The sequence below is a fragment of the Anarhichas minor genome, unplaced genomic scaffold, assembly GCF_050575085.1.
Source record: "Anarhichas minor isolate MPS153535 unplaced genomic scaffold, ASM5057508v1 ptg000063l, whole genome shotgun sequence".
Taxonomy (NCBI): domain Eukaryota; kingdom Metazoa; phylum Chordata; class Actinopteri; order Perciformes; family Anarhichadidae; genus Anarhichas; species Anarhichas minor.
Genome location: NW_027466509.1, coordinates 289,044 through 360,000, shown reverse-complemented (window position 1 = coordinate 360,000; position 70,957 = coordinate 289,044). Strand labels below are relative to the sequence as shown.

Genomic DNA, 70,957 nt, shown 5'->3' with positions numbered 1-70,957 from the left:
GTTGATCCTGAGCTCTACAGAAGTGATTTAGGAGCCACTGTAAACCGGCCGGTCCCACTTGGTCCAGATCAGATTAAAAAGTCCTCGTCCAGGTCCGGTGAGGCCCTTTTTTATATTTAGCCCACATCTTGTTCCTATTTTCCAAAGATGCATTTACTGCCCTCAAATGTGGTTTTGTTTTGCAGCTTTGAGCACGCTTAGCATGCCGGCTCCACTCTGTCTGCTGAGCAGCCATAAGCATCCTTTTATTGTCCCCGTGACCATTACGCTGAATGGCTACATACAGATGACCCACCCCCACAATAACTGCACATCCTGAGGAATCTCTGAAGCGTGCGGCCCTGGTGTTGCGTGTACGGGCCACGGGGAACTTTGTCTTAATGGAAAAAAGACTTTTCTGCAACACATGCAGGCTAAAACGATGGGTTTTAAATCCATCCGCTGAGGCTTTTCTGTCACTCGTAACGTGATAACTTGAGCGAGGAACACTTGCATCACATGCACAAGAGTAATGCCAAATATGCCACCATAAAGGAATCCGAGAGAGAAACAGTGAAACTGGATGGCGAGCTTCTCCGTCTCTGTGTCGAGGCTACTGGTTTCAGCCCCCCCCTATTTAAATTGCATTTCCATGCATCGGGTTGCTTTAATGTGCGGCGCTAATGCAGTCACTAATGTACACATCGCATTTGGGGAAGTCTGCAAATGATCCGTCATAAATAAGAGATGACATCCCGTCGCTCAGAGAGTATGGATCCGCCTGCTTGCCGGCTGGAAGCACAGACAGCATCCATCAGACGGCCTGCTGTCATTCACACAACCCGTCGTTAAGGGTTTATAACGGCTTCATTAACATAGAACTTACTAAAGCTTTCTACATATAAACCATTAATAGGAACCACTTGTGAAAACAAAATCCCCGTGACGAATGATTCTGGAAGAAGGATTAAAAGAAAAATCCATGTTTTAATAACTTATTACTACATTTATAACTGTATTATTACCAGACTGAAAGGGTGCCTTTCTCAACAACCTGGCAACCAGAAATGTGTTTGTAATAATGGTTTGGCTGAGTGACTGCTCATAGTCCGTAATAACACAGCTGCAGATGTGTGTCAAATAAAGCTGGTTAATAAATGGATCTTTACATCTGTACAACCTGTTCATCTTAAGCATTCCTAAATGACTTATTTATGATCAATAAAGCTATCAGTCACACTTTATCCTGCCTCATATTAACTTCCAGCCCATTTTCAACTTTTTACAGAACTTGGTTGAAAACATTTGTGCAGACACGCTGGTTGTGTGAGCACTGACAGGACAGACACACGGACACGCACGGACTTGTGTCCCTTCAGAAAGCAGCCCACAACACAACAACAACACCAACTAAATCATTTCCCAAAAGAAGCGCTTTTGTTTGTACGGGACGTGAGCTGGCGGTGGTTAGAAGCGGTCTTACCTGTTTGAACTGCTCCTCGTAGGTCCAGTCGTGGTGCTGGGGCTGAGGGTGCGCCGAGGGAGACTCTGCGCGGCGGGCCGGGGTGAATGCCGCCGGCAGTCTGGCCATGAGATGCATCGGGGTGCCGTTCGGAGGCAGACAAGTTCCGTGGAGCGACGGCTGCCGGTCCTGGTAGTGGTTCAACCCGACGTCGTCTTCGCCCTCCTCGTCTTCATCCATGATCTCTTGCTCCTCCATGTCGTCCCCCTCCTCGTCCCGCTCCCTATCGTCGCTGCCCGGTCTGGAGGAGTTCCCGTCCTCGTCGGCTCGGCGGACCTCCGCGCCCCGGAGCATCGCTCCGGGGGACGAGATGGCGACCCCGGCGGCCAGGGCGCCGCGCATCGCCGCCTGGTAGTGGCGGAAAGCCAGCGCCTGCTGGTGTATCTGGGACTCCACCATGGAGCGGAGGTCTTTCTCCGTCTCCGCCTGCCGGAGCTTCTCCTCCAGGGCCAGCCGCGCCGCCTGTTGCCGCTGCAGGTTCTCCATGACGGCTTCAAGCTTCATGCCGCCGCCGGCGGGCTGCTGCTGGTGGGACTGGGCGCCGGGGAACGCGCTGTGAGAGGAGGCGGAGGGAGCCTGGAGGGGAAGGCTGCCGGCGGACGAGAACGAGCCTTGCTGCAAGGGGAGCGAGAGGATGGTCGGGTCATGATTATCACCGGCACTTTATACCATTAAGCACACGCTTTGACAATTAGCCTCATTGCACACACACTTGGTCTCTGACTTTTAGCGCTGTATTAAGAGGATTCAATATTTTCAAATAGAGCCAACAAGCTAACGTGACAAACTTGCACTAAATGGCTAAAACACGGTTAAACTGTCCGAATACGAAGTTTGTAGGTGCGTGACATTGTGAGTAAAACGTTAAAAGCGTTTATGAAAGCGACAAGCTGAACTGTAAAGAAGTTAAGTCAAATAAAATATCCACTGGAGGCTTACCAACGCAGATTTAGTTGCTATACTTGCGTTATCAACCATGCTGCTCTCCGTCAAGATGCGCCCAAATTATCTGTCAACCGGATCACGCGAGTCTTCCTTCAGTGCTGGTAACGTTCCGCATTCAACATGCAGACATGTAGGGCTCGATAGCTGCGGAATAAACCACTTTAGAATGTGTTGGTGCTGAATGGTGTTGAACGGTGGAGCCCCCGCGCTGCTTGGGCAACAAGTGGCAACTGTGGTGAGAATGACCTCTGGAGGCAGAGATCAGCCCCCCCCATCTGCTAACAACACGTCAATACGGAGCAGAGAGCAGAGCCGAGAGCCGAGAGCCGGGGGGAGACGCTCAGCCTCCGGCTGCTCACACACGCTGCTCTGCTAGAAAGTTGACGAGACCTCACTGCGAGTTATGTAAAAAAAAAATAGTAATAATAAATAATAAATAATAAATAATAAATAATAAATAATAAATAATAAATAATAAATAATAATAATAATGAAAAATAATACAATCATTATTATTAACATTAGTTGTTCTTAAGAACGTCAGGGGCACTCAATGCATTATAAACAGATTTATAATAAATTAGCACTCATAGACATTCATAATGCTTCATAATCATAACCTATAATAAAGCATTTCATTTTTATTTATAAGGTCAAGTATCATTTCTGGTCACACACTGACATTTGTTTTGCAGTGTATCATAATTCCCATAGTTGTAATACATTATAATCTTTACATAATGTTGTGATTATAAGTTACTGTTCGTGGTCGTTGTTTGCTTTAAGTGAACATTCATTTTACAACACGAGCGTTCTTCTTGCATAGATTTAACCATTAATCTTTTATTACAACTATGGGATTCATAAAACTCTTTGATCCTTTATGAGCGAGTGCAATGTCAGTGAGTGACTGTCGTCTGTGTATTCCTGCGATGTTCATTTTGATCTGCATGATAATTAAAGATGATAAACTGTCTGTTTCTGACTAATCCTGCAGGAGAAATGGCAGAAATTCAAAAATGTTCAGAGGGATTTATGAAGATGTTTCTTATCTTAAATCAATGCAGGCTACTTTATCACACTGATGCCAAAATCATATAAAATTTCAATATTGGCATAAGGCAGTCCCCGACTCATTGATTTGCAGCATTGACCACAATGCTCTGCTGCACCAGGAGATATCAACAGGTAACACCACCTCTGTGTGAAACCTACAGGTCATCTTCTGATGATTGGCACTGGGACCTGTCACCCGTATTGTCACGTGTTGGTTGATGAGCGCCATCTTGACCTCGGAGGGCACAGAGACGCCTCACGTCACGTCTCATGTTTGCTTACAGATGGAGAGGAAGAGGACACCTGTCTGTCACACAGACACTGCTGCTGCATAGCCGAGACTCCACCCGCTACTGTACAGCCAGCGTTGCTGCTGTCAGGTCCATCCTGAAAGAAATATCTAATACAATGTGCTGAGCTCCAGCTGGCTATCACCATACTAAGAACAAAAATAAATGTAGAAAAGCGTTCGGCCTTCCAACCAGGGCCGTAAATAAGGACAGCAGAAGAACTCACAATAACTTAAAGTACGCAACGCGTCTACTTCCTGTTGTCCGTGCTAAAAAGCTTCCCGCCAAAGCTTCCAAGTAGCTACCTGCGGTTCCACAGTACGACATGACACGCCTCTCCAAAGGTGCAGTTCAGTTGCGTTTAGGCACCAAAACTATTATGCGCCAAAACTACTCGGTTCGGTTTAGCTAAACATCGTGGTTTGAGCCAAAATATGGATGTGACTCCCAGAAGTGATCTCAGGGGGCGTGTCGTGTAGGAAAGTGGGCGTGTCTGGAAGCCTGCAAGACCCTTCTGAACCAGCAGTTGATTGACAGCTTGGTCCTTTAAGGAATAGCGAAGGCAACAAGGAAAAAGCCAAATCACTGACGAAATAAAAGGATGAAAAATTATTTATGTATTTAAAAAAAATATGTCATAAATGTACACAAAAATTAATGTACAAATAAATGTGAAAATAATGACAATGCTTCTTCTGTAATTACTCGTTTATCATGTATTTGTCTATATATTTCAGCTTTTATTCATTATTTTCTCATTTTTATTTACTTAATTATTCTTTTATTTATTCCTCTCAATCTTTCCACATTTCTTTATGTATATTCTTTACATGCTACTCTATTCATTCCTCTTTTTATCTACACATTAGTTTTCTTATTCTTTTACAGATGTATTCTTTAATATTGCACTCCAATGTGTTTGTGAACCCTAATGGTATCCAGAAGCAAAGCACGAGCTTTAAATCACATATTCACTTTCTAAAATGTTGTTCTAAGTGAATAACTATCATACTCTCTGTGCATGTCTGCGCTGCACTGTAAACACAATCTCTAGCAAACCTACAATTGGCTGCCATTTACCACAGTGACCCTACAATTAAGGCTTACTGTGATGTAGGATATATCATTTGGCTGAAGCAAATCAATCATCATCAGCAGGGTCAGCACTGGTTCTCTCACGTCGAAGAAGCAGTTTGAGCTTCATTTTAAAAGGCTTTTCCAACATGAGTGTGCTTCTGTTCACTAAAAATAATAACGATGAGAAGAATCACACAGATCTCTGCTTTCAGCTACGGAGCCTCTCTCTTTGTTGAGTACACGCGACTGAATATTTGTATTTGGTTTGTTTCAGTCTCAGAACAATAGTCTTCCTCTTCAGTGAAGAGTCATCAGCTCTGGGTAGGACGTCAGCGATAGGAAGGTCTGGAGCAGCTTTTAATTATCCATTCAAAAATAAAGTTGATCTTTTTCTTTATGCAAATCATGTTATCTCAAAGTACCTCAGTAAAGGCCTCCTTCTGAGGCTGAAGTTCATTTCATTCATTTTTTTCTGCGAGGTGTTTTATTGTAAAGTTACTTTAAAATCAGGTGTTTTGGGGTAAAGCAATAACAGTGCTGACTGAAATGACTTGTCTGTCAGTTTGCTGTGCAGTAAACCACAGAAATATAAGAAATATTGACCAACAACGGGCTGCTGTCATTCACAGGTTTTCTTAAAATGAAAAGAACCTCGACACGAACATCAAGCAGCGCAGTCCGTCCCATTAGTTCAGGATTGTGTCCTCGCTTTGTACTGAAACAGACTTGGAGTATTGTCACCATGAGAGCCTGTCAGCAACGCTGTGATGAATAAAGAGGGCGTGTCGGAGCAGTGAGACTGTACTGTGACAGCTGATGAGGAAGTAATGAGTTGTGCATCGACTTCCTGTAAAACATATATGCAACACATATTTCTAGGCATGCCCAATAGGCGCTAAGACAATCCATCTTTTTATTTGTTAAAGGGATTATGTATGACATACCTTCACATCTGACAAGTTCAAAGTGTGTGTGTGTGTGTGGGGGGGGGGGGGCTCCGAACAGCTTCAGGGGAGGCTCAGTTAATGGAAGTGAAAAAATATGACATTAGTTATTACATTTGTTATTAAAAGAAGATCACCTGCTCTAGTGTCTGCTGACTAAAGACACGCAGCAGTTTAGGGGAAATGTTCCATTTTTCCTGCAGATTCAGAAACAAATAAATTGCCGTACGACAATCCTTTTTTACAGTATTTGGTGCTGTCTAAGGTTATGTGAAACAATAATATTAGGCTGTCTTGGAGTGTTTGTCATAATAATAATCATGATTCCATGGGCATCGAGGAATTGAGAGTAACTAAGCAAGTTCACCCTTTTCCAAGCTCTGTCTGTGGGCCGTAGGCTTGATAGCTGACAGTTCATCTAATATGTATAGTATATTATATTATATCTGTATAGTATATTATATTATATCTGTATAGTATATTATATTATATCTGTATAGTATATTAACTTTAAGGTTTGGAGCAGCTGTGGGGTGCGTGTAAGCAGGCTGACACAGTGTGCTGTATAACAGCTTCACCTAGTGGAGGCTCAGAAGACTTCACTAGAGCAGCTGATGGTCCAGACTGAGTTCCTGCCCGTCACAGTTCTCCAGTGGTGGGCCGTCAGGACCAGCAAGGCCTTCTCTGCTGGCCTAAACAGAATCACAAAGTTATATCTATTTTATAATTTAATCATTGTTCTTAAATACACTACATGTATTATAATTTAACATATTTCCCCATTATCTTATGTTCTCATTGCACAGCTCCTGTCTTCCTCAGTTGCTCTGCTTCCAGTGCAGCTTGTTTTAAGTAGAGCTTTTATCCAATCAGATCTCACCTCTGTGTCTCTAGGTAAGAACAGAGGCCTGCAGACTCACAAGTGAATCCATGTGCAGTTTAAGTGAATGGAGACGATGTTGTTGATTGTCATAGTGTTCAACCAATCAGATCTTTAGTCTGACATGTTGGGCGTATTCTTTGACGTGTCAGAGCTGCTAGCTGGACTACAAGTAGGTCAGCATTACGTGCAGCTCAGTGTCCAGGAGCAGCTCTGCAGTGAGGTGCAGCGTGTGCTGTGATTGGTCAGTGGGCGAGCACGTGACTATTGGAAAACGAAACTTGAGCAGAGGCTTAGTCGGAGTCGTGAGAGTTCAAATTGAAAGATATGGAAGAAGTTATGACATTTTTTGCATTTTGCTTGGTGTAGATTATTATTATTTTACCTGCTTTGTTTTTTTAACACTCAATGGCTGAAGGAGGAGAAACGGATTAGTGAGTTGGGATTTAACAGGATTAAACTCTTAGTCAACAAAGAAAGGAGGATGGAGTTTGTCTTTAAGTCAACTGGTTTGTTTCTTTACATCTAACATCTGAATGGCCCTCCAGTGTGCAGCAGAATGTGTGCTCCGCTGTTGTTTTCCCATTAAGCTAGTGTAGCGTAGCCTCGTGCGGTCCCTCAGCTGCTTTTTGTTTTGTATTTTGTTGTTCCGGTTCAGAGGTCACACAGCCAGTTGTCTCCTACGTGAGCGCAGAAAACATCATATTTCCCACAATTTAAGCTGTAGCGCCATCATGAGGTTATTAGGAGGTGTTTCAGCAGCAGGACAGCAGTGAAGGCCCAGCTATAACATGCACAGCCCGCCACTGCAGTTCTCACAAAACGGCCTGAAGGCGAGACCAACTGTGCATTATCGGAAGGTTGAATTGACATAGTCTCTTTTTACTCACACTGTGTTGATGTGTTGCTGTTTGCCCTACACCGTTCTCTGCGGTCCTTAGGTCGGTGAACAGTATCCATCGTGCATAACACTACCTCAATAAGACAATAGAGAAACCCCATAAACATTCAATCCAACACATGGCTCTGAGTGAATGGATTTATCGGCTTGGGGGAGAGAGTAAGATGTATACAAGGAAGAGAAAAAGCAGAGCAGATGTGAAGGTCAATAATGATCAGTGATATTGACCAGCTACTTGGAAATGGAAGCATTAAAACACTGGGCTGGTAGGTGGGATAAGCAGAGCATTCTGAATAAATACAGAAGAAAGTAGAAAGGTGCTCTCTGTAGAGTCCAGATGTTAGCCAGCTGTGTCTGCATTGACCACTGCTTTAATGTGTGGTTGAATGAACACGACCTACAGTTAGCTAATGATAATATATATGATATGATAATAACAAAAGACATTTAATCCATCAAAACTCAGATCTCTCCTCCGTCCCAGCCTCTGGGTGCACTGCCATCAGCTGCTGTTGCCAAGGCAGGAAAATAATAACACATTACTGACAAAAGGGAAGAAAAGACAAAGAAAGAAGGAAAACTAAAATTCCCTTTTAGAGCTGTTGGGAAGACTTTTAAGATCATCGAGGTGACTTGTTGGTGGAACCTCTCAGCTTCTTGCTTCTCACCATCACAGGAGTGTTGTTACACCTTTCAGTGCGTTTTCACTTTATGAAAGTTAATTGTAACATTTTGGACTCTAATTCAGTGTTCGGTTGTTCTTAGCTCCACCCTCTTGTATCACTTGTGGTTCCAAACAAACATTATTGGTGGAATAGTGAAATAGTGGAGCATTAGGTGGAGTCACAGTAAAGAGTTCTCTAGAATAGATTTGATTTTGAAGGCACCTTGGATACATCCGGATTATGGGACTGAGCCAAGTGACAAACCTGGAAATATTCAAATAGGTTTGAGCGAGATTTCCATCATTAACATTTACAAATATAGTGTCAGTGTTTACATCTTTACAATTAATGATGCTCTTCTTTTACCAAAGAGACAACGCAGAATGCAATCCAGCACGAGCAAGTAATAGCATTTCAGTAGCATTTCAGTAGCATTTCAGTAGCATTTCAATAGCATTTCAGTAGCATTTCAGTAGCATTTCAGTAGCATTTCAATAGCATTTCAGTAGCATTTCAGTAGCATTTCAATAGCATTTCAGTAGCATTTCAATAGCATTTCAGTAGCATTCCTAACCGACTAATGCAAAGTTACTCAATAGGCCACACATGAAGATTATACAATAGTCTCTTTTTTTGAGCAGCTCTCAGTTTGTTCAAACTTTGCGTACTCTTGCATTGCTGTTAGACTTTTTGTGTTCATTTTTTTATAGCTGATGAGTGTAAATGTGAGATTGTATGGACTCGTAGTAGAGGTAAAATGCTTCCCCCTACTTCTCTGAAGCAGGTGCCTCAGGATCACACATTGCATCCTAAAGAAGACAGCAGACGTGTACCACGAGCTCATGTTTTTCATTTGTATTATATCGTGATACACATCACTTGTGTGAAGCTTCATAATGCAATATAGTATTCGCAGTATTCTGTATTCTATTGTTTTTATTTTCTCAATCATTTGTAGACAACTCGTCCTCCAAGGCCTTCCGTGGTTCTAATCTCTTCATAAAGTTGGGAGCTATTGGCGGTTTGAGGAGTGGCGGCTCTTGAGACGAATTCTCAGCGAGTTCCAGATGAAGGGTTATTGACCGAACCCACGCGCCTTGAGCCATGGAGAGGTTGACCCCTCCATCCTGTCAATGATTAACCTCCGGGGATTGTCGAACCAAATCGCCGGGTGCAATCAATGGCTCCGCAACTGTCACACACTGACCACTTGCACTAATGATGACTAGCTAATTAGTTGCTTTTCACTGCGAGGGCATCAACTCTTCAAATTATTTATTAACCCTCTTTTTGTTCTGAGAGGTATAATGACTGCGTCCTGTGTGTTCCTGTCATGCTGCTGTTGTTTCTGCTCCTCTTTATTCACACAGGACCGCAGCTTCACATCGTGCTCGTTTTCAGGTTCACAATCGAGTTACTATAGAACATGTTTACATGCTTTAATGTTGAAAACACACTCTTCTTCTCATCCTGCCTCACAGCTGTATTCTCCCTCGGTCTCTTTAAGACCCCCTCTTGAAAAAGTCTTCCCTGCTCTGATTGGCTGGGGAGAAGAATATGACTCCTTCTAAAAATGAGTTTAGTTTCCTTAATAAAACAGAATAATATCTTCCAGTAATGAACACTGACAAATTCCCATAATTCTCTTAGACAATAGTTGGACTATAGTGTCATTACTACCTCTTGCTGTGCAGCCGATCGTTGTTCAAACACACACAGATCTGAGTTGTTTTGATTAAAAATAGATATGTTTGTTACGTTACTTGCATGCTCGCTGTGCGTTACGTACGTAAGTTACAGAACAAAAGTGAGGTAAAACAAGTCAAGGTAGACATCCACTAACCGTGTCCCCCTGGGGACTCTACCTGTCTGATGACGTGGGTGAGTTTACAAAGACTGTATATAAGAAGTGGACATAGTGGACGTCACCCACTATGGCAGCTTAAAAACTGCCGTTTTTAGCCTGGATTTTGCCGTTGACATCATGGATTACGGTCGTCGTAATCCATGTTGGTTTTTTCCGCAACCAATGATGGAAAGTTGCCAGGATGGAAGTTACCAGGGGGAGTGTCGTAGAGACGTCGTATGCATGGTAGCAGCTAGCCCGCCCTAAAGCATCCCCTGCTTTATGGTCTGTGTGACTCTAAATGGACCATAATGTACTAAATGAACATCATGCTGTATTGAAGAAGACTTGAAACTAGAGATTGAGACCATAAACTCATGTTTACAATGTTTACTGAGGTAATAAATCAAGAGAGAAGTAGAGTCATTTTCTCATAGACTTCTATACAACCAGAGGAGTCGCCCCCTGGTGGACACGAGAGAGAATGCAGGTTTTGCATTGGCTTCATTCAGCAGAACCGGAGGTTGCCGCCTGGTTAGAAGCCTGGACTGAAGGATGCCTTGATGCGTTGGTATCAGACGATGAGAGGCACCGATCAAGCGTCGGTATTTGACGAGACAACGTATCCTCATACAATGGTTTGTATGATATGTTACAAAAAGTTACTCCTCTGATTGGCTGGGGAGAAGAATATGACTCCTTCTAAAAATGAGTTTAGTTTCCTTAATAATCCTTAATCTTTTTTTGTGCGTTTGCTACGAAAGTGACGTTCAATATCCGCTCGTTATATGCATATACTCTTCTATACTGGTTACATTTGTAAATAATAGAAAAAGAGATACAAAACTCAACCTAATAAAATGATAACAATAAAAACTCACAGTCTATCTTTGGGATGAATCTAATTGTTTTTACACATTCTAGAGGCTTTAATTTTTTTAAATTTATTATACTATATTGATCCCTTTAAGGGGGAAATTTGTCTGTTCATTTGACCCATCCCTGAATATAGGGAGCAGTGGGCTGCCAATGACAGGCGCCCTGGGAGCCTGGGGTTCAGTCGTTCAGTTGTCTTTGGACTGTGACACATGCAAACTCCACACGAAAGGGCCGTCCAGCCCAGGACCGAACCCGGGCCCCTCTTGCTGTGAGGTGACAGTGCTATCCACGACCACCACCGTGCAGCCCCACAGTTGTTCATGTTTATTCATATTTCTGGACTGTCTTAGACTATAGGAATACCATGTATGAATTTTTTCATCGTAAAAAATCTTCGTACCTCTTCTGTTTAGTGGCCCCTCCGTGGTCTGGGGCCCTGGTGCCCTCTTTTCTCTGGTTGGTGATCCAGCCGGGATTTGCCTCTGAAGCGATGCGCTCTTCCACATCAAACAGGTGAACTATGTATACAGACTGAAAGCTGTGAGGCAACTTCACTTTGTGCCTCTCAGATCAGCGCAATACTTAAACCATTAGAGGGGGCTCCTACCTAACTGAACCTTTGATCAGTGATCTGGTGAAATAGAGAGACAGAGGTCTATCTACTATCGTCTCTACGTTATGTTTTGGTCCCTTCGAATGTTTGTGTGGCTATGAATTAAATACAGTACGTGTGAAAAAGACATTTTGCTGGTGAAATATTCGATTCGCAACGTGTTATTTTTCTTTCCCTTCTAAAGTTAACATGATGTCTTCCAACTGTCTAACTCTCCCATATTTGAAATGTGGGCCTTCAGACAGACGCCAAACATTAACTACCTGGAATGATCACATTGTATAAAAGCTGATTCGGTCTGGCTTACAGTCCAATATGGACAGCAAGCTTATGCACTACAAGTTAGGTTGTTCCTTGCAGAACACACTTCTTGGGATGAGAGACACTCACACCTCCACACATGTACTTTGAGGGTGAACACAACCTTCTGTGCTTTATGCCTTTGTTTTCTGAAGCTCTGTGGCGGGTCCACCATATTAAGTGCCATCCAAAACACATTAGCAGGAAGCGGAAGTGGGTTAAACCCTTCAACAGTGAGTTTACATCAATGCTGACTCAACCAGCTGACCTTACTGACAACGTGCAACTTTGCTCCGAACCAACGACATGTAGTTCCGTGCGACTAATTAGACGTTTACTCGTAAACTGCTTAAACTTAGACATTTAATGCTGTCATACAGATGTTAACAACTTAAAGGTTGTGGAACAGTTTAAACGTCTCGTCGTGTTCATGTGATTGTAAAGTGTTGTGTATTTACAGGGACTGTTGTTAAAACCAAGCAGCTCATAAGCATCGGAGTTCAAAATGAGAAAATAACAAAAAAGGAAGAAATGGCACCAGCGAAGCGTGTGAGTTTTATTTTTGTCCGGAGGCTTACTGCTTCCCAAAGATGCTGATGAGAAACCATAGTTACACACATTTACAGAAGTTCCTGTTTCCGCCGGAGAGACATCAGTTGGTCCTGAAGCTTGCCGCTGTGATTAGACCCCACACCTAAAAGAAGGGCGAGTCATTATCCTGCGAGTGTGGGGTTCACTCAGTCACAGATTTGGAGGGTGTAGAGGCCCGATTGGAATTGGGTCGCAGCTTTTGACCCCAGAGGAGCAATGGGGTAGGACACATGGGCAGTGTGACTGGAGCGCTGGTGTTGGAGGGTCACAGCAGACGGCGGCGGAAATCAAGGGATGAAGTCCGCTAAGGTGCTCTCTGGATACGCTCAAATTAAAATTTTAAATGAGATAAATTGAATGACAAGACGTGAGTTCCTAATATCTTTAAAGCTCCAGTTTTACAATAAATCCCTGAACTCTTATCATTCTGCCTGTAACGTCTGCATGTGGGTTCTTACCTTGCCGTGAACTGATGTAACTTTGTAATGAACAAATGTGAAGGTGCCATTTGATTGGTAGTCGTGCTGATTAGCAGCTCAATAGCGATGCTGTAGTGTGAGTCTTACTGACATCAGCGCAGCGCCGACATCTGTCCTAGTTAACAATTATTTGCTGATATTTCTCCCTTTTTAAATTGGGATCTTTGTGTACTGTAGGTAAAACATGATTGACAGACATGTATGACACATGTATGACACAATTTTATTCAATATCAAACAGTATGATTTTGTCTATGTTGTTTTGCCTTTTTAAATACATACCGTATATGTCCTGCAAGTAACCTACAGACCTGATAGAAAAGACAAGAATGTCAAATAACAGAAAAGAAAAGGTGAGAATTTCCTCTCCGCTCAACATCGCTCCGAGCTCAACTCAGATTTCTTCATTTTTTTAAAACGGCTTTGACAATGATTATAAATAACTCAAACTATGAGACGACCAGGCGGCAACCTCCAGCTCTGAAAAGTGAAGCCAAAGCTTCATGTCTTAAAGCTGCATTCTCTCTAGTGTCCACCAGGGGGCGACTCCTCTGGTTGTATAGAAGTCTATGAGAAAATGACTCTACTTCTCTCTTGATTTATTACCTCAGTAAACATTGTAAACATGAGTTTATGGTCTCAATCTCTAGTTTCAAGTCTTCTTCAATACAGCATGATGTTCATTTAGTACATTATGGTCCATTTAGAGTCAAACAGACCATAAAGCAGGGGATGCTTTAGGGCGGGGCTACACGGTGATTGACAGGTCGCTGCCACACCGTTGAGCGGTCTGGTAGTTGTCCGTGTTTTCATCTTAATACTTGAACCCTTTCTCAGTGTGTTTTCAGTTCATCGTATTTGTTAAGGGGCAAAGTCAGATCGAGGTTTACTGGAGCCAAACAACAGGATTTCATCTCGTGAAGGATTCATGCACTATAGTGTCACAGGTTAATAGAATGGTGAGATATACAAGAAATAAAGAGTCTAGTGGTCAGTAGAGACGCTCACAGGAAATACCCTGCAGGCTCCACACCCCCTCTCAGTCTGGTTAACAGGCTAACAGCTCAACAGTGGTGCACAGAAGCACCTTGGAACACTTAGAGATTAGTAGCATGAACGGCTGAAAGGTCTGTAGGAAGTCATGAGTCGGCACAGATCAAATCTCTCGGGAAGGTTTCCAGCACCTCACTGAATCCATGCCTTGAGAAGATACTGATGCACAAAAACAAACGTCACAATAGCTGATTGTGGCTTCAGACTGAAGCTGGACTTGTGTCCTTTGTCACAGTGGAACTAACGTAATACAATTCTTGTGAGAAATATGATAAAGTTATACTTTGAGATGAGAAACGTGAGAAACAGCAGCACAGCGTGGTGTTAGCTGTCCATGGCGAAGCGGCGAAGTGTTCCTTATAAACCACACATTTCCTGACATCACCATCTCTTGGACCTCAGTTGTAAATTCAAACATTGGATACTTCAAACAACTACACACAGGACAGAAGTACACAAACAATAGTGCAACAGTGGAAGCCCAAATAACAGGATTATTTAAAGTGTATTGCGCCTGCTGGCCAAACTAAAAGGTGGGGATAGTTTCCCTCCCGGAGGAGAATGAGTCAGCGAATGTCTCGTGACGTGTTGTCTCGGCATTAATGTTGTCATTGTTTTGCTCCCACACCAACCACACGGCAGCAGGCGAGCCCCAGTGCCACTACGCACCAAAGTGTGCAAATATTTGTTCTACCCCTTCTTCTTCGTCTTAAAAGCCAGTTAGGCTGAACCACCTCTCTGGGATGGAATCAACTATTTAACATCCAATTTTCAAAAACATCCTGAATGTAAATCATGGTAACGTAGAGGAAAAGGTTCAAAAAATCTCATTCAAATATCTAAACCAACAATGAATGTATCTACATGTACACAGTTTCCTCCTGTTTGAGGAGTGCTTGATAAAAACTACAGCGACCAGCTGTTTAGGGAAATGACTGAACCTTGTTATTCACTTTGTCTACGCCGATGAAGCATCAGTGTTTAGTGTTGCTGAGTCTTTCTATGTGTGATGACTCAATGAAAAGACCAAAGAAAGTGACGTGTCAGGTCTGTTTTTGAAGCTCATTAACGTAATTCATGTGTTGGTTCACCTCTGTAGAGCCAGATCACACCTGTACCTGCCCTGTGGTGTATTGGGCAAATATTTGCTAACTTTCTTTGTGCACAGTGTCCACCGGCCTGAGCACTGGTTTGTGGTGGTGTATTTGAGTCCTGAGTGTGAGGGGCGACTGCTGTCAGATTTCATTTAATAATGTTGTCCCGGGGAGGAATCGTGACCATCATCCAGTTCCATTGTCTTGAACTGTGACCGATGAGAATAAAAGCAAAAACAACCTACGATGACTGGACTGGGGATGTGAATGAAAGACAGCAGCACAGTGGGGGGGAGGTCCTGGCTGCAACATAAGCATTGCTCTACAACTTTGTAAATCGTCTCAGCGGGTTGTTCACATTTGCCGTTCCGAAGAACAACGAGACGTTCGTACAGAAAGACGTCTCATTCCTCAATCTCATTGAAATACTCGGAGAAGCCGGAGTACGGAGTGACGTCGCCGGGATCTGAGGAGGACGAGGCATGACAGATATTATGCTTCCACTCATGAAATACAACTGATATTACTGCTCAAACATCTCCTGTGTACTGTAGTAATGTGTCTGCAGCTGTTCAGCGGGACATAAGTGTCGTACTAACCTTCACACGGTCCCCTTTTAAAACCGACGTCATCAATGGCGATATCACTCCGCAGTGTCGGGCCCCGGATGGCTTCAAATATAATCTGCAGGAAACACAAAACGACGTGAGTGTGTGAAGTCCACTGGTCAGAGAGCAGTGTTTATTTCAACCTCTTTGTATTAAAGAGGAACTAGCTTTACAGCTTCAATGCTGCTGTCACCGTGGGAGAAAGACTTTAGAGCGGCTTTGTGACGGTAAAACACGTGTAATTCAATTAGAATTGTATGACTTGAATACATTAGCAGCACTACTGAGAAGCTACAGAATGATACAAAACAAAAGCAACAAAAAGAATGGACACGCCCTTTAACTTGTATATTTTTCATTATTAGTATTCGGTACAAAGACTTAGAAACGGGTCCGGTGTGAGGACTGACAATGTGGCCATAGATCTAACGAGCTGCACACTCATATATGATTACACGGGTTCATTATTGATGTTGGACCTCATCAATAGAGTGAAGTGAAGTTGGTAAGAAACCAAAATGCCCAGCCGTGAATAAAAATGAATGGAACTCGGTTCTAAATGAGAACCGGTTCTAAATGAGTAAAAACATGGAGTATTGATGCGGTCCGGAGTGAACAGTTCTGGAACTGACACTTTAGAAGTTACGGAGGGAGATCTCCTCTCTCTGTGCTTTACTCCGGCACACACACACACACACACACACACACACACACACACACACACACACACACACACACACACACACACACACACACACACACACACACACACACACACACACACACACACACACACACACACACACACACACACACACACACACACACACACACACACACACACACACACACACACACACACACACACACACACACACACACAGTGGCAGAGAGAAGAAAGCATTTGACTTCAGTAGATGCTGAGAACAAGTGAGGGAGGTAACAGCAGCAGTTCATCACATGTGACCAACATCAGTCTGCAGAAACGCCGTCCATCCTGGTCCAGATGTTTTATAATGAGAACAGGCTAATAAATGAAAGCCAATTACTTAGCTAATTGTTTAGCTGCTAATGTATTTTAAAGAACGACTAATAAAGAATTCTTGATTCTTTTCTTAATTAATTGTCTTTTTTTTCTCACAATATAATCAAAAAGAACCGATAAGCAGTGTCGATAAGAGTACTAGAATCGATAAAATCCTAGCGATACCCGTCCCTAGCCGGCTTGTTGTACGGTGCAGCTTGCATTATTTAAATTCATTTGATGACGAGTGGAGACGAGCATTCGTTGCTGTCTCCTCACTGTCTTTGGGTACATCCCAAGTCTCTTAATGTCATCCCCGTTTCCCTCACTTGCGTCCTTTCCTTGCGTCCTAGTCCCTCCCACCAGGGATGCATGGAGGAAACCATGCAAGGAGAGAGAAACGAGGAAATATGTTTTAGGAGACATGAGACGTCCTTTCCTCAGTTGCGTCGCGTGAAGCGACGTCTGTTTCTGATGACGGAGGATCAGCTGATCACAGCTGGATCAGCTGTCAGTCGGCTTTAACAGCTGGAGAGACTTTAGATAAGTTTGTGTCTGTTCACATGATCACTGTACTTAATACCAGTAACTAATAATACTAATAACTAATAAAGACACACAGTAATCACCACTGTAGAGGTGTTTCTCTCTGTAGTCTGTTAACAAACTGTGTCCTGTGTTCTGTTTATAAGCACAGGATCCATTTCTACCGGCGGAATGCGATCGTCTTATTTATGAATTATTTGCGTCTGTACGGTTTGTAATTCAGATTGTGACGTCATTATTAAATAACCCAGAATATGATGATTGTTTCTCTTAAATGATAAAACTCATCAAACCCGACAATCAGGAATGAACAGCTGAATGAAATGATGATAAATGATGTAAAAAGATCTCTCTCACTTTAATTGTATTCATAATAAAAGTTATTGAAACATCAGATCATGAAAACACCTCCCTCCTCGATCCTCGCTCCTCAGAGCAGAAATAAAAGCTTTGAGACGGCCGTCAATATGGCGGCGCAGAACACCATAGCGAGGATCGAGGAGTGTGGAAATGACAATTAAGAGATTTGAGATGCGCCCTTTGTCAGGGAGCCGGCCTGCAACTCCCATAATGACCCCGCCCGCTGACGCACCTGGTGGCGGACGTCGCAGTGGTAGTCCACCATCGCCCTCGTCCAGCTGACACTCTGCTCGCCGCGCCGTCGCCACAGCAACGAGTCCCGCGCTCCGCGACGCAGGACCACGCTCAGTATGCCGGTGCCGGAGCCGTACATGTGGTGGTAGAAGACCAGGCACTGAGGGGACGAGGAGCCCCGCAGGTCAGAGGTCAGCAGTCGGGCCTTGTGACCCGGACGCATGAGCGACGCCTCGATGTACATGAAGTAGCCTGGAGGAGGAACGTGAATGACACGGTTATGGGACGCTATGGGACTGCACTGGTCCCAGTGGAGGCTGTCAAAGTAAAACGCTCAAAGAACAACAGGAGAACACAGCACGTAACATCATCTAACACACAACTACTCCAATATTTAGACATCTCACAAGAATTATAGGAGAGTGGGATGATGCACTCACATCACACACAGGGTTCCATCCAATCATCCTGGGGGGGGGGGGTTATGACCACTGAATGAATGAACAAAGCAATGCATGAGGAAATGACTCACCCACCCCAGTGGTGTGGTCTCCTCGGGGTCCTGTATAGGAGGTAGGGGTGTGTCCTCGGACTCGCAGCCAGTCAGCTTGGTCTTCTCTCTTATCCTGGGTGTAGCCGCAGACTCCGCCTTCAAAGTCACACTGGCCCGGGAGGGAGCCTGAGGAGCGAAAGAGACACCCCAAAAAAGATCAGTGAGCGAGGGGAGCGAGGACGCTCGAGGCTGGATTAATCTATGAAGTGGCTCGGCTCAATGTGTGCTGCACTTTTCATAAAGATGAATGTGTGACCCTGTAATGGTTCAATGGGGGGATTTTGAATAACCTAAACATGCCCCCCCCCCCTCTCTCCTGCTCTCCTCCTCTGCCCTCTACTTTCCAGTTCCCTCCCCCCCTCTCTCCTGCTCTCCCCTCTACTTTCCTGTTTCCCCCCCTCTCCTCTCCTGCTCTCCCCTCTACTATCCTGTTTTCCTCCCTCCCCCCCTCTCTCCTGCTCTCCTCCTCTCCCCTCTACTTTCCTGTTTCCCCCCCTCTCCTCCTCTACTTTCCTGTTTTCCTCCCTCCCCCCTCTATCCTGCTCTCCTCCTCTCCCCTCTACTTTCCTGTTTCCCCCCCTCTCCTCCTCTACTTTCCTGTTTTCCTCCCTCCCCCCTCTATCCTGCTCTCCTCCTCTCCCCTCTACTTTCCTGTTTTCCTCCCCCCCTCTCTCCTGCTCTCCTCCTCTCCCCTTTACTTTCCTGTTCCCCCCCTCCTCTCCTACTCTCCCCTCTACTTTCCTGTTTTCCTCCCCCCCTCTCTCCTGCTCTCCTCCTCTCCCCTTTACTTTCCTGTTCCCCCCCCTCCTCTCCTGCTCTCCCCTCTACTTTACTGTTTCCTCCCCCCCCTCTCCTCTCCTGCTCTCCCCTCTACTTTCCTGTTTTCCTCCCCCCCTCTCTCCTGCACTCCTCCTCTCCCCTCTACTTTCCTGTTTTCCTCCCCCCCTCTCTCCTGCACTCCTCCTCTCCCCTCTACTTTCCTGTTTTCCTCCCCCCCTCTCTCCTGCACTCCTCCTCTCCCCTCTACTTTCCTGTTTCCCCCCCCCTCTCCTCTCCTGCTCTCCTCCTCTCCCCTCTACTTTCCTGTTTCCCCCCCCCTCTCCTCTCCTGCTCTCCTCCTCTCCCCTCTACTTTCCTGTTCCCCCCCCCCCCCCTCTCCTCTCCTGCTCTCCTCCTCTCCCCTCTACTTTCCTGTTCTCCCCCCCCCTGTCCTCTCCTGCTCTCTTCCTTATTCCTCCCCTCCCCTCTGCTGCTCTCCTCTCCTATACACGTTCCTCTCGTTGCCTCCTCTCTTCTTTCTCCTCATCAGCTCTTTGGTACATCCCATACTACTGACAATGTTTCTGCAGTAGATGTTCCTGTTTTGCAGTGAACTGATGTAAAAAATGAATTGAACTGTTCTGGAACTTTAAAGAGGCTCCTGGCTTATGTCGGACATGAACAGTTGTCATTGTATGTCCTTGTGATTCTTTTACCTGCTGTCATTTGACAGTCCCCCAGGCTCACAGTGATGTCATCGATGGCAGCCAGGCCACATTCCCAGAAGTTCTTACATATGCTGACAAACACTACCTGGGAAACAGAGACAAAGACTGAATACTGCTATTCAACCATTTACCCAATTATTACTTTTGTCAATCCATCCATCAATCCATCCATCTGTCCATCATCCATCCATCCATCCATCCATCCATCCATCCATCCAAATTAATCTATCCATCCATCCACAGATATCCATCCATCCATCTGTCCATCCATATCCATATAAATCCATCCATCCAAATGAATTGATCCATCCATCCATATCAATCCATCCATCTGTCCATCCAAATCAATCCATCCATCTATCGATCCATCCATCCATATCCATATCCATCACCCATCTAATGCTTCACACCTTGGAGAGCATTGGCTTCATGTAGGTGATCTCCACCTCAGTCCATACAGCTCTGGAAGTGTCAGTCAAGCTCCACACCTTCTCCTGGGCAACATTGTTCTCATCATAAATGTAGAGAAACAGAGCATTGTCTAGTTTCCTAAAGCCATGCAGCAGGTAGTAGAACCTCAGGCAGTATTTGTGGTTCCCTGGTAACAATGGACCATGAAGCCGACCCACATAGCCGGGCTGCGAGGTGAAACGAGTGTTTGCCAGGAGGAAACAGCCTAAGAGAGATGAGAGAAACAAACAACAAAGGTGGTAGTGTTCGTTTGACAACGTGCAAAGTAAAACAACCTGTCCATCATGAGGCAGAAAGTGAGGAAACCAATTGTCTTGCCTAGTGGGCAACCCCAGGGTCTTAAAAGGGAAGTCAGTGGCAAAATGTCTTTAACTTGCTTTCTTTTTGATGGCCAACAGGAGGCGACTCCTCTGGTTGTATAGAAGTCTATGAGAAAATGACTCTACTTCTCTCTTGATTTATTACCTCAGTAAACATTGTAAACATGAGTTTATGGTCTCAATCTCTAGTTTCAAGTCTTCTTCAATACAGCATGATGTTCATTTAGTAAGTTATGGTCCATCTAGAGTCAACAGACCATAAAGCAGGGGATGCTTGAGGGCGGGGCTAAATTGTGATTGACAGGTCACTACCACAGCGATGTCCTGTCGGGGAGTTTTTGTTTTACATCAATGTGTTTTCTAGGGATGTCTTTGACCAAAGAAATGCTGAGTCAACGAACACTCATTTGAGCTTGTCGACGATTAAGTCGAGGACTTCACTGTCAGCTTGTTTTTCAGAGATTTGCTGATTTGTTTCTTGGGAATAAGTCATTCAGCGGGTGTGCAGTGTGACTCACCTGTTCCTGTGGTATGGTCTCCTATCCTGTAGGCATTAGGCTTCACTGAAACTCTGCTCCACACCTTACTCTCTGTCCTCTCCTGATAGTACAGACACAGCCCATTCTCAAAGTCACAGCTGGCTATGGAGGGGTCAACGGTGGGCTCTGGGACACAAAAACGCAATATCTTTAATAACAGAGGTCAGGGATATGAAAAGTGTGCATGGATGTGATAGTATAACACCGTGGAAAAAGACATGAACATGTACATGGACATTCATCGTAGTGTCTCCGGTTACTGCTGTATTTGAAAAATGATTTTGCAGTTCGATGATTGGTGATTAATGACCATCGTGAGTGTAAAGGACGCTCATCCCCCTTCTCCCCCCGTCTAATCAACCATCTTCATTTATCAAACAGAACATAGAGTGCCCACAATCAAAGCGTTTGAATCAAATTGTTTGCATTGAACCTTGTGCGGCTGAAGTCTGTGCGTTAATATGACAACATTTAGGCCACGTCCACACTACTCCGTTTCCATTTGAAAACACATATTTTGCTACGTTTACACTGAGCGTCCACACTACGCCGGCGTTTTCGAGCACCAAAAACGGAGGAGATTGAAAACGCCGGGGTTGCGTATTCGTGTGGACGGTCGAAAACGGAGAAGTTTGGAAACGATGACGCCCACACCCGCGTTCGCTACTTGATTGGTTCTTAGCAGTCATGACGTGTCCTTCCCTGATTCGACACGCCCCTATCACATGACCGATTCCCGGAAATCACAAACAACAACATTGATTACCGATCGACTACCAGGTTAATTTAACATGGACAACTGATTACAGGTGGTGCTGACCTTGTTGTCTTTACTAGCAGCTGTTGTCCAGTTAAAGTCTGCATTATTACGGAGGAAGCAGCTGTTAGTGTAGCGGTTAGTGAGCGGCGTGTCCAGCGGCGTTATCAGCCCTACGGAGCGACCGTCTGAAGTCACGGTTAGAGGCTTCAGGGAGGGTGATGGACACAAAACGGAGTACTTTCCTTTTCTTATTAATGCTTATTTTGTTCTGCACATCTATTGTGAAGTCCGCAGATAAAATGTGAAGGAACAAAACAGTAATGGCAATTTGTCAATGGCAAAAACCACCACCAAAAGTTTTTTTGTGCAAGTGGGAAGGTTTTTTTTATTCTTCCTTTTCCATACAGCTGTTCTAATGTGATACTTCAAAATGTGCATCAAATTAAGTTAAAGAAATTGCCTCAATGGAAACACTGCTCATGCCTCTTTCCTTTGCCCCCTCCTCTCCCTTCTTTTTCATCTCATATTTCGTCCCGGGGTCTCGGCCGGCATGCGGAACAGTCTGTGATTGTGGTCAACCTTTACCCCCCTAAATCACCTGTGTCAGTGTGGCAGAATTCAGGAGAAAAGGAGATGTCATCTATGGCCACGTATCCACCTCTGGCACTGTTGAAGGCCACCTCAAACACCACCTGGTAACACACACAGACATAAACAGTAACCATTAACAGATGGGCAACGTGCAATGTATGACTTAGGCTCTAATTCATGCATCTACCCGTCTAAGTCTTAGACTCATTAATCCCGAGAACATCCGTTGTAAATTGTTACAAAGGCATGTTGTGGGAGCGTGACAAATACTGATATGTAAGACAGCTGTAGAAGCCAGACAGTGACATCAGTGTAGAGTTAAATTCAGAAACATGGGTTAGTCAGTGGAGTGTTGCTTGATGGAAAAGCTCTGTACGACTCTTGGCTCGATTGGACTGGGGAACTGACCCAGTTAGTAATGGTATGCAAGCTTCTTTCCACAGCCACAGCAGCAGGCTGTGGGAGGCGTTCTGGCTGAAAGCACAGGGAAAGGAAACCGTGGAGTCAAAGAGAACACCCATTTGACAGTGCAGTGGAAAGCCACAGAGAGCTTCCATCCACTCAGCTGCACACACAAGAATGAGACAGTATGGTATTACTTTTTCTTTCGTAATATTCAGAAAAATATGATCTTTCTGCAGTGTAAGAAAGACACAATAGGCTCACAGCAATATCTGCCTATACAGCAGTGGACATGTCTGAAAAACACACTGGACTAATAAACACTTGAAATAAGTTACAAATAAAATGAGTTTGCAGCAACTATCTCTCACAAACCTACTTAGCAGAAACACACTTCTGAAAGCTGAGAGTAAATATGGTGTAAAACATATGCCAAATATGTAGATAATAAAATCAGATTTCCATACCGGATCGGTCGAGGCTGTGTTTACAAACTAGATGGAAATAGATGATCTGCAGTGGCGACCCCTAAGGGAGCAGCCACACTGAAAGAACAAGTCGAAGCGCCTTGGTTACAGCGCAGGTCACATTATTGCTAGTTCCTGGGATTGATTCCAGCCTTTACTTGCTGCATGTCATATCCCTCTCCACTCTGCCTCTACTCTGTCATAAAAAGGCATAATTTCCCCCCAAAAAATCTTCTCTGCCACCCTGTGGAATAGGCATTAGGGTTAGGTGCATTTGCCGGGCTGCAGGCAAAGGCTAGGACTTAGGCATACTGACCCCCAGCATCGCTGGCTGGTTCTAGCGACGCATAACCAGACGCATAACCAGACACATAACTAGAGCTTGTGTGGGAAGTGGAGCTGGCCTGGTCTCTCCTTTTCAGAAGTTGCCCAGGGTGAGAGGCAAAGGGAAGGTGTGGGAACACACGGAAGCCCGGCTGAGCGTCACTGTGATGGAAGTCTCTGCGATAACAAGAGGGTTGTCTACAAGTTGCTGAAACAAAGGCTCTGAAAGCTGGCTGTGCCTCTGCACCGAACAGCAGTTTGGAGGATCCAGCCGACTTGTAGTCTCTGGGCGCGGTCCTGAAAAGGATACTGCTTACAGACTCTATAGTTTGGCTGGATGACTTCAGCGCTTACGTCTCACATGAGCAACGACCGAGAAACCTGAGGGTTTGATTGGGAGGATTGGCCTGTTCAATCTAAACCCGACTGGTGCTATGTTATTGTACTTCTGTGTTAGTCATGGATGGATCATAACACACATGTTTGAGCATAGGGGGATTCACTAGTGTACTTGGTACCAGAACACCAAAGAACGAATATGGACTTTGTGGTCAAATTATCAGATGTGCGGACATTTCTCTGAGAGGAGCAGAGCTGTCAAATGATCACCACCTGGTGGAGAGTTGGATCATATGGCAGGGGAGGCTGCTTGACAGACATGGTAAACCCAAAGGTGAACTGGGAACATCTCTCCAAGGTCTTGTACTCTCTCATGCATTCTGGGGGAGGGTGGGCCATGTTCAAATATTCGGCTACTAGGAGTTGTGGTCAGAAGGTTGTTGGTGACTGTCGTGGGGGCAAACTAAAAACCAAAGAAGGCCGTCAAACTGAAGAAGTTGGCATTTTGGTCCAGGGATATCCTGAAGCAGCAGACAAGTACTGGGGGGCCAGAGGGGTTGTGGCTGCGGTGGTCATCAAAGCAAAAACCTGAATGAAGGAAGAGTTCGGTGAGGCTATGGAGAGGCTATCGGTTGGCCTCAAGGAAGGAAACACAGTTTTTCATGATGGTGAAACACCTGCAGCACACTGTTGTGATTTTCCATTTGCAGCAAAAAGCACTTTACAGGTTTCATTGAACAGTACTGTGTTATGTTTATAGTTATTGAATCAAAAAGTTGTCATGCTGAAAGCTTGCAAGAGAAAAGCAGCAGACAAGATACATAACTCCTGTTTGGGTGGTGTATTTGCAGAATGTGTGGTCTCAGTCTGTACTTGCATATACATCTGAATCAACACTGGACTGTGCGGGGCCACGGAAAAAAAGAATCAGTAGTGATTCCCAACAGTGGAGTTTTTCAGCTGCTGCAGTCTGACAAACTCCTCCACATTCAAAAGGACAACACAGAAAGCACATGAGCTTTTCTCCGCAGGCCATAAGGATCATCTATGTGGAGGCTGCCAGGGGTCAGGACAATGATCTCTGCTGACTACTGCAAAATTGGTCAAAATCTGTGCAGCAGAGGCTGAGATATCCTGGCTGTGAGACGTATGGGTCAAGCTCAAACAACACCAACATGGATCCTACATTTCCCATGATGCAACTTGATTGCATCATGGGATTGGTTCACAAGTAGCCAGTTTACAAGCTAATTTGAAACCAATATAAAGCAAATGCATTGTCAGGCGATAGCCGTTGGGTTCCCAGATTGCGTTTCGGCCAATGCCTTCTCCCTCTTTGCTCTCCACACGGACCGCTAATCTGCATTGAACTACATTCCTGTTTCCTACTACTTGGAAAGCAAACAGAAACCAGAAAGCTTCAGCTACCAAAATGTTGTCCTGTTGCCATCAGACTCTGCATATGAATGCAGCATCTCTTTATAGAGTACAGAAGTCATTATACTTTATATGCATTGGTTAGACCATTTCACAACATACATTTTGACCTGAAAAACACAGGTACCAGTGATGTCACTGTGTTTCCAGATCTCATCTATTAACCTGGGGAGTAGAACGTCATCCTAACTGACAGAAATGATCCAACAAGCTACAAAAATAAGACCCGATTTCTAATAAGCTGGTATTGACCTTTAAAGAAAACCCATTCATCCATTTTCCACAAATCATATGTCTACTGACTATAATTGTGAATGCTAGCTCCAGTACTGACCTGCAGCGGGTGTGGGGCCTTGATATCAACGCTGACTTGAGTCCAGCCACTGGTAGCATACACCCCTGGCCTCCAGATCTCCTCATAGTGGCCCAGCTGGTCTCTGGTGAAAACTGAAAAGATGTTTCCCCTCTCTTGGTCTCTGGTGTAGTAGAAGGACAGGCAGCCGGCTATGGGAACCGTGGTCATGGGTGAGGTCAGCTTGGCTACTTCCTGGAAGTGCTTGGCGTACACAGAGTCCACATACATGTAGTGGCCTGGAGCAGTGGAAGATATAGATGAGCAGAACCTTATGGGCTGATACAGTCACATTTATAGGATATGTGTGGTTTTACAAGTAGCAACACCATATTAACTAATGGATTGTTACTCTGACTCATGTTTAGTGAGTCATACACACCCCCATCAGTGTTTGGAGATTAAACAGATGTTTTGCATTGACTATGTCGTTGTTTTTAAAGACATAAAGCAGAGATGGATAACCACAAGGTCAAAACCTGAGGGTCTTCATCCAAACAATAGAGCAGTTCATTTCATTGGCCAGCACGCCTTCCTGATTACAGATTCTGTCTCCAGGACCATAAATCCATGTTAACTACAGAGCCTTTATATGCAGCTGGATCCTGGATGTTTCAAACTGGTAGACCATGAACTGTTAGAATATTTTGTTATCCACATAGATTTTGTCGTGATTTGGAGTTTTTTAACAGGATTTTGCCTCATTTAAGTTTAACATTATTTAAATGCAGCAGAAAGTGCATCTGCAACTGGCCTCATCAACCCCCACTGACACGGACCCTTACCCCCTCCCATAGACGCTACAGTAATGCCTTCACATCTGTCTATCAGCACACCTTTGAGACTATCTCACTGTAGAGTGCATAACCTTTATATACTTCGTACTGTGAGACCTTTGCCCATTCCTTGGACAATTTTACAGATTTCTGCACAAAACTACCACTTCTAAAAACTGCACAGGTCTTTCATTTTAAATCACATATATTGTACGTATTTTTCTTAGGATATTTTTCATATTATTATTGCATTTATCTTCTATTATATATTTATGCTTCTTGACTTTTGCAATACTTGCTTATTTTTATTTTATTTTAAATTGTCTTATTATGTTTATGTTATGCACCAATACACCAAAGCAAATTCCTTGTACCTGACAACCTGCTTGGGAATAAACCTGATTCTGAAGTCATTTACAGAGTAATGAAGTTAACAAAACACAACAGTAATTAAATCCATTGCTGAAAACACTTGGTTTGATAAGAAATGAAGATGAGGCATGTTACGGAGAAGTCCTCAATGTCAACACAAGTCAAATATTACAAAAAAAACATGCACAGTTCCAGAAACATATTTCTGTTCTTTTATCTTAAACATCTCTTAGCTTTGGCCATGATGCAAACCTGCTTCACTGCACCAACTTGGCGAATGGCGCCACCTTTTCATGTTTCGTGACATTTGATCGTCAGCACAGCTGATGAAACCAAAGAATACGCTTGATTAAAACGTAGTAGGTGTTACACTGCCAGGTGTTATAATGAAGATTGTTCACGAGGACTTTTTGAGTTGTTGATAAATATGTTTGCTAGGGAATCTCTTCATTAGCTCCTTCAGAAATCAAGCCATGCAGGTAAACTGTTATGATGCAGCAACACGCCCAAAGCATCGCTTCAAAACTGTTCCTTTATTTCCTCATATCATGAGCAGAATGAACACTGTGGTCGCCCGGTCTGTCAGATGCAGCAGTCAGATCTCAGTACTGTCCAGCATACTGCACAATAATAACCAGTTGGGAGTTGCAGACGTAAACAACTAACCACACCGGTGACAAAAGGAAGCTGTATATTTAGCCATATTTTGGCAGAAATATGTGTTTAGAGAGTTTGGGACACACTGATCATAGAAAACGACAGAGGAGAAGTGATGCAGAATGTGTTTGAAAAGTTTCTATAGACATTTAGAAACTTTGAATCTTTTGGAATCCATTGAAAGTTATGGATGCAGGTTATGACTGTTACTATATATACATATCCAATATATATATATATACACGCATACATACCAACTGTGCTGGTGCAATAAACCTGCTCATGAACAGTTCTTGATGTGCATGAATGTGCCATGTATGCGTTTGTGTGTGTGTACAACTCGCACAGCTATCTTTGTGAGGACCAATTGGAGTTTTAGACCTTCAGAGAGGACATTTTTGGACAGTTCGGGCATTTTGGGCGGTCAAAGGCCCGTTGGAAAATTTTGGATTAGAATCAGATTTAGGTAAGGAAAAGGGTTGGGGTCAGTTGCGTTGGTTAAAGGGTTAGGGTAAGGGGCTAGGGAATGCATTATGTCAATGAGTGTCCTCACAAAGAAGTACAAGGTTGTATGTGTGTGCAATCTTGTACTTGCTACATAGTGAGGACCGAAACATGTTTGTACGACATTTTTGGAAAGTGATGACATTCTCACAGGTCCTCACGTGTTTTTAAGTTCAGGTTAGGTTCAGGGCAATGTTTGGGGTTAGGCATTTAGCTGTGATGGTTAGGGTGAGGGGAAGGGGCTAGGGAATGCATAATATCAGTGAGGGTCCTCACAAAGAAATAAATACAGGGATGTGTGTGTGTGTGCGTACGTATACCTCTCTGGTTATTGTTGGTGTGGTTTACAAGCAGGTTAGACTCAGGCTCTCTGGCCACACTCCCCCCAACGTACCAGTTGACATTTGGGTTCCAGCTGTTACTGTAGCCGCACAGGTGATGCTCCTCAAAATTACACTCTGGTAACAACAAGAGCAAAGACGACCATTATTCCTTACTCAATCTTAAATATGTTGTATGAATAAATACAGTTTCACATCATGGCTGTACTGCCAAGGTGAGAAATCTCACTTGATATAACACACTGACCTATGCAGTAACCAGGAACAATGTGAATTTCAAAGATGGCCACACTGTTACCCGTGCCACGTTCAGGTCGACCCTCCAGCAAAATCTGTGGAAGTGAAAAAGAGAACTTAGAAGTAAAAATCACATCAAGTTTCATATCACGATCATTGACATTCCTATGGAGAATCATTCGAGGCACAGGAGCTGCAATTATATATATATATATATATATATATATATGATATAATTTGATTATTATTAGTAATGCATTAATGTGGAGACAGCACTTTATTGTTCTACTTGGTTTAGGTGGAGCTGAACTACTTTATTCTTCATATCTTTTGTATCTACAAAATGTATAAAATTTGAGTTGCTGTGAAGTAAATTGGAAAAGCTTTTGTATACAATGTGTACTTCAGTAGAGTACTTGAGTAAATTCAATTAGTCACATTCCACATTACATTACCTTTCTGTCAGATTAAATACCTCAGGTCATGTATTTGAGGGTGGGCAGTGGGTGAGGGTTAAGTAGAAGCCACAGTACACCCACCTACCAACCACCACTACACTGCTGACAGGTGATATATGCGTAGCATTTTGACATAATGCAGCTTCCCCTTGTTTTCCCCTTGACAGAATACCTGCATTTTAAGACCTAGGTGTTCTAGAAGAATGGAAAAAGCATGTCAGAGATATAAGGGTGTGTATAACATGTGGGCATGGCCCAAGTGGCAACCTCCATGTCTGAAAAGTGAAGGCAATGCATAGGTGCCTTAAACCTGCATTCTCTCTACTAGGGGCGACTCCTCTGGTTGGAAAAATAAGTCAGATTGTATAGAAGTCTATGAGAAAATGACTCTACTTCTCTCTTGATTTATTACCTCAGTAAACATTGTAGACATGAGCGTGGTCATAATTGCTAGTTTCAAGCTAGCTAGCATTAGCTGCTAATGGTACCTGGGCCTGCTGGGTCTCGCTCTTCCCCCGCTTTACCCTATTGTACAAATATGGTCACTTCTGTTCCGAAGAACCAACATGGTGACAACCAAATTGCCACACACAAAGGCTTCGAAACAGTAGTCCACAAACCAATGGGTGACGTTACAGTGACTGCGTCCACTTCTTATATACAGTCTATGGCATGACTTGAATCATCTCCTGTACATCAAATCTCATCCCACAGCATGTCAAAACGATGTAAATGCCCACTAAGTCAGAAATGCTGATCTGCCATTACAAGTCTAGGGAACGAGTTCTGACTAACTTACAAACTAAATGAGTTCATATCTGCCAAAAGACAGATGACCCTTCCAGTCAGTGCCCTGGAGCACACTGGCCAGTAATGCAAGTAGGCCTCCTAATCCTAGAGCTATAAACGCTGGCAAACATTTAAAGGCTGACAGTTATCTTGAATTACTACTGCCATTCCATTACTTAAAGTACCAACATGATGTAGTTCTGTTTTCCCCTCATAACGCAGCATGGCATGTGGAACAACCTCACTGCCTCCATTACAGAGTTTGAAGTTAACACATTTTTTTCTTTCTCAGATTTCTGTATATTCACTTGAAGAATTGTTCCCAAACAAGACTGGATGGAGGCAAGTGCTCTTATTGACAGTAAGGAAGCTAGTTCAATTTAGAAAGAGGCTTAGATGACATCATTGCTTTTTTACAGTACTTGTGGGCCTTGGCCTCAAACTCACTCTGTATTTAAGGAGGGTCAGCTTTCTTTAAATTTGGATTTGCAGGCAAAACTTTATTTATATAACACAACATTTGTTTCTGCTTTCACACCACAAACCAACCACCTTCCTGGACCTTTGCCTGTGCTCAAATGAACAAGAGTGTCATGTGCTATATACTGTACACCCTCAACGAAAGGTGAACCCATCTTTGTCATGTTTCTTTGATAAAATAGACAGTAGCAAAATCAATGTTCAATCTAACTAATAAAATAGAAACTATAACTAAACATAAATTGTACACAAACATATGACATAAATCAGACAGAGCAGTTTTGAACACCACTTTCCAAGATCTTCAGCACTTGTTTACTTCTTCCTGCTTTCTTACAGTGCAGACGCTTTGCTGCTTGCTCTTGCCTCTGCTTCCATTTTACTGCTAATATTCTTGTTTTTTCTCATTCATTTCTCATGTGGGAGGACGACTAACAGGCAGAGCCCAGCGCCCTGAAATTTGTGATGCGACTGGCTGACCTGCACTAGCACACAGGCAGAATTCCTCCTCAACCCCTGCACTCAGACGGACAAAGCCAAGGACAGCTGAGAAATGCAAAACCAGCAAGAAACCTCCACAACAACCAAGCCTACAACTTCAAAACAGATTTGCTCCATTATCGCAGGATCCTAAGTCTCCATCTGATGACCTGGACAAGCAGCTATCTTCTCAAAGCAGGGTAAGAACTGAGAGTAAATGTGAGAGTAAAAGGCCGCAGGGAAAGCTAGTGACTGGGCCTGAGACTCTGATTGTTGGTGACTATGCTGTAACAGATGTCAGAACATTGTGCAGCAAGAATACCCAAACACTCTGCTTTCTGAAAGATATGGTCTCTAACATGAGAGACAAAATCCTGGACATCGTGGCTGACCATCCCACGGTGAAAAACATCATGGTGCATACAGGAAGCTGTGATATTGTGAAACAACAGTCTGAAGTTCTGAAGCGAGACTGAACAAATAGCTGTCAAGGAGTGCCAAGAGGAGGAGTCTCCAACCTCATCATCAGGGACCGCCTCTGATCTCCCACTTTCTCCCCCTCTCCAAGAGGAGGAGTCTTTACCTCCCTCACTAGCAGTGGTGTATAAAGTACCCAAAAGCCATACTTGAGTAAAAGTAAAGATACCTTACTGGAAAATGACTCCAGTAAAAGTAAAAGTCACCTATTAGAATATTACTTGAGTAAAAGTCTTAAAGTATCTGATATTTATTGTACTTAAGTATCAAAAGTAATTTTCTGATATTAAATGTACTTAAGTATTAAAAGTAAAAGTACAAGTAAATGCTGTTAATAAAAAAACAAAGGGTCAGAATTTTGAGAATTATGAAGTTTATTCTTTTAAGTGCTGTGGCACCATGACCAAGGACATGGAGCTGTGTTGAACATAATTGTGTTGGCTGTGATCCATCCAGGAGCAACAATGTTCAACATAATATATTGTACATAAGTATACTTTTGCATCTACTATGAACTTATCATCATAATTCCCCCGAAAAGCAATATGGCACTATGAAGGAGTTGTAACAGTGCGTTTATAAGTATGCTCATTCCGACTAGAGGATGTAGAGGGCAAATGCATAATGTTGTGTTCAGCAGAGAATATCCACTTGATGCATCAGGTCAGTGTTGTGAGAAAGGACGCCTGCCTTGTAAACTCCTATGGGCCTGATTTGAACACAACTGGCAAAGGTTTTGCTCAAGCTGAATCTGCTACCATCATAACTCCATCTGATCATCCACAAAATGACTCAAATATCAAAACATGATCAATACTAAAGCAGCACCGAAAGTAACAACCCAGTCATTACTTGAAACTGAAAAATGTCCTGTTCATCTTCAAAAGACAATTCTACTACAATGTAGCTTCTTTACATTCTAATAGAATGTAAAGAAGCTACATTGTATAGAATGATTCTATTGAAGTTATTCCTTTTTTAAATGTTTTAGACGAGTCACTAATCACTTTAAAAGAGTGATTATAGCTGATTTAACTTACAGACATGAGATTGATCTTCTCATGTCACTCTCTTTATTCAATGATATAAATTCATCCCCGTTTTATTGATATCTTACGAAATATTACTCCTCACTTTTCGTGCGTTTTTCCTGCAAAAGTCCAGCAACATGAGTCTGTTTTCGCTTGTTACATGCATACTGTCTTTTCAAAATAAACGTCCATCTTCACAGGAAACAACGAAGCTTTAGGCGATGAAACTACTTAGTTAGGTTTAGGAAAAGATCGTGGTTTGCGTTAAAATATCTACGGAAGTGGCGTTGCTTAAGTACGGAAGTCACGTCACAAATAAATCAACATTGGCTTCTCGTTTCACACACGGCACAAACTTCGGCCTCCTGGAGGAAACACCAGTGTTTGTTTGACCCATCCACCTCTCCTCATCACACCCGTCCTGTGTGGAATTCTACTCATGTAGTCGCTCGCTAGCTATAGCATGTAGCATCCTGGGCATCACTGGGAATCTAAACACCGCGGCTTTGAGAGCACTTGTTTTGCGCATTAACGTGATTAACTAATGATTTAACTTGCAAGCTAGGACCACTGATTCACCAAACCTGCTTGTTGCAGTCTCTGTTCCACCACAGTCCCTGACGCTGGTCTCATGATTCATTTTGTTTCTAAAGATAGATTTGATTTTGTAGCGAGTAACGAAGGTTTCAGGGGAAATGTATCGGAGTCAAAGTATCAGTTTTCTTTGCAAAATGTAGTGAAGTAAAAGTAAAAGTCAACAGAAATATAAATAGTAAAGTAAAGTACAGATATCCAAAAAAACGACTTAAGTACAGTAACGAAGTATTTCTACTTCGTTACTATACACCACTGCTCACGAGCACCTACTTCCACCCCCCAGACTCCATCCAGGTCCCTTTCCTCTCTACTCACACTCTCCCCATCCTCCCCCCACCTGGAGTTCACTGACCAAACTCACTCCTCGATGTACAGCCCCACCCCCGCCACTGGATCGAAGTCCTCAGCCAGTTTTGACACAATTGGCGAAGTTAGAGTGCACTGCCCCTCCCCCACCTCCACTTCGGCTCCACAACCATCCTCTGACTCCCCTACCTGATAAAGGCAATAATTGATATCTTCTGGGTCCAGGCTACAAGGCTAATGACCCAATGACTCTCTCCAGGAGAAGTCGGGGCCCTGTATGCAGCTAGCCTTCTCAATTCCTGTCCTGCTAGTTTATAGAAAAAGAAAGGTGAGGCTGCGAAGAAACAATAGAAAACCTGCAAACGTATCAAACTTAACATTCATTCCTCGTCAGCATGTCCAAATAAATTGGGCAAAGAAAGCTTTAACCACATTAAACTTAGCTTTATTAAATGTCAGGTCTCTATCAGGGAAAACATTTTTAATCAATGATTTTATTGTTAGGCACAAACTGGACATTTTGTCTTTAACTGAAACATGGTTAAATCAAGATAACAGTGCAGCTGTTCTTATTGAATCAACACCTCACAACTTCAGTTTCATGAGTGAAACAAGAGCGCATAAGAAAGGAGGTGGAGTTGCTATTTTATTTAATGATTCTCTTCAATGCAAGCAGATGTCCTTTGGTCATTTTAGTTCTTTTGAATATGTGGCTCTGAATTCCACTCAAGCTTTATTCCTAAACATTTCCAGACCACCTAAATACTGTGCAACCTTCTTTGATGAGTTTACTGAACTGCTGTCTATAATCTGTATTGATTTTGACTGTGTTGTTATTGTTGGTGATTTTAATATCCATGTTGATAATCCCCAGGACAGAGGGTCTATAGAACTATGTGGTGTCCTTGATAACTATGATCTGACTCAACATGTGACAGGATCCACACACAACAGGGGGCACACTCTGGACCTAATCATCACCAAAGGTGTAAACATTTCCAAGGTCACTGACTGATGTTGCACTCTCTGATCATTTCTGTGTTTTCTTTGAGAGTGCAATCTCCTTGCACACAAATGTCCAAACCAAGGTTGTGACAAAGCGTTACATCTCTGAAAACACCAGTGAACTATTTATTCAGAAGTTCTGCTCCTCACCAGCCCTCTCTTATATCTCAGCCAATGAGCTTGTAGATGGCTTCAATTCTAAAGTTATAAATATTATTGATGTCATTGCACCCACTAAAGTGAAGGTTGTCTCGGGTAAGCAAAGACCTCCTTGGAGAAATGCTACGCTGGTCAAAATAGAGAAACGAGAGTGTCGGAAAGCTGAGCGCAGGTGGTGAAAAACAAATCTCCAGGTTCACTGTGAAGACTGATTGAAGATTGAAGACTTTTCTGTTTGCTGCTGCCTTTAATTGAACCAGATTCAAGGATATTAATCAATTTCCTGCATTTTACTACTGTATTCTATTTATTACACTGCTTGTTTTTAATGTTTCAATGAATGTTCTTAATTGTTTTTAAATCTCCTTTACTTTTGCCTTATGTTTTGATGCTTTAAATGGTTTTATGTGAAGCACTTTGAATTGCCTTGTTGTTGAAATGTGCTATACAAATAAACTTGCCTTGTGGTAGAATTATTGTCATGGCAACAGGTGCACTGATAAAAACTATATCTGATATGCAAAATTCTGATATGCAAACAGGGATCACTTTGATCATGGTCTTTATAGCCATTCCTACCTGGTAAGGGGTTGTGGTGTTTGGTAGGTCCACACTAGCAATGAGCCAGCTGTCAGAGGCTCTGTTGGCAGTCCACAATCGGTAGTCAAAGTTATCCCCATCTGGTCTGAGGTGGAGCTGCAGGGAACCCCCTCCAGTGATCTGGTACACCAGCCTCACGCAGCTCCAGTCCTGCTGGTCGAGAAGTGGACTGACAAGAACCGCCTGCTCCTGGTCGTTTAAGAAGGCTGAGTCCACTGTTATCAAATGCCCTATGACAACATCACCAAAATATGTCATATTAATGTACAGTACATATCTTTATTTATGGGCGGAGACCTGTTGTGGTTGCAGATATGATTTTTGACTTATTAATGTATCATCTGGTGGTAATATGTAAAAATAACGAAGGTGATCGTATTTATATTCATATTTTGTTCAAGTCTAGGGAACTTTGCCATTGTTTTTTTGTTGATCAGAAATGTTCTGTTATTTTAGCAGATTAAAACATATATGCCAGAAAACTGAGGATTTTGACAGGAACATGAGGGAAATGCAAAACAATTTTCAACAAAGAGGATACAAAAAAGTTGTCCTATATGATGCCACCACTAACATAAAAGACAGATCAATAGACCTACAGTGAAATCAAATGACCGTGTAATATTTACAATAGTAACAAAACATTGGCATACACTTGAATCTGATTGTCAACTTAATGATGTATTCAAAGAACAATATTTCGTGGTATGTAAAATAGGTTAAAAACCTGCGACTGCCTGTTCCACTCATATTTAAACTCAATCAGCACCAGCTCAATCTACTTTAGCACCTATCCCTGAGGGCAACCACCACTGTGGTTGCTGCAGTCAGTGTATTTATAATTACCACTGTGACAGCTTTATACATCCCCACACAGGTAAAGAGATACCTATAAAGGAATTATTTCTTTTTTTTTACTAATTTCACTAAGTCGGTCATTTATCTTATCACTGTCACAGTTCAGCTCCACACTGCTGTACCTACAAGTTTGTAATAAAAGCCAACGATCCCTGGAACCTTGTGTGTTGCATTTGGGTCCATATACAACCGGTTACATTACAATCTGGCCATTCATGGACCCAGCACACACCCCTGCACCATGGAGCCGTTTCGAGAGGATCGAGGGGGCTCTCCAGCAGCATGAGGCGCTGATGACCCACATCGCCGCTGAGACACGTCAGTCAGCAGCAGCCCAGGAGCAGGCTTTGGCTGCATTAGCCGCTCAGGTCCAACAGCTAACAGCAGGCCTGACCCAGCATGCAGTCTCACCTCCTCCTCCTGTCCCTCTGACGCCCGCTCCAGCACACGAGCCCCGTGTGGGAACCCCAGAGCGCTATGCTGGAGAACCTGAGGGCTGCAACCCATTCATCACAAACTGCTCCATCTTGTTTTCCCTGCAGCCCTACATGTTTGCCTTGGAGGAGGCTAAGGTAGCCTTCACTATCAACCACCTGACAGGCAGGGCACGAATGTGGGGCACCACTGAATGGGAGAGGCGCACGCCAGCCTGCTCTTCCTTCCTGGCTTTTTCTACGGAGCTACGCAAGGTGTTCGGGGCGGTCTCCAAGGGCCCTGATCCTACCGGGGGACTTATGGATCTGCGTCAGGGAGACTGGACAGTTGCAGACTATGCCATTGAGTTTCGCACGAGAGCAGGCCTTAGCGACTGGAACTCTGCAGCTCAGTGTGACGCATTTTTGGCTGGGCTAGCTGAGTATATTAAAGATGAACTGATTTCTTTTAATTTGCCTGCCGACCTGGATGGCTTAGGTGAACTGACTTCCCGAGTGGACAGACGCATCCAGGCAAGGCGACAGGAGCGACGCAAGGGGGAGACGGATCGCCGCTCTTCCAACCGGCCTCGAGGTCCTCCAGCAGCTACCAGCGTCACCCCAGGGCCTCAACCTGGGGGCGTTGAACCCATGCAGGTGGGGTGCACCAGTCTCATTCCAGAGGAGCGTGAGCGCCGCCGCCGGGGAAATCTCTGCCTGTACTGTGGCCAGGCTGGTCACTTTATATCCCGGTGGCCAGCGAAAGGCACGGCTTATCAGTAGTAGGGGAGGTACTGATGAGCCAAACCACAAGACTCTCGCCCAACCAAAGACCCCTGTGCCACGTTCAGCTTCTGCTCACGAATGGATCCCAGACCCTCACTACTTTCATTGACTCTGGCGCTGACGACAGCATCATTGATGAGGACCTAGCCCTTCAGCTGGGTATCGACCAGGTACCCCTGCCATGCCCTGTTCCTGCCAGCGCCCCGGATGGTCACTTACTGGGGACAGTGACTCACCAGACCACACCAGTCCATATGCTCCTGTCTGGTAACCACCATGAGACCATCCGGTTTCTTATCCTGCGGTCATCCCAGCATCCATTAATTCTGGGGTACCCCTGGCTCCGCTGCTATAACCTCCACATAGACTGGGCAACAGGAGCCATCCTGGGGTGGAGCTCATCCTGTCACCTAATTTGCCTGAAACAAGCTCCTGCACCCCAGCAGTCAGATTGTTCCAGCTCTGCTTCAGACCTGCCAGGGGTGCCTACTGAATACCATGACTATCGGGAGGTATTCAGTCAGGCCAAGGCCTCATCTCTGCCTCCACATCGCCCCTACGATTGTGCCATTTACCTGCAACCAGGTACCACTCCACCCAGGGGTCGCCTGTATTCCTTATCTGCACCTGAAAGAGAGGCCATGGAGGTGTACATAAATTCCTCTCTAGCTGCTGGGATCATCCGTCCCTCTTCTTCACCTGTTGGTCCTCTTCTTCGTGAGGAAGAAGCACAAGTAACTGAGGCCTTGCATTGACTGCAGGGGCCTCAACGACATTACCATTAAGAACCGCTACCCACTCCTACTCATCTCTTCTGCTTTTGAGTTGCTGCGGGGAGCTAACATCTTCACCAAGCTAGACCTGCGCAACGCCTATCACTTGGTCCGGATCCAAGAGGGTGACGAGTGGAAGACAGCTTTCAAAACCCCCACTGGACATTACGAGTACCTGGTTATGCCCTTAGGCCTCACCAATGCCCCAGCCGTCTTCCAGGCCCTGTTGAATGATGTGCTGAGAGACATGTTAAACAAGCAGGTGTTCGTCTACCTGGACGACATTCTGATTTTCTCCAGGTCCCGAGAGGAGCACATTCACCATGTCAAAGCAGTCCTTCAACGCCTCCTTAAGAATTCTCTGTTCGTTAAGGCAGAGAAGTGTGAATTCCACTCCTGTCCCGCCAGTTTGTAAATAAGGGGGATTCCACCCCTGGCAATGACAATATCCTTTCTGCCCCCGTCTTGGTTGCTTCAATCACCTGGGAGGTAGAGGAGAGAGTCAAGGCCGCCCTGGAGGACCAGCCCGGTTTTAGCGCCTGCCCTCCTGACCGCCTGTTTGTCCCTCAGACCCTGAGGTTCGATGTCCTCCAGTGGGCCCACAGCTCCAGACTCACTTGCCACCCAGGGAGCCAGCGGACTAGGGATGCCCTGCAACAGAGGTTCTGGTGGGCTACTCTGGAGAAAGACACCCGGGAGTTCGTCAATGCCTGTCCTGTCTGCAATCAGCACAAGCCATCCCACCATGCTCCCGCTGGTTTCCTGCAACCTCTGCCTGTGCCCCATCGGCCCTGATCCCACATCTCCTTGGACTTTGTTACCAGTCTACCACTGTCCAACAAACATACCACCATCCTGACAGTGGTAGATTGGTTCAGCAAGATGGCCCACTTTGTGCCCTTGCCCAAGCTCCCCTCGGCTAAAGAGACTGGTGTGGCTATCGACCCGGGACCTACCCTTGCGGGTAGAGTCTAAGAAGTTGGCACCCAGGTTCATTGGGCCATTCGAGATCCAGAAGGTCATCAATCCTGCAGCAGTGAGGCTCAAGCTGCCCCGGACCATGCGGGTCCACCCGTCATTGCACGTCTCAAAGGTGAAGCCGGTTCGAGAGTGCCCACTGGTTCCTGCTGCACAGCCTCAGCCGCCACCTCGATTCATCGATGGAGGTCACAAACCTCCCCAGTGTGTGCTGAAGGTTACGGTCCGATGGAGCCAACAGAGTCACATCATCTGCAAAGAGCAGAGATGCAATTCTGAGGTCCCCAAACCGGACTCCCACCAAGTCCAGCCAAGCCCTGCTTTCCCCTTCTGAGTCATCAATGGTTTGCCAAAACTTCCTTGAGGCCAAGCAAAAGTCCTTTTCCATGCTCTCCGTGAACTCCTCCAACACCCGCCGCAGCTACAGCCCTTCAGGCCAACCGGTACCCGTCTGAGCAGTACATTTCGTTGAATTCAGTCATCCTATTTCCTCTCTCACATACAGTTGTGTGAAAAAGTGTTTTCTTCCTGATTTCTTATTTTTTTGCATGTTTGTCACACTTAAATGTTTCAGATCATCAAACAAATTTAAATATTAGACAAAGATAACACATGTAAACACAAAATGCAGTTTTTAAATGAAGGTTTTTATTATTAAGGGGGGAAAAAATCCAAACCTACATGGCCCTGTGTGAAAAAGTGATTGCCCCCCCCTGTTAAAACATAAATTAACTGTGGTTTATCACATCTTTGGAAAGCTGAGTTCAATTTCTCTAGCCACACCCAGGCCTGATTACTGCCACACCTGTTCTCAATCAAGAAATCACTTAAATAGGACCTGCCTGACAAAGTGAGGTAGACCAAAAGATCCTCAAAAGCTAGACATCATGCTGCGATCCAAAGAAATTCAGGAACAAATTAGAAACAAAGTAATTGAGATCTATCAGTCTGGAAAAGGTTACAAAGCCATTCCTAAAGCTTTGGGACTCCAGTGAACCACAGTGAGAGCCATTATCCACAAATGGCGAAAACATGGAACAGTGGTGAACCTTCCCAGGAGTGGCCGGCCGACCAAAATTACCCCAAGAGCGCAGCGACGACTCATCCAAGAGGTCACAAAAGACCCCAGAACAACATCCAAAGAACTGCAGGCCTCACTTGCCTCAATTAAGGTCAGTGTTCATGACTCCACCATAAGAAAGAGACTGGGCAAAAATGGCCTGCATGGCAGAGTTCCAAGACGAAAACCACTGCTGAGCAAAAAGAACATAAAGGCTCGTCTCAGTTTTGCCAGAAAACATCTTGATGATCCCCAAGACTTTTGGGAAAATACTCTGTGGACTGACGAGACAAAAGTTGAACTTTTTGGAAGGTGTATGTCCCATTACATCTGGCGTAAAAGTAACACGGCATTTCAGAAAAGGAACATCATACCAACAGTAAAATATGGTGGTGGTAGTGTGATGGTCTGGGGCTGTTTTGCTGCTTCAGGACCTGGAAGACTTGCTGTGGTAAATGGAACCATGAATTCTGCTGTCTACCAAAAAATCCTGAAGGAGAATGTCCAGCCATCTATTCGTGACCTCAAGCTGAAGCGCACTTGGGTTCTGCAGCAGGACAATGATCCAAAACACACCAGCAAGTCCACCTCTGAATGGCTTAAGAAAAACAAAATGAAGACTTTGGAGTGGCCTAGTCAAAGTCCCGACCTGAATCCGATTGAGATGCTGTGGCATGACCTTAAAAAGGCGGTTCATGCTCGAAAACCCTCCAATGTGGCTGAATTACAACAATTCTGCAAAGATGAGTGGGCCAAAATTCCTCTACAACGCTGTAAAAGACTCATTGCCAGTTATCGCAAACGCTTGATTGCAGTTGTTGCTGCTAAGGGTGGCCCAACCAGTTATTAGGTTTAGGGGGCAATCACTTTTTCACACAGGGCCATGTAGGTTTGGATTTTTTTTCCCCCTTAATAATAAAAACCTTCATTTAAAAACTGCATTTTGTGTTTACTTGTGTTATCTTTGTCTAATATTTAAATTTGTTTGATGATCTGAAACATTTAAGTGTGACAAACATGCAAAAAAATAAGAAATCAGGAAGGGGGCAAACACTTTTTCACACAACTGTATATTGGTTTTGAGAAGTGTCACATCCCGCAAAAGGAGTGAATTTAGATGTTTTACTTTTGGATCCACCACCTTAGAACTTGGTCACATCATGGCTTGAATATAGATTATGACCTAATAGGTTTTCTGTAATGTACATAATCTACTTTTTTGAATATTTAGACATACATATTTGTGTATTTTTTTGTCATCAAAATTAAAGAAATGCAAATGTTCGACACTTTTTTCCAACTTTCAGGTGATCAGGAACATAATGGCCATCTGTACTTCATGGCATATCAAAATCAGCTTCATCAGAAAGAGTCAGCTTTGACAGACAGAGGTGTCCCACTGTTGAAATGATGTATAGAAAGTAGTTATACATGTAAAATGTTATGTTATGGAAGCAAAATAGCCCAAAATCTTGCATGAAAAACAATGTTTTTTGCCTGGGCTGTCACATCAAGGATAAAAAATGGTAAGGTTAAGTGTCAAATACTGTATATAATAGATCACACAGCTTTGAGGTTGTGTATTACTTGGTGCCATATTATAAACTAGAGAGAGACAATGATGTATGTTCTGAAACAGATTGGTAATGACTGGAACCTTGAAATCCATCTTCCCTTTGTGTCACAGCACAGTCTTTTTCACCCATTCACCCAGGTCTAAGAGAGCAGAGAGGCAGTTTAGTGGATATAAACAGTGTTTATGGAGAGCTGGTTTAAGCGCCATCACTTCTAAATCTGGTGGGGGTGTGTGTGTGTGTGTGGGGGGGGGGGGGGGCAGGGGGGATTTGCAGTTGTATCTGAGATCCCTTATTTGGTCAGATTAAGTTCAACAAGAATCTTAGAGCAGGACAGGGCAGACACAGTCCAACATGTACTGATGCATCTTAAAGAGACATACCATTGGTTTCACATGTTTAAGTCAACTAGCTGCAAATCACATGCGCAGATAACTATTCCACAAAGCATGCAGCTGTGTTTTAAAAATTCTGAAGCCATTTTGAAAGTTGCACTAGTTATGTAATCCATCCCGGTACTCATTAAAGGGATAGTTCGGGTGTTTTGAAGTTGGGTTGTATGGGTTGTATGAGATACTTATCCAGAGTCAGAGTATTACCTACAGTAGATGGAAGTCAGAAGGCCCCCCAGTTTGGAGAAGCAGACCGGAGCGAAGCAATGTACTGCTGTGGACGGGGGCCGCAGCGAAACGTATTCTAAGTGCTTTAAGAAATCAACACCAGTTTAAGTGTGCGCTATATTTAGAATATTGTTGCCGCTTGCCGTCAGACAGCCCTTTGTGACTGGGAGCTCTTGTAAAAGCCACAAAACTCCATGAACACAAGAGTCGCTGGTCTACTTCGTTCCCGATCAGATGGTGTGTTTGTGTTATTGCGTGACTTCGATTAGTTCGGATTCACCAAAGTCACACAATAACACAGACAAACTAACTAGACGGAGGCAGCGGTCGACCCGTGTTATGCAAGGTAAATGAAATCTGGTGGCTTTGGCGAGAGCATGGATGGATAGAAGCACAGTTCCCTGATAGAAACGGCTGTTTCACGACAAGGTAAGGCGATGAAAATATTGTAAATATGACGTAGACTTAAAATTAAGACTTTTTTTTTTCATGCGTCGAACATAAACTGTGCTGCAGCAGCACGTCACTTTGCCCAAACTGCCAACCGCCATCTACTGTAGGTTAAAAAACTGACTTTGGATAAGTAATTCATGAACCCCGTTCAATACACTCAAACTATCCCTTTAAGTCAGAGTTAAATTAATGTTATGAGCTGCCACCGACCTTTAAAATCAATATAAACTGCAACTGCGTTATTATGCAACGGTCAACAATGTATAACTGTGACAACAATGTGTGCAGACTTAATGTTAACTGGAGTACACAAATGAAATAAGATTCAATTGTTGGCTAATTGATTTTGCCACTGCACTTGTATGACGAACCAGTACCAAAGGAGGACGGGAGAAGAGAGAAGAGGAGGTGGAGGACAGAGGAGATGAGAGGAGAAGGGAGGGGAGAGTGAGAAGAGAATGGGAGTAGAAGAGGAGAGAAAAGAGGAGAGAATGGGCGGAGAGAGGAGGAGGAGAAAGGAGAGAAGAGAAGATGAGATGAGGAGGGAAGAGGAAGGGGTCCTGCAGAAGCTGTAAGCAGTCCAGATGAGGAGGTCTGGTGGTCTGGTGGTGGTCTGAGTCCCTGGCAGCTCTCCCTCTCACTCCATCCGTCCCCGTCTCTCTGTTTATCCCGTCTCTGATGTCTCTGTTTAGATGACATAACCACCTAGGACATCCATCCCGATTTGAACCACAGAACTCAGCCGTGGGTTCTTTTTTTCCGGTGTGACCTCCTCCGCTCCAGGCCCAAAGGGTTGCCACGGCAACCACACAGAACAACACCGCCGTGGTCCCGTCTTCTCTTTATGAGCCTGTTTATTGCCACAGCGGGTGTAGTCTGTGGGGTTTTCTTTTACTTGTAATAGCCACCGTCTCCGAGCTCCCGGGGCTGGTGGCCGGGAGCTCGTCCCACCTCAGTCTTGGCGGTTTGGTGCACACCACGCTGCTGCTGCAGCTTCTGTTCGGGGCAGAACTCTGGTGTCACAGGGAATACTTGGGGCGTACGGGCTGAGAGCTAAAGGACTCTGGCTGGAGGAGAGACGGCACACACGGTTTACAGCGCCGCCACTTATCTCAACAGTGGGAACATAAACTGTGCTGACGGATTGTCATAAACAGAGGAGGCTCTGTGGCTGGACTCACACAGCGAAAGCAGCCGGTGGAAAACAAGACAATGGGGGGGGGGGGGGGGGGGGGCAAATCGGAATGTCTCGCTTGGCACGCGAAATGTGGAGGACAGGAGATCACAATACAGCACAGCGAGGCACTGCAAAACTGTCTAGAATCAGCTCATCTTTACATCCGTGAGAAGGTTTCAGAACTCATATAATCTGAAAAATAACCTTCTTTTCACTAATTCAAAGAAACTGATGACAAAAAAACACCGTTATATAATCTGACTTTTTTTTGTACGAGACAAAGTTGTAATTCTATAAATAATCACGACAGTACTGTTCTAATCCTAATATCACGAGAATAAAGTGAAGGCTGATATAATATTGAAGAAAATTGCAATATTTCAGGAATAAATCACTAATTTTACGAAATCAAAATGCTGTAAAAGTTTTTTTTAGTTTTTTTTTTAACACTATGGGGTTAAAGTAATAAATTAATGAGAAAATGATTGAATATTTCAAGAATAACAGCATTTTTAAGCTGAACAGACAGCCGCTGCAGTAAAGAGAGGTTTTCTAAAGAGAAACACTTCCGCTTGTGTCCACAGGGACCGCCAGAATCAACACAAAATGAAAGTTCCTCATAAGAACTTTAAATATGGAAGATATAGAGCAAATAAGTGAGCGTTGACATCTGGTTTCACTCGGGGACACGACCCACAGTCTCCTGAGTGAAACTCCAATGTTTGCATGATTCACCCATTAACCCCCAACTTACCTCCCAACACAGACCTTGTCGCTCTATATACCACGTCCTCTGTCCTGGCTCACAATTACGTGGGTTACATACGAATTCTAGTGCTATTACTTCTTTCGAAGCTATAAGTTTGAAGTGAGCAGTAACGTAAAGCTGTATTGATTGGTGGCTCATACACACTTTCCTCTAATGTGTCCAATATGGAGTGAGCTGCACTGTTGTGGCGTCAGTGCTGTTCTGTGCTGTTCCAAGTGAACGTCTGAGTGAATGAGCACATTTCAAATGGCCTACACGGACTGAATTCTTTCCCAGCACCTGATTCACCAACTTTGTAACCTCTCTGGTTTCAACGTCTGTGTCCAATATGCAACAATTTGTATAGCTTCAACTTTTGTCTCTTAACCTAAAAACGTTGACTCTAGGGCAGAGCCCTGGTTCCTGCCTGGCAGCTCCGACTGTGGAACAGGGCTACCAAGCAATATTTAGTTTTGGCATTCCAGTGTGTTTGACCCATCTAAAAGAGTCTCAGTGTCACCGCACTGCAACTCACTAATGACAGGCTGCGCTTGTAGTATTAAATATAACTGTGATTTGAAAAGAAAAAGGTTTGAATACTTTGCTTTGCAAAAAGCAAAAAGCAAAGTATTCGTACTGAAATGGCAAAGTGTCACAAACACTGAGGGGGCGGGATTTACTGATTAATGCCAATCTCCTCTACTTTACTGTTCTTTGGCTCGGTGTTAAGATACTGTCAATGAAACTTAACACTTCCTGCACTTTTCAAACTAAAAGTCCTACTAAGTAAAGTACACATTATGCCCATTGATCGAAAGAACAGCAAAGTAAAAGCAAACGCAAATAATTACTGAATGAGAAGAGGAGTTGTGCTGAAAAGAGAATATGAAAGCAGCAGAGCGGTGAGGATGACGTGCTTCTGTTGTTACTGAAGAGCTAGTGCTGTGAAAACGGGCTTCATCCTGAAGACAGCAGGTAAACATGGGAGGAAGCGTTGAAACTGCAAATGGACTCATTTGCTTTCCTTTGGTGAAAATCTTCTCTGGGCTTAAATAAGGGTTTTTATATTTAATCTTTGGGCACATTTGTTTTTAAATGAAATGAAATATAAGAAGTAGTCGTACCACGTGCCAGACTAAATATAGGAGGCTAAGATGAGGGAATGGCAGTGTCTCAGAAACTAAAAAGAGCACAATCAAGTATTTGGTATCTATGAAATCATAACAAGCTGAATATCAAAGATATTTTCAACACATTCTCACTATTCAACCGGTCAAACACCGACGCTTGGTCGATGGCTTCTCTTGTAACTATGAAGCTCTAGCTTCCCCTCTAGAGTCAGTTTCGAACATTCCAAGGACGGCGTGTCAGTTTCTGCTCGTTACATGCAGTGTCTCTTTAAAATAAAATAAAATACAACTTTATAAAAGATATTCTTCCTTTGTAGATTTACTTCGTTTTTAGTTTGACTTAAACAACTAAATTACTCGGTTAGGTTTGGGTTAAAATAAGTACATTTGTTAGATAAAATGAGTAAGCTTGTTAAGTAACTGGCTTTATTTCAGTACGGATGTTACGTAACAACACCACAGTAAAATAAGTATTCCTTGAATTGGTTTTAAACGGGACACGAACCGCGATCTCTAAGCTCCCGTCCCACCCGACCTCCACAGACTTTCTGTCTTTATTCAGTTCCTCTGAGGGATTAATAATGACACAGATGGGTTTACAATGGAGTTAGTCAAAAGCCCGGTGCGTCTCATACAGACGCCAAATCAGATATTATGTATTTATAAAACAGAAAAAATGTTTCACGTTTTTTGTAGTCATTTCATTTTTTATCAGATCTCAAGTTACAAAAGGTTGAGAGCCTCTATCCTGTACTCTAGTGTACAGTACCATGAGAGTAAACATGTCTCCATGAGGCAGGAGACATCTTGGGTCCAGCAGTCTAACGTTGGAGTTTTCTCTCAGGGACGGGGGGTAGATGTGGTTTAAATGATCTTAACGTTAAACTTTATCATGTCTGAAAACACATCTGGAGGGCATCTTTAAGACCTCGTGAGGTAAATAAAGGTCTCAGCCACCATTTGACTGCAAGTTTCAGCGCACTACTTCTGTAGTGAGCGATGAAAAGAACAAAATGAGGAGAAGAGCAGGTGAGCCCAGTAGAGCGAGAGCAGTGGGAGACGTGACGTGTTGGCACCGTCTCTACAGACCGGAAATCCTCTAAGAGCTGTTTCATGACAGGGAAAACCCTCGTCATGTTTTATTACCCATCGCAGTGAGACCCAAACACACACATATACACTCACATGGTCTTCTAGCTGGTTATCTAGCCCAGGAGTTTCCAACCCGTGGTCGCCACATGAGCACGGAGTTAGAGGATTGTAATTGTTTAAAGGAAAGTCTGCTACACAAAATGTTACCATTTTTCAAATTTCATTCTAATCTTTGCTTTTTTCTGTGATATCTTGCATAATGTCTGGTATCAACACTGTCAAGTAACTATAAACCCATCCACGCCAATATTAGACGGGCAGTGCAGCTGACGTATTACAAAGAGCAAGAAAGTGCACTTAGGGAGGTTGTGGTCAATGGATGGGTCAAACAGACAGACTTTCACCCAGGAGACCGCTGTTTATGTCCTGTGTGAAACCAAGTCAAGGATGACTTATTTTACCGTAGTTTTGTAACGTAACTTCCGGACTTTACTAATGCCAGTTACGTTACAAACGCAGTTATTCTAACCCAAACCACGATCTTTTCCTAAGCCTAACCAAGTAGTTTTGCTGCCTAAACCTAACCAAAAATCTAAGTAAACCTACGTTGGAAGATTATTTTGAAAAGACACTTTGCATGAAGCGAGCAGAAACTCAATGTTTCCTGTGAACACATACGTTTATTTTGAAAAGACTCTTTGCATGTAGCAAGCGGAAACTGTAAGTGTCCTGTGAATACAAAAGTTTATTTTGAAAAGTCACTTTGCATGTAACCAGCAGAAATTGTAAGTGTCCCGTGGACACAAAGTTTATTTTGAAAAGACACTTCGCATGAAGCGAGTGGAAACTGTTCGTTCCATGTGAACACAGAAGTTTATTTTGAAAAGCAGAAACTAGCCGAGTAGTTTTGTTGCTTAAGTCAAACTAAAAACTAACTAAATCTACATAGGAAGAATATCTTTTCTAAAGTTGTATTTTTTTTATTTTGAAAAGACATGCATGTAACAAGCGGGAATGAAACCTTTCCTGTGAACACAGAAGTTTATTTTGAAAATACAATTGGCATGTAGAAAGCGAAAACTGTACGTTTCCTCTGAACATGAAAGTGTATTTTGAAAAGACACTTTGTGTGCAGCATGCGGAAACTGACGCGCCGTCAGAGAGGTACCTAGAGCATCATAATTTGAAGCGTATGGCCAATAATCAAGCATCTGTAATTGACGAGTTGGGAGAGAGAATGAGAAAATGACTCTACTTCTCTCTTGATTTATTACCTCAGTAAACATTGTAAACATGAGTTTATGGTCTCAATCTCTAGTTTCAAGTCTTCTTCAATACAGCATGATGTTCATTTAGTACATTATGGTCCATTTAGAGTCAAACAGACCATAAAGCAGGGGATGCTTTAGGGCGGGCTTACTGTGATTGACAGGTCGCTTCTGCTACCAGAGACGTATACGGCGTCTCTACGTCACTCCTCTGCATTCCAAATATGTTAACTTCCGGTTATCAGTTGCAAAAAATACAACATGGCGATGGCCGTAATCCAAGATGGCGAAATCGCAGAACTTGAGGCTTCAAAACATCAGTTCACAAACCAATGGGTGACGTCGCGATGACTACGTCCACTTCTTATATACAGTCTATGGATTCAACACCTGCAGCCATCATGTAGCTTATGCTGCGCTCACATTACGAACAACACAGCGACAGGCTACGAGTCATTTTCAATGGAAGCTGGTGACATGAAGCCACAAACTGACGGCAGACACTGAGGCGCTACTTCAATCTGACACGGTAGCGCGAGCTAACTGGGATTAGCTAGGATTTTTTCTGTGGTGGAGATTGTCAGAGCACAAAGAACAAAAAGTGCAATTGCTTCACTAGAATTGTAATATTACCTTTGAAAACTCTTAATAATTACCTGACTTGCATTACCTTTCAATTTTCTACACATTTCTACATGGTTAAAGAATACCTGAGTCCCTATACAGGCCCTATACTTTCCCACTGTTCACCATGGCAGCCTATATGTAAATAGCAGTGTGAGTGGCCGTGAAGCATTGCGAGCGTGTTTATTTCTGTCAATAAGCTCGTGATGACACGGTACCTTCTTCGTTCATGCTCCAGCTGCCATACTCTGGGTCTGATGTGTAGCCACAGGTGCCCAGCTCAAAGTTGCAGGACCCGGGCAGCAGCTGCTGCTGCTGCGCCCCAAGGAACTCGCAGAGCAGCAGCACTGTAAAGGGGGGGGGGGGGGGGGGGGGAAAGCAGGAGCACCCATGAGTTCAGCGCCGCTTTCATACACGTTCATTGGACCTACAGGTGAAAAGGTTAAAATATCTAACTTATAGAAATCACCATGAAACTTCCCCAGCTGACTAGTTACATTAAGACAATCATTTTATGAATCACAAGTTTCCAGTCTGTGATTAAATATGCAAATGAGGCCTTCTCTTATCAAATATATGCTCATTTGCAACATTTCCAGAACAGAAAACTGAACATTGGATGGAGTCAGGTTCTAAATTCTTGTTTTATTTTGTTGACATATTAGAGTCAGAGGGTTTTAAAGAGGGACTTTTGGATATCTCTTTGCATCACTCCATAAATCAGAAAGTAATATCAACAGCCATAAAATAATTTGTTTTGAGCTGCTGAAGTGGATAAAAAACACATTTAGAGAAAACGTCCTTTAAAGAGATGTTTAGTTCAATTACAGATATTTAGAAGACTCTACAGTTGAATAGAGTAAAGAAATTAACTAATAAATATCACCATGAAACTTCACCACTTCATTACCGTCAAATATGCAAATGGTACATTAATTAAGTAATGTTAACTTTTGGTGAATTTAGGAGAAATCTACAGACGCAAATAGACAAAGTAGTAAAATAACCTCCTAAAAGTATATTTCGGATGATTTCTTTCCACTAGTCTCACAGAAGACGTGTTGTGGAAGCTAAACAACTCAAACTCTATAAAGTGACCACTTCACCTCACCGGTGGTGAGATGAGGAGGATTTACCGTGGAGAGCGAGGCGGACACCGCTCATCTTAATCCGCGGCTCGGTGAGTGTGGAGCGGTTCCTCTGTAGTCCTCCTTCACTGACCGTGTCCCCGTTAGACTCCCCCACCTCCCCAAAAACAGAACGACAGCAGCGCCAAAAGCTCGTCAGGAACTCTCACGGGTCGCCTCGCATGTTGTGACTGTGTCAGCGGGAGAGATGGAGCGGTAGTCCGGATGGATCGATGGTGTCCCGGGGGGGCGGGTCCAGGTCTCGGCGCCTTTCCGCCTACTTGTGCTGCTCTCCGCGCTGTCACACGGATGAGCCAGGGCCGGACCCGCGTCACACAATGGGTTCGTTCAGGGGCCCAGGGCCCCTTCAGACAGCTCCCATGAACATATGTTTGGGCTCTTACTAAAAATCTGCATGTCCAAGCCAGTTACTTGTAGCTTTATTTGTATACGCATTTACTGACGAAAGTATTTATTTATTTTTTATTTTTTTTACATAGAGGGAGACAAAGTTATTTATTTTGAAAAAGCTCACAGGAAATGAACATCACAACATGAGTAAGAGAGGTCAAATAAATACAAATAAATGAAGGGTAGCAGAGATGATACATGTACAAAGCTGATAACGGATTCAAGGATCCATTGGGTGCAGCTGCAACCACCTGGAGGCTATGGGTTGGGGGGGGGGGGTTCACACCTTACATACATAGTCTTTTCGAAATCAAATTCGGTTTTCACAGGAAGTTAAGTTTAGGCAACAGAATCACTTGGTTAGGTTTCGGAAAAAGAGCGTGACCCAATCTACTCAGTTTGAGGCGGGCTCCCGCAAAGTCTGAGGGTTTAGGGCAGTCCCTCTGTCTAATCGAGTGCTTGAGTGCCCTTTATGAACACTTTCTGTAAATCCACATTTCTGCAGACTTTGCCCAAGGGAATTACCCATAATTCATAGCAACGTGACAAACAGTTACCAGTGGAAGCAGATGTAAAAAGGTATACAAAGAGGGATTTCGGCCTGGAATATTACATTTACTCAGAAACAATAAGGATTAAAGATAGAACATAAAAACACATGAAAGCAGAGATTATACACAACTTTATTCAAACAAATGACAAGAAACAAATAGATTTGACAATGACCTCTTATTTTGTGAGGAGAGCCTGGAAGACATTCAAATCAGTGTAAAAAGTATAAAATACCCACAATTGTACATTATGGCAAAGTGCTGTCCCATTTGTGTTTACACCATTTAATGTCAGTGAAGTCCCTGAGGGCTCAGGGTTTAAGGCCTTGGGGTGGGGGGGACATTGGGATTAAGCCCATGGTTCACATTGACTAGAGACTCAGTCAAGTCATGAGACTACACCAACCAAGCTGCAGGTATCAGAGCTCATCTCACCGCAGTGTGTTTCAGAAGCATCTCCACCTAATGTTTTTTTACTATTAGTAAAAGAGTTTGTCTAAGATTATGCAGCAATGTACTTAACTCAGTTTGCACAATTAATTTTCTCAGACAATTAAAGTTTCTACCAAAAAAAAAAAAAAGAAGTCATGAATGTTGCCTTTGTGATAGAAGAGTCTTTAATCCAATCCCAGTGTATTCTCATGAGCATTGTGGATTTGCAATTGAACGGTTCACCAGCTTTTGTGCCTCTCGCACAAAGGAGGGCCTCTCACAGAAACCCTTTGAGAGGCCCTCCTGGGGCCCAGCCTGCTATTGACAGGCATGTTACGTGGTGGGCTGTGGGACCAAACACAGAGACATGCAAATGGGGCAACAACATTTGGAGCAGATGAGTCGTCTGTAATAGTTAAAATCTAGCAGTGAAAAAAAATAAATCAAAACTCTGCATTAGCAATTCAAATACAGATTCTGGCAAAAAAAATTTTTTTTTTTTTTTTTTAAACTTGGGGAATGTCTAAAATGCAAACACTGAAGTCAGTGCATTCAGAAAGTAGCAATAGCCTCACCCTTTTCCAACATCCTTGTGCTGCAGCCTAATTTAAAGAACTGAGCGATAGTCTGTAGAAATAAATCTACAAGTAACCAGCAGATTTACTGGATAGTTACAATTTTGATGCAACTTACACCTGCAAAGACAATAAAATGTTGGCATAAAATTCAGATTTCTTTCTCCTAGTACTTTGAATTACCCACATTTGTCAATAAAAACCTTTTGGTGCACAACGAGATATGTACAAATAAAGCTCTAAATGTCTTGTTAGGAGTTCAGCCAACTGTGTGTGTGTGTGCGCGGAGCTGTAAACGCCGTATGAGGGTAGTGCAGCATGGCGGCTTTTAGATAGTCAGTGGCACACCCTCACCGATTTGAGCAAACGTTTAGCTACTACCCACACCACACCAGAAGCTGCAACGGTTACAAAAAAGACCAAACTGAAGATTAGAGAAGCACAACTTTATTTCTCTTTCAAGAGGGATCCAGTCGGGCTAAATCTAAAGATCTGGGGAGACAGAAGCAGGAAGGTCAAAATTGGCTCAACTTAAATTCTCAAGCAAAAAGAGTAGAAGTATTACTACCTTTAAAGATGCTCATTGGTCGCCTTTGGATCAAGCTTTGACGAGTCGTTGAGGGCTGTTCTCGGCAACAGGCATCGGTGGAAACCGGATATGTCCGGGAACGTAGCTTGTTCGGAAGTACTGCCGTCTTCCATTGTTGTAGCGCGAGCGGGACCTGAAAGAGTAAACTGGCTCCAGGTGTGACACGTCACTGAACACGGGCTTAGATCTTTCCTCCTCACCCCCGTCACTGGGAAACTCTGCATTTGCACCGCCTGTGGACCCGGAGTTGGCGTAGTAGAATCCAGCATCAACCGAGCCTACACCTGGGTTAGCAAACCCACTGTTGTCATACCAAGAACCAACACCAGCAGCGTCACTCCCAGCGGGCGCTTGCTTGACAGAGACATCTGTTGGGGCGTAGCACTCGCCATCAATTTGGTTTTAAAAGTGAAGTTAGCCAACATTAATGGTGACACAACTGTGCATTCTTTGGACAGCCAACATTACCTTTTGGTGCAGGCAGACAAGTTACACTGCTGATCAACAGGAATGAAATCCACAACATCCTGCAAACACAATCATGTTCAGTTCAGCCAACTGAGAGAAGACAACTCAAAAACCACTTCCGAGGAACCCTTTGATAACTTACCTCAAAGACAACTCGCAAAGCACAGCCATTGTGTTAGCACTAGATTCACTGCTATGCTCCTCAGTGGTCTGAGCCTCCTTAAGAAGGATCCTCCTGGCTGCTAATTGATTGCTGATTGGGAGCAGCTGCTGGTCAGGTGGGACAAGGCGTTCCCAACAATCAACCTCACAGTGAATGTCTTGAAGCGTTCACGACATGGACTGTAATATTAACCCCAACTTTGAAGAGCTGGTTCATCAACATTACAAAAAAAACATTTTGTCACTTCAGATAGTTTTGGTTTTATTGGTCCAGGTTTTGAGGTATCCGACTCAACCCCAATACAATGACATGCAGTGTGTGGTCTCAAAGAACAGGGTTTAAAAGATTCACCAGAAGCGTGTATTCTGTGAACAGTGTCCCCTTGTTGCTCCACACGTGATGAACAGACCTCACCATCATCATATCTCATAGGGCAGTGGTTTGCTAAATGACAAGTTAGAACAGAAGGAAATTAAAAACTTTAACCATTTTGCTTTTTTTTTTTACACTTCACTCACCCTTATCTTTGCTTTAGTCTGGTGACATACTGGTAGTTTGACCTCTTCTGGCCTATAAAACTCCAAATGAACGCTCTGAGTGGCACTGGAAGGTAGAAATCACTCTTGCTTCAAGAGCTCATCATAAACATATGTAACTTTGACAAGAGGTCATGAGTTTACTTTGCTTCATTCTAAAGGATCAGAGGCAGAAGAGGCATGAAAGCTTAGAATTACTGGGTCTTATGTCTTCATGTCTGATTCAGCTGCTGACTGTGGGGATTACCCTGAGTTACTGTCACACTGTTTCTGGATGGATGTGGATTTTGACTAGTTCTGTGCGTTGCATGATTGCAAAACATGAAGTAGTGTATCAAGGTGTCTGTGAGCTTGAAGAAGTTTCAGTCCATCTTTAGACTCTGCCATGCAGAAACAGTGGGAGCTTCCTCGCATAGCTCAGGATGCAGCTCCCGGTTTGTAAAAGACAACAATTCAGGATCTAACCCCATATGTCTGCCTGGCTCCCAACCACATACCTGTATTTTATTGCATTCCTCTTCAAGTATTATCCCAGCCAGGAGAATCATGCGGACGCACGCACACACGCTAACACGCTAACAACCGCATGATTCTCCTGGCTGGGATAATACTTGAAGAGGAATGCAATAAAATACAGGTATGTGGTTGGGAGCCAGGCAGACATATGGGGTTAGATCCTGAATTGTTGTCTTTTACAAACCGGGAGCTGCATCCTGAGCTATGCGAGGAAGCTCCCACTGTTTCTGCATGGCAGAGTCTAAAGATGGACTGAAACTTCTTCAAGCTCACAGACACCTTGATACACTACTTCATGTTTTGCAATCATGCAACGCACAGAACTAGTCAAAATCCACATCCATCCAGAAACAGTGTGACAGTAACTCAGGGTAATCCCCACAGTCAGCAGCTGAATCAGACATGAAGACATAAGACCCAGTAATTCTAAGCTTTCATGCCTCTTCTGCCTCTGATCCTTTAGAATGAAGCAAAGTAAACTCATGACCTCTTGTCAAAGTTACATATGTTTATGATGAGCTCTTGAAGCAAGAGTGATTTCTACCTTCCAGTGCCACTCAGAGCGTTCATTTGGAGTTTTATAGGCCAGAAGAGGTCAAACTACCAGTATGTCACCAGACTAAAGCAAAGATAAGGGTGAGTGAAGTGTAAAAAAAAAAAGCAAAATGGTTAAAGTTTTTAATTTCCTTCTGTTCTAACTTGTCATTTAGCAAACCACTGCCCTATGAGATATGATGATGGTGAGGTCTGTTCATCACGTGTGGAGCAACAAGGGGACACTGTTCACAGAATACACGCTTCTGGTGAATCTTTTAAACCCTGTTCTTTGAGACCACACACTGCATGTCATTGTATTGGGGTTGAGTCGGATACCTCAAAACCTGGACCAATAAAACCAAAACTATCTGAAGTGACAAAATGTTTTTTTTGTAATGTTGATGAACCAGCTCTTCAAAGTTGGGGTTAATATTACAGTCCATGTCGTGAACGCTTCAAGACATTCACTGTGAGGTTGATTGTTGGGAACGCCTTGTCCCACCTGACCAGCAGCTGCTCCCAATCAGCAATCAATTAGCAGCCAGGAGGATCCTTCTTAAGGAGGCTCAGACCACTGAGGAGCATAGCAGTGAATCTAGTGCTAACACAATGGCTGTGCTTTGCGAGTTGTCTTTGAGGTAAGTTATCAAAGGGTTCCTCGGAAGTGGTTTTTGAGTTGTCTTCTCTCAGTTGGCTGAACTGAACATGATTGTGTTTGCAGGATGTTGTGGATTTCATTCCTGTTGATCAGCAGTGTAACTTGTCTGCCTGCACCAAAAGGTAATGTTGGCTGTCCAAAGAATGCACAGTTGTGTCACCATTAATGTCGGCTAACTTCACTTTTAAAACCAAATTGATGGCGAGTGCTACGCCCCAACAGATGTCTCTGTCAAGCAAGCGCCCGCTGGGAGTGACGCTGCTGGTGTTGGTTCTTGGTATGACAACAGTGGGTTTGCTAACCCAGGTGTAGGCTCGGTTGATGCTGGATTCTACTACGCCAACTCCGGGTCCACAGGCGGTGCAAATGCAGAGTTTCCCAGTGACGGGGGTGAGGAGGAAAGATCTAAGCCCGTGTTCAGTGACGTGTCACACCTGGAGCCAGTTTACTCTTTCAGGTCCCGCTCGCGCTACAACAATGGAAGACGGCAGTACTTCCGAACAAGCTACGTTCCCGGACATATCCGGTTTCCACCGATGCCTGTTGCCGAGAACAGCCCTCAACGACTCGTCAAAGCTTGATCCAAAGGCGACCAATGAGCATCTTTAAAGGTAGTAATACTTCTACTCTTTTTGCTTGAGAATTTAAGTTGAGCCAATTTTGACCTTCCTGCTTCTGTCTCCCCAGATCTTTAGATTTAGCCCGACTGGATCCCTCTTGAAAGAGAAATAAAGTTGTGCTTCTCTAATCTTCAGTTTGGTCTTCTCTTGTTGTAGCTAATGGGTGATTTGAACAAATTGTGAGGACTATATTCACAATTTCAGCTTTGTCTATATTGAAAGAGTGCAGATGTTGTAGCAGCTCCCACACTCGGGTGGAAAGTGTTGCTCTATCAGCACTTTTGCATTGTTTGCTCTGTTAGCATGGGGAGCCAGGAGCTACAGGCTGTGTTTGAGTGGTAAAGATGCTCCTGCCTGTTTACTCTTCCAGGACGGCATATTTCTTCAGCCAAGTGATAAATGTATTGGCCTCATTTGGGGGGAAATCAAATGGCAGATTTAAGAGTCATTGTTTCATCACAGTGCTGTGATGCCTCTGACAGTGAAGGTTTAAATACGCATTTACAAACTGCTCTATCAAATATCAAATTTTAAATGTAACAAGGTTTCTTGTCGCACAACGAAAGTCCCTTATGCGATGCAAAAGCTCTTTGCCATGTAAAATTGTTATGCTCTGAAATAAGACTGGTATGACTCATCTGCAATATGATCTCTGGATGCTTAGGCCAGAGATAATCGGTTAAAATCAAAAGGTTCTTGGTAGGATATTGGCAACAATGCATGCATGCTGGTCAAACATCCAGACACAACTATATACTGTGACACTGTCTCACTAATGAGGCCTCTGCTCCTGGAAAGCGTCAGTTCACATGGCTGTTATAAGTCCTGATCAGTGAAAGGATAAGAAGTCCATTTGTCACCTAAGATCCGGACTTCAGCAGCACCTTGTTTTGTGGTCACAAGTTGTTTCCTGTGAAGACAAACGGATCTTATAATACTATGCATGTAACTAAAGGTGTTGCAGACTTTAAAAGGAAAACTCGGGTCACTGCCGGATCATTTTCATACTGACATGTATGGAAACTAATTGCTGCCTGAAGAAACTCAAAACAAATCTCTGACTCTGCCACGCATTCAAAAATGATAAAGCATTTATAATTTCTATAAAAACAGGCAACGTATTGGGAAGTCTGTGATATGACTCTGGTATCTTTGCCTGTAGCTTCGTCACGGCTTTGGCAGAACTCTTTAAATTCTGTACTATAACTTAAACATGACGGTCGCATGATTTCCACTTGACTAAAACAACTCATCTGTAGGTCTGCTTTGTTATACTGATCAAATGCTAATGCTAACTTAAGCCTTTTGTATTTGACCACTTGACTGAAACGTGGACCCAAACAAAACCCAGCTGTGGTTCCAGTGGGAGGAAGAGTTCCCCCAGAGTCAGTTGGAAGGGAGCGCAAATCATATTCCCCGAATTTAACTTTCGCTCAGCAGATTTTAATGTTCAAAAGCGTCATTTCTATATATATATATATATATATATATAGCAAAAAAAATAAAAAATCACATTTGACTCCTGAGCTACAGAATCTGGGTTCCGATTAGGGTAAACTTCCCAAAAATAACTTTTACCGGAAGAAACGGTACAAATGAATCTAGTGAAATTACAATTTGGAACAGGATGATAAATCTGGGAAGACATCAAGCAACTTCCAGCTGCCGCCAAACCGGACCAGAGCCATAAGACCTTGGGTCCACCTTGGAGTCCTGGGGACAGGACGGACTACACGATCCATACAAGGGAAGAGCGAGACAGAGGTGTTTCCTGTTTTTACTTAAGCATCGAAATGTTTTTTAGTTTGTTCTTTTGCTGCTGCTCATTGCTTACAACATTGGAAAGAAGCCGGTTGAATCAATGACTGTTTGTGGACAGTTAACAGTAAACTCCCCCATCGTGGCTCCCAACACCAGGATAACACACTTTTTCCACAGATGCGCTCCATCTCTTGTGTAAGATTGTTTGAAAGTGAAGTTGCAGCCTTAACTGAGTTTCAGGTGGGGGAGGAGGCAAGGAGGCAGGAGACACTGTCAAGCTGTTTAATAAAAATAATCTTATCTTCAGTGAATTTTTTTTTTTTTTTTTTTTTATATCTGATCAGAGGATTCAAAATAAACTGCAGGAGGAAAATTACAAGAAGATTGCATTACGTGGGACAAATGATGCATTGGATAATGTTTATGAGCTTCATTCTGCAAGATCCTCTTACAGCAAAAGGAACCTTATATGGTTTAGAGCTATAACAGCCACGTAGTGCCCCCTCCTGGCCGCTGTGGTTAGTGATCCGTACATCTTCTCATTGTTGGGACCAAAGGCAAGGGGCAGACACATTACTGTCAACACTTAATGTAACTGAACACAGACACTTGAGTAATCACAATTGTAAAATACTGCTCCAAAGACTGCTGGTGAGGTCCATTTCTCAGGTCCAAAAGAGATGTGACAATCTGCATGTTATGTGAGAATGGATTGCCAACCAGATAAAGCAGGCAACTGCCCCAATTTGAATATCATAACACTTGTTTTTGGAAAGGATGCACCATCAAAGCACAGCTGCAGGAATGAGTCCTAAACCCTTATAGTTCGCATTTTAAGCTTCTGGTTCTCTCGTCTCGAAGTCGATGGTTTATTTGAATGTTAAATGTAATGAGGTCCGTGGTCTTAACAACAGGTTTTAACGTTTGGATCTACGATACAAAATATATCAGTAAATAACTCACTCGTGATTTTTTAAGATTTTTTCACATAAAAGAGGCAACAAGTGGCTAAATGAGACTTCAAACCTTCATCATGCCGACTCGTCCACCTTCACAGCCTCGCTGTGTGTCCTCGCACACATGCGTCTGTAGTGTAGTTCATTTATTGCATACAATGGAAGATTGTCTATCAATAGGAGATATTCATCTTACTGTTTTTCAAAAACATAGAGTCCTCACCTTTCAGAATCCTTAAACCAACTCTATGTTTTCCAAACTATATCTTATCACAAAGTATTCTAACAATAAAGTCGTGATATTAGAGCAAGTTGTGTTCAAAGGAGATGGGACTATTTTCTCGTCAGTCAACAGCAATATTCTTGGAAAACTAGAATGTCTGAGCTTTCTAATCCACCTCGGCGGGAAACACAGCGTCCACTGTTTCACCTTCACACTGACATACATTTGTGTTTTTGTCAAAGTATTTCACCAACGCCTCTGTTGTTTTCATTAAAAACAGCAACTTTAGTGACTCATATGTCTGCAGCAATCATAAAGCACCAGAGAGCCACAGCGTTAGGCCGGGAGAGGAGACAGGCTGCCATCTCAGCTGAAACTGCACTTCCAGGTCCAAGCGGGCTCTGGCTCTCAGTACCTCAATACAGCCACCAGATGGCGACAGACAGCAGGGGCCCTGATTCAGATGGGTCTCATGTATTGTATTGTATTGTAAACAGTTAACATGGCCAAAACATGGAGACCGCCTGAGTATATCTTTAAACATTATATCATACATGTTGTATTTTAGTGTATTTTCATCAAATTTACAGTTACAGTTTTATCAAAGAGTAGTAGAAGATATCTATTTGCATCATTATCCATGGGTTGGTTATAATGGTGATATTGTCTTTAATAATTCTAGGCTAGGATAGAAATCTTATTTTTTCTATATTGCTTCTCTGTTTACTGGGGAATAGTAATAGAAATAGATTTACTTCCATTGGATTTATTTGTCCTCAGCTTCTTGCTTTTCAAAGGAGACCAGAAATATGCACATAAGCCTCATGGTTGAATCATTTTGGGTGAGTTTGTTTCGGTGTTTTTTCCCGAGGGATAGAGCTTGGACTTAACAAGTTAAGGCACACGCTGCAGCTCATCTTGAAGAGGGGCCCTGTGTGTTTTGTTGGATGTCAGTTGGTATCATGCTGTTTACCTGGTGCATATTCCTTAACAGCTTCATGTTTAATCAAGTCATCACAAACTCACTGACAAACGGCAAACCTGGGGCAGAGGAATAGGCTAATGGCTTATTTCTGTACCATAGTCTGTTATGTACACTGTGCTTCATGGGTAGTAGAGACAAGGAGTGGGAGCAGGGTGTCAAAAGGGACCCACAGCTCAATTCTGTCTGGGGCATCCCGAGACAGAGACACACCCGAGACAGCATGGCTCCTATAGATAGATAGTTACTTTTTTACAGTTACTTTATTTATTATTCACTACAGCAGCCTCTATGGTACAGGTGAAGCAATACAAATAACAGAGTAAAAAATATAAGATAAAGAAATGCACAATATGTACAATGAAATAGAATAATATTAAAATGAACTAACTAAACAATAGTGCAAAGATTTAACAAAACAAGCCAACAGCAGTGTAACACTGTTATAGTTGTGTGATTGATGTGACCAGAGGTGATTTATTATAAAGTGTTATAGCAGCAATGTTCTCCTGTATCTGTCCTGTGACAGCGGAGCTGGATCAGTCTGTCCCTGCAGGAGGTGGTGGAGAGGGTGGTCCGGGTTATCCAATATGGATAATAATAATTATAATTATACCATCCAACCAGCTCCACTACTGTGACAAAGAAGAGCAGCTGTTACAGACAGCATGCAACATATTTTACAGTATAATAATATCATGTCATGTAAAACATTTTAATAAATGACTACACTAAACAAATGTCAAACGGAATCAAGCATATGATATAGGTCATATGTATGTTATTTTATTCTATATACATAAATATTACATAGCAAGACAACCACGCATTTAAATAGTTCAACCAGTTCTCTCCGGGCTTCCGTAGTATTGTTTGCTTTTTTTTACCCGGAAAAACTTTTTGATCCGTGTTACGTCATGCCACAAAGATGGCGGAGTCGGAGGAGGAGGTGGACGTCTTGGTCCAGAGAGTTGTCAAAGACATCACCAACGCCTTCAAGAGAAACCCCAACATGTAAGTATAGTTGACCGTGAACATACCGGACAGGCTGGAGCGGAGTCTGTCTAATCCAGTGGACCCTAAACCCAACAGCAGCTTGAACGAGCCTTTCAACTGTGCGGGCTCGGACTATCACCTGGAGTTAGAGCGGTCCAGGGAAAGTTGACAGTTTAGCTAGCTGGCCCTGCTGTGTGTTTGTTTATTCTGTAAAGGCTTGAGGAAGTGGTTTGTAGCCCCCCCCCCCCCCCCCCCCGCGGATACTATCTCCGTGTTAAATAAGGAAATTCAGGAAACGTTGCTTTATTTGGTGTGACTAGTTAACGTTAGCTCGCCCTTTGACGTAAGGCGGCTGTCAAAACTGTGCCACATTTGGCACGGGCCAGTACCGTTAGCGCCTTAATGCATTCATTCATTTATCCATCAAATTAAAAGGTGTCTTCTTTGTAATGTCGACAGTACTCCCCCCTTCTTATATGGCTGCTTCAGTCCCTTTAGGAGGGGTACACCGGCGTCAGGGTTAGCACATGCTAACTGTATGCTTTCACAAGCTACCGTCACTAGCTTCTCATCTATTTATAATGCCAATGAAGCAGTGCTGTAACCCTCATCCTACCAACACGTCCGAGGACTACAGGGACCCCAAGAATAAACTACTGTAAGACCTAACTATCAAAACATTACTGGTAATGTAACTAAAGTCACCAGAAGAACATCGCTCTATTCCATTGTACTCGGAGGCTCAGTGGTAGAGCAGTCCTTCAATCAGAGGATCGGCGGTTCGATCCCCTGCTCCGCTAGTCCACGTCGATGTGTCCTTGGGCAAGACACTTGACCACAAATAGTGCTGACCTTGCGTGGGTGAATGGGTGAATGATGACATGTAGTGTTGGAGCGCTTTGAGTGGTCGGAAGACTAGAAACGTGCTATACATGTGCAAGTCCATTTACCATTTACTCCATGTGTTAAAACTGCAATACCCCAATACAGTGGTATTTAAAATTCACTATTTAAAAGCACCAAGTAGAAGAGAAAACCATAATATGAGATACAATAAGAACAAATTTTCATGAATAATTGGAACGATAGAACACAGCACTAGTGAGATATGGCACAAAGTATACCTCCGTCAAATGAATGGATACGCTGTGGAGACCAGGGCTCAGGACTTGAGTGGCTCAAGACAGTGTGTGATTTTGGGCTGTCCTGCATAACAACCGTGAGAGAACGGACATGTCACAAACCATGTGACATTTAGGACCAAATTGTAACTTGCTACGACCCACGTCCACAAACCAACGCTGAGAAAACGCTGGCCGATGCAACTTTGTAAGTTTCCACAGGCCATAGAAGCAGATATTACTTTGACTTGTCCTGTGTGTGTGTGTGTGTATATGTGTGTATATATATATATATATATATATATATATATATATATATATATCAACGATAACACCATAGTTGTAGTTGACGGTTCTTTCCTTACATATACTTATTTATGGATTTACAGCCAAGACTCTTCAGGCATTAATCACACTCTGATATACCTCAAAATGAATACTATACAGTCTGAGGAAGATTAATTTCTGACTCCTCTCGCACAACTACAGGTCCTAAACAAAAGAAGCATTCTTAACAACAATTCAAATAAAGTAAAGATTCAACCTGGACTATAGAGCCAGGTGAAATGAACAGAAGATGTCAGGATATTCCTGAGAATGTGCCGCAATTCTTCCGTGTCCATACCCGTCAAGTAAAAAAAACCTCCCTCAGTCCTCATTCTCGGCATCTGCTCCCTCAGTGATGAAATTGGTGTGATCCCGTGTCCGGAGGCCCGCTACAACCGCAGTCCCATCGTGCTGGTGGAGAACAAGCTGGGCGTCGAGAGCTGGTGCGTCAAGTTCCTGCTGCCATATGTCCACAACAAGCTGCTGCTGTACCGCCAGCGCAAGCATTGGCTGGACAGGGAAGGTAACTGAACTCCTACACCACATCTATCACAACATCCATCACAACCACAACATCTATCACATCTGTCACAACATCTATCACAACCACAACATCTATCACATCTGTCACAACATCTATCACATCTGTCACAACATCTATCACAACCACAACATCTATCACATCTATCACATCTGTCACATCTATCACAACCACATCTATCACATCTATCACATCTGTCACAACATCTGTCAAATCTCTCACAACATCCATCACATCTGTCACAACATCCATCACATCTGTCACATCTATCACAACCACAACATCTATCACAACCACATCTGTCACATCTGTCACAACATCCATCACAACCACAACATCTGTCACATCTGTCACAACATTCATCACAACCACATCTGTCACATCTATCACAACATCTATCACATCTATCACAACATCCATCACAACCACAACATACATCTGTCACATCTGTCACAACATCCATCTGTCACATCTGTCACAACATCTATCACATCTGTCAACATCTATCACATCTGTCAACATCTATCACATCTGTCAACATCTATCACATCTGTCACAACATCCATCACAACCACATCTATCACAACATCTATCACATTTATCACAACCATAACATCTATCACATCTGTCACAACATCCATCACAATCACATCTATCACATCTGTCACAACATCCATCACAATCACATCTATCACATCTGTCACAACATCCATCACAACCACATCTGTCACAACATCCATCACAACCACATCTGTCACAACATCTATCACATCTGTCACAACATCCATCACAACCACAATATCTATCACAACATCTATCACATCTGTCACAACATCCATCACAACCACAATATCTATCACAACATCTATCACATCTGTCACATCTATCACAACCACAACATCTGTCACATCTGTCACATTTATCACAACCACATCTATCACAACATCTATCACATCTGTCACAACCACAACATCTATCACATCTGTCAACATCTATCACATCTGTCACAACATCTGTCACAACATCTGTCACAACATCCATCACATCTGTCACATCTATCACAACCACATCTGTCACAACATCCATCACAACCACATCTGTCACATCTGTCACAACATCCATCACAACCACATCTGTCACATCTATCACAACATCTATCACATCTATCACAACATCCATCACAACCACAACATCCATCTGTCACATCTGTCACAACATCCATCTGTCACATCTGTCACAACATCTATCACATCTGTCAACATCTATCACATCTGTCAACATCTATCACATCTGTCAACATCTATCACATCTGTCACAACATCCATCACAACCACATCTATCACAACATCTATCACATTTATCACAACCATAACATCTATCACATCTGTCACAACATCCATCACAATCACATCTGTCACAACATCCATCACAATCACATCTATCACATCTGTCACAACATCCATCACAACCACATCTGTCCCAAATCCATCACAACCACATCTGTCACAACATCTATCACATCTGTCACAACATCCATCACAACCACAATATCTATCACAACATCTATCACATCTGTCACAACCACATCTATCACATCTGTCACATCTATCACAACCACAACATCTGTCACATCTGTCACATCTATCACATCTGTCACATTTATCACAACCACAACATCTATCACAACATCTATCACATCTGTCACATCTATCACAACCACATCTGTCACATCTGTCACATCTATCACAACCACAACATCTATCACATCTGTCACAACATCCATCACAACATCCATCACAACATCTGTCACAACATCTGTCACATCTGTCACAACATCTGTCACAACATCTGTCACATCTGTCACAACATCCATCACATCTGTCACAACCACAACATCTATCACAACCACATCTGTCACAACATCTGTCACATCTATCACGTCTATCACAACCACATCTATCACGTCTATCACAACCACATCTGTCACATCGGTCACATCTGTCACAACATCTATCACATCTATCACAATCACAACATCGGTCACAACATCGGTCACAACATCGGTCACAACATCCGTCACAACATCCGTCACAACATCCGTCACAACATCCGTCACAACATCCGTCGCCACCACATCGTTCCTGAAGGATACAGGCAGACGACAGGGTTCCTTCACAGTATGGAGAAATATGGAATGTGATTTTAGTTATTTCTAGTTCTGGATAAGTATGTGATTAAGAAAAGAGTGTGGAAAAATGATTTGTTTCTCCAGACTAGTCTATTTCCTATTCCTAATTTTAAAATGTTAAAAAAAATGAAACGGTCTGCTGCTTATGGGCTGTGGCTCAGTGGGGAGAGCAGGTTGTCCTCTAACCACCAGGCTGATGGTTTCCTCCGGTCCTTCAGCGAGACACTGAAACCTCAGAGGTTACATTTCTAGGGCCGTAGTCAACCAAAGAAAACCTTGGACGACTGACATTCTACCTAACCAATCGATTACTCGAGATGCATTAAATTGTCCCTGTGCACTGTGACTGGTAGCCTAAATTAATTCAAAATAAACATAAAAAGCTATTTTTGGCAAATTGGAATATGGCATTTTTGCTATGTTCACGCTCACACACTCGATGCCTATGAATTAGTGATGCACTACTAGGATTTAGTGAGACTGTTGTGGGCGGAACCTCCGGGGGCATGCTCCCCGGGAGACGATGTGTACATTTTAGAGTTAAATGCATCAGTCTGGTGCACTTTGAGAGCAAAACTAAAAAGATCCATGAAGAACTTTGTGCTCTTGTTCTCCCAGTGGTTGAATGTAATTAAGTACATTTAGGCTACTCAACTACTGTACATTTATTTGACAATATAAGTTACTATTTCGGCTACTTTGAAGATTCAGATTCTTAATCCAAAATATAAATGCACAGATACACTGTGAAGTATTATTAAGTAGTATATGTTTATAAAGTAGATCGGGTAGCGAGTGACAGGTGGTGTTGTTCCTGTGTAGCATGAATGAGCTGATAAACGACGTGGGAACGTGAGATCCATCATGTTGACAACCAGAGAAGCTTACAGCTCATGTTTGTGTGTCCCTCAGCTTTAGCGGACATCACCTGCACCCTGTTGCTGCTGAACCCGGACTTCACCACCGCATGGAACGTCAGGTACAGACGCACCCAGTCACAGCTGCAGAAACATTGTGTCATGGACGTCAGCCGTTTGTGGTCTTGAACCGCTTCTGTGGAAATGCAACATGATCGCAGCTCAACGTGTGGCTAAAGCGCGCGTGGGTCTAACGTGATAAGAGAACGCGTTATTAGTTGACAGGATTACAGCAGCATAGTGCGAACAAGTGACTTAGTAAAAAACAATGTAGCAAAAAGTATCATAAATAAGTAATGCGCAGTAAATGGATATTAACTAAGAAAAAGTAAAAATCCACAATAACTAAAATATAACGAACTAAAACAATATGATGTATACAGACAGAATAATTGTATTGTGTGGCCGATTGTCGTTGCAGAAAGGAGCTGCTGCAGTGCGGAGCTCTCAACCCAGAGAAGGACCTCTACCTGGGCAAGCTGGCCCTCACCAAATTCCCCAAGAGCCCGGAGACGTGGATACACCGGTAAGACTTCTCTAAACTCTGTCATATTCTACTTCCACACGCTACGTGCAGGCTACATGGAACACGTAACGCATGGGCCGAGAGCACGTTGGTGCTAGATATGCACCACAGAGATATGTATTAGCTTTTTCTATGTGAGGTGTGCCTGTTCCTTTTACACAACAATGGGTCATTAATGGTCCGTTCTCTTTTTTATACCATTATAAAGGAAATGACACGGCAGTTTGGTTTTGAGAGTTTCTAATTCATTATTTCCTGTCGTCTGTGTCCTTTGATGTTAGCTGACAAGAGAGATTGAAATAGCAGACTGAATGATGGGGAAACTATAACAGTCTAAAAAAAGAAAAGGTGCGCTATCACAACAGGGGGCCCTGCTGAAAAGATTTTGGTTCCACTGCACGCCACCGAACTACACTCCTGGTCCCAGGATAGGTGAAAGGCTCGCAGGCGCTTCTCCTCATAAACTTTGTCTTCACCAGCCACCGTTTTCTCACGAGTGCACGATCGGTACCTTGCAAGATAGAAGCGAGCTGGCTCACTCCTTGGCTACTTCCATCATCTCTCGGAACTAAAGACGGTGTCCCGGGCAAGGCTGACCGCTTTACAATGTAACCATAAACGGAGGAAACGATCGGCAAATTGAGTTTTGTTTCTTGTTTAATTACTTTTCCCTCTTCATCGCAGCTTCAGTTGTACTCTGAGCTCATTCTGTCTCTCACACACACACACACACACACACACACACACACACACACACACACACACTCCTTATCTCTCTCTGTCAGGACAAAACTTTGTCTTGAATAATCGTTAGAAGTGCCAACCGCTCGTTCTATATTTTCACCTTATTTTGAGAGCGAAGCTGTGCATGAACTGTAGTAGCCCCCAGTGGTCGCGTTTACCGAATATTCTCCGTGATTGATGGAGTTTTTTTAACAATGATGGGAAAGTCTGAAGGCTGTCCGTCACTTTCACGGACTGGAGACCTTGGAGCACATGCCAGTGCAGGGGAGCGCATGAAGCGCCATTTTCTCCGTTGAAGCGAGCGCTTGCAGGATGGGGAAATCCCACGTTGTGAAAGTCTGGTGAGTCCGGTCTCCAGGTTCAGCCTTCAGAACTAAATTAAGACGGCCACGAGGGGTCGTCTGTCCGAGGGAGATACAGAAGGCAAAGGATCATCTATCTGCTTTGTGTGTGTTGACATGAAAAGTGACGGCACGATCGGTGTCGCGTCTCTGTTCATATTTGTTTCCTGATAAATATACAATCTATAACCTCGTTTCGGTATATTTGTTATACAAAAAACACAAAAGTGACGGGCAACGAGAAAGTCTAACGCAACTACTAGTTTAGTGTTTGACCAATCAGCAACATGCAGGCCTGACACTCCGCCCCAACAGTCCCGGCTCCATCAGGAAGCGTTGCGGCCAGAACGGGACTATTGTGGGTCCAGGACTGGTTGCCATTTGAAACACGGGCAAGGTTCCCTGGCCCCTGGAGAAGTTCCCGTTGTGGCAATGTGTTGTTGGGTCCATAGTTTCCATAAAGACCAGCAGGACTTGTAAAGACTCGTAACAGACATGTAGACCTATGTGGGGTGTTGTGGTGGTTTAGTGTGAGAAATGTTGAACATCTTGGTGAAATATTCTGCGGGGGGGAATTTAAATAAAAGCCGGCTGCTCCTGTGACAGTCGCTGTCCCCTCCTAACGTGTTCTCTGTATCATGTTCCACATTCAAGCTTTACTCTTATAACTGCCATCTGGTGTTATGAATACAAGATGTCTTCTGACTGGTGCAAGCAATTGTGACTCTACAGCCCCAGGAGTGCGATTGTCTTTGTAAAGCCGCTGTCTCCCCGCAGACGCTGGGTGCTGCAGCAGATCCTGCGTCAGTTCTCCGCCGTGGGCCGCAGCCGGAAGCTTCCGCAGGGCGACGCGGAGCAGGCCGACGCGGACCGGAGCCAGCGGCTCAGTGACCAGCTGGCCAGTACGCTCCATCAAGAGATGAAGGTGTGCTCCGACGCCGCCTGCCGCTATCCCAGCAACTACAACGCCTGGTCCCACCGCATCTGGGTGCTGCAGCACATGGCCAAGGGCAACGTCAAGGTAGGACGAGGAAGAGGTGACGCCGGAAATTACTATAACAAAGTAAAAGCATAACATTTAACATCTTTGATAGATTCTTTGGACGGTAAAAAAAAAAGCTGCAATAATCAAACAACAAAGGGATCTGTATCTGCCAATATGGATCATCAATGATTAGTATCGGCAGCAAAACAACACGATCGGGGAATCTCTAAAAGTTCTATTTGCTCCCTTCCGTGAGTCTGATCCATTATTAGGATCTGAACCCTGAGTTCTTTAGCATCTGTTGCACCACTGTTCCACACAACCTGCTGTAACTTTGAGCTTTTATACTGCCGATCAATCTGGAAGTGCTAAGTTGACGAGGAGCATTCACTTCAAATCAATGACCAATAAGCTTTTAACTTTTACAGCTTGTATGACGTCTTCACCCCCTGCCAATGTCAACAATGTACGACAGCGTATCGGAGCCATTGTAGGAAGAAACACTATAACCGTGGGGTGATATTCAGAGGAAACCTCATGAATTTACCAGAAATAACTTTGATATTCTCTGAGATAAAGTCGTAGATTTGCTAGAAGAATTGTGTTTCAATTGTAGTACACCCATACATAATAACTAATGCATTCAAATGGCCCAGACTGAGCTGAGTGAAAGAGCGAGGTTAACGGAAGGATTCACGGGTGACGTCCGTTTTGTCAATATAAGGTGTTAACAAAGGGAAAATATATAAAATACATAATCTCTGAAAATAAGATGAATTTGATTATATTCACAAGAGGTATGAAACATGTTGCCTACGTGCTTAATACATTAAGTAGAAAATACTGCTAATTGTGAGGAAAATGTCTTTGATCTTTCATGTTTTGAGTGCTGGAAAACAAATATAAAGATTATTCCCGACAATGAAACAATTGAGTCGAGTCTGTGGTTTCATACAGACAATAAGAAATGAATCAATATCAAAGAGATATCCATTGTCTTGTTATTGCAGCGCCTCGGGAGTATTATTATTTTTTTCTTGTCAATGTATGACTATAATTTAAGAGAGTATTCCTTTCTTTCACTTTAATCTTAAAACGTTTCATCTTTGTAAAATGATGATTTGTTTCTCGTTTTATTACCTCTGATTTATTTTATTTTGTATGTCTTTAAACCTACAATCGGCCTGATGCCAAGCTTGAATTGTTGAGTAAAAGTCAGAATGCAGTCCGGCAATCTGCCAACATATGTTGTGCATCAATTACTGAACACGCTGTATTATATGGGCCATCTAAATTAATTAAGATGGCCTAATGGCTAAATTAACACAACAAGCAGCTAAATGTGTGTTGGGTTTCCTTCATGTTAGTGCTTCACACGCTGCCATGTTTCCTATCAGGTGTTCCACGATGAGCTGTCCTCTATGCGCCTCTGGGTGTCCATGCACGTGTCTGACCACAGCGGCTTCCACTACCGCCAGTTCCTCCTCAAGGAGCTGATCACTGAGCTCTCCCAGACTCCAGCTTCCACCACCGGTTCACCCCAGCACCGGTGCAGTGCAGTCCCCAGCAGCAGCCCCCCGCACCACGGCCACGACCGGGCTAACGGGGAGCTGTCGGGAGCAGAGGCAGCGGGCGAGGAGGAGAGGCAGCTCGGCTCCACCGCGGTCCTTCAGCTCTTCCACCAGGAGGTGGAGCTGTGCTCTGACCTGATCCGGTCCTTCCCCGGTCACGAGACGCTCTGGAGTCACAGGTGAGGCCGTAGAGGTGAACGTAACAAAAGACTGTTCAAATATGTCGCGCTGCAACAGAAGCACGGTACAGCACCGCGGTGAAGCGTGAGTGTTTATGAGCGTTGTTGTGTCAGTTAATGTTCAACCGGTAGGCATTAAAAAGGATCTCCTGCGTCAGAGAGCTCTTCTTTGTTGGTGTTTTAAGGTGTTGTGGGTTTAAGCAGTGGTGGAATGTAACTAAGTAGATTTACTCTTTAAGTAAAATCTTTAGCTGCTTCTTCCATTGTATGCTACTTTACTCCACTAGATTGTCTGGCAACTACAGTCACTTGTTCAAGTAAGATTTTTCATACAAAATACAGGATACATTTTTTCAAATGTGATACTTTGTAGATAGAACTGCATTAAGCAACAACACAGATGTTCCACTCAGCGGTCACTCATCAGTGGTCATGTGGTCGTCTGTTAGACGTTGAGGTCATTGAGTAGATTCACATCATGTGGGGCGAGTGACTCACTGGTTTTATTTTGGCAGAGGTTTTTTTTCTACATAATTTAAATGCGCTAGATGAGCCTCTTAAAATAACCTTGTTTATTACATTTAACCACCATTGTGGCGTGTCGTGATAAACCTCACAGAGAGCGTGTCACAAGTCATAAGAGTTGTAATGATTCCTCATTAAAA

General features: G+C 43.5%; 3 protein-coding genes across 4 annotated transcripts in view; 1 reads left to right on the top strand and 2 right to left on the bottom strand.

Annotated features, from left to right (window-relative positions):
• Positions 1 to 2,494, bottom strand: part of arid3c (AT rich interactive domain 3C (BRIGHT-like)) — an 87,863-nt gene extending 85,369 nt beyond the window's left edge. The window contains exons 1-2 of the mRNA XM_076078164.1: positions 2,441 to 2,494; positions 1,463 to 2,116 (exon numbers count right to left, since the gene is read on the bottom strand). Of these exons, the coding sequence (XP_075934279.1) occupies positions 1,463 to 2,116; positions 2,441 to 2,479 (693 nt within the window). The 5' untranslated portion in view covers positions 2,480 to 2,494. The remainder of the gene's footprint in view (positions 1 to 1,462; positions 2,117 to 2,440) is intronic.
• Positions 2,495 to 13,171: 10,677 nt separating this feature from the next.
• Positions 13,172 to 50,123, bottom strand: mamdc2a (MAM domain containing 2a). Of its 2 annotated transcripts, XM_076078189.1 has the most exons (14): positions 49,888 to 50,123; positions 48,970 to 49,098; positions 35,177 to 35,427; positions 28,826 to 28,910; positions 28,558 to 28,695; positions 25,911 to 26,167; positions 22,615 to 22,708; positions 21,236 to 21,382; positions 20,337 to 20,602; positions 19,915 to 20,011; positions 18,419 to 18,565; positions 17,885 to 18,138; positions 15,714 to 15,798; positions 13,172 to 15,580 (listed from the first exon to the last, which is right to left on the bottom strand). In XM_076078189.1, the coding sequence occupies exons 1-14, from the start codon at positions 49,913 to 49,915 to the stop codon at positions 15,519 to 15,521; spliced, it is 2,040 nt and encodes a 679-aa protein (XP_075934304.1). In that variant the 5' UTR covers positions 49,916 to 50,123; the 3' UTR covers positions 13,172 to 15,518. The 2 variants fall into 2 exon arrangements, with proteins under 2 accessions (XP_075934304.1, XP_075934305.1); XM_076078190.1 differs by lacking the exons at positions 13,172 to 15,580; positions 15,714 to 15,798 and having other exon boundaries at positions 17,939 to 18,138; positions 18,423 to 18,565.
• A 10,637-nt stretch (positions 50,124 to 60,760) lies between these two features.
• ptar1 (protein prenyltransferase alpha subunit repeat containing 1) overlaps positions 60,761 to 70,957 on the top strand; it is a 14,090-nt gene continuing 3,893 nt past the window's right edge. Inside the window, exons 1-6 of the mRNA XM_076078123.1 lie at positions 60,761 to 60,870; positions 62,654 to 62,823; positions 65,942 to 66,008; positions 66,368 to 66,472; positions 68,335 to 68,578; positions 69,940 to 70,292. Coding sequence (XP_075934238.1) covers positions 60,785 to 60,870; positions 62,654 to 62,823; positions 65,942 to 66,008; positions 66,368 to 66,472; positions 68,335 to 68,578; positions 69,940 to 70,292 — 1,025 coding nt within the window. The 5' untranslated portion in view covers positions 60,761 to 60,784. The remainder of the gene's footprint in view (positions 60,871 to 62,653; positions 62,824 to 65,941; positions 66,009 to 66,367; positions 66,473 to 68,334; positions 68,579 to 69,939; positions 70,293 to 70,957) is intronic.

Bases quoted from the DNA above. Each gene is read 5' to 3' on its own strand.
- mamdc2a (XM_076078189.1), bottom strand. From the start codon at position 49,915: ATGAGCGGTGTCCGCCTCGCTCTCCACG. The intron at 26,168-28,557 runs GTATACGTACGC...CCACTGCTCCAG, and splicing joins CACCAACAATAACCAGAGAG to GCCACTACATGTATGTGGAC. The intron at 18,566-19,914 runs GTAAAAGAATCA...TTCGCTCCTCAG, and splicing joins GGACTGTCAAATGACAGCAG to GCTCCCTCCCGGGCCAGTGT.